General features: G+C 44.2%; 1 long non-coding RNA gene across 3 annotated transcripts; it reads left to right on the top strand.

Annotated features, from left to right (window-relative positions):
• The first annotated feature begins 2579 nt into the window (after positions 1-2579).
• On the top strand, positions 2580-42527 carry LOC102550954 (uncharacterized). 3 transcript variants are annotated; one of them, XR_001838342.3, is made up of 9 exons: positions 2581-7653; positions 9419-9517; positions 31092-31297; positions 31423-31573; positions 34394-34532; positions 35330-35408; positions 38493-38564; positions 39099-39237; positions 41481-42527. It is a non-coding gene; the product is annotated as an uncharacterized LOC102550954 (long non-coding RNA). The 3 variants fall into 3 exon arrangements; XR_005505819.2 differs by lacking the exons at positions 38493-38564; positions 39099-39237 and having other exon boundaries at positions 2583-7653; XR_010052219.1 differs by lacking the exons at positions 31092-31297; positions 38493-38564; positions 39099-39237 and having other exon boundaries at positions 2580-7653.
• The last annotated feature ends 19952 nt before the right edge of the window (positions 42528-62479 follow it).

The following is a 62479-nucleotide window of genomic DNA, read 5'->3' as shown; positions in this document are numbered from 1 at the left end:
GCTTGGGGTGCGTAAGGAAGGTAGTTGAACTTGAGCCAGGAAGCAAGCCAGTGCTGCTCTCCGTTCCAAGTTTCTGCCTTCAGTTCTTGCTGGATTATTCTTATATCATAAACCCTAGTTTGTCTTTATAGATCTGAAAGACCCAGACTGTGGTTTTAACCACAGCTGCATGATGGTGGATTTTTATCTACAGAAAGATAAAGACCTTTGTGGGTTGGGGAAGGGGTGTTTTTAGGACAAGTCCATCAAAAAAAAAAAAAAAAAAGAGGAATGATCAGGAAACAGAAAGCTAAAAATAAACACATTGTCCTTGGCCAACAGGACGGAGTGGAGACATATCCAATACTTGGGTTGAACATTTGGGCGCCAAGAACACCAGGGGAGCCAGAAATAAAGAGATTTATTTGAAAAGGCAGACAGGAGTGTCTTGTAAAATATAGAGGCATCAAGTTTCTCAGGTTTGCAAGAGGACAGAAGTCAGTGTCTGGAGACCAATTCACTGGCCACCGACTCTAGAATCTATCTGGAAAGTTAGTTTTCCTGCTCAGTTTATGTTTATGGAAGCACATACCCAACAACTGGCCAGACATGTTGGCACTGTGGTTGAAATCATGACTGTTTAACCTTTTTTGTGTATTCCCCCTCCTTCCCCCACCAGCCCATGGATGCCTGTTACAGGGTTTGTCTGGGGTCTGAAATTTACTAGGAATTTTTCCTGGCATCATTTTGTTGGGTGATTTTTCTTGATGTCTCTAACTCATGTGAGATAACCCCATGGCCCTAGTGGCTCTTGGGGGAGGTGGGGCCCGTGAGACTTGGCAGTGGATTTGTGCTCCTTCCCGAGTGCTGAAGGAATGACATCTTTCCACTGAGAATGGGCAGGGAGTCAAGGCTTCCAGAGACCCACCTGAGAGCTATGGGCACCAGGAGCCTCTTAACAATGAGCACCACCAATGAGACATTCTAGACTTCGGTTTATTTGGGTTTGTTCTTATGCAGAAGTCACCTAATGGGGGGAAATTTAAATGTTATGTCTGAGTGTGATAGCTACCATGATTGTTGTAAAATGGCTGTAGGGCTCTTTTTAGACTGGATATGGCTGAGCTATTTTTATAGGGAGAAAAAAAAAACCAGAGTGAATGTTCAGCATGGGGGTTCAGTGTGACCTTGAGTTAATTGAATTAATATCCTATGGGTTTTCTTCTCTTCTTTCTTTCTTTCTTTCTTTCTTTCTTTCTTTCTTTCTTTCTTTCTCTCTCTCTCTCTCTCTCTCTCTCTCTCTCTCTTTCTTTCTTTCTTTCTTTCTTTTAACCTTTGTAGATACATATAGGAAGTCATAGGAAGGCTGAAAGGGCAGCTTCACAGCCAATGACCTACCCTGAAGGGACAGCTGAGCATGTAGGCACACTTGTACACTGGGTTCTGTAGTCCGGAAGCTGGTGAGAGCCACCATCCTACTGATTTTGCTCTGTATTTGATTAAAATGAGTGGCCTGGGAGTCTGTGGGTAGTTCTATTCTAGTACATCCTGACACCCTATTCTCTCCATTAACCTCTCTATAGAGAAGTCTATAAACAATAGGGAGGTTTAACGTTAATTGTCTTTAATGTTGTCACGTTTTAGGTGGCCTATGGATTTGTACCTAGACAAACAGTAACTTTAAGGTCAGACGTTTTCTTATTTATTTAGCTGAAGATGGCGATGATTTTGGAAGTAAAGGAGCTGCCTGGAGCAGAACAGAAGAGGAGTCCTACTGCCACTGCCTCTCACCCTCCTTTACCTACAGAGTCATAGCAACCACATTTCTGTTGCCCCACAGCCTCTCAGCAAGCCCAGCTCTGCAGTGGGCTCCTGGTCTGTTATTTGAGTGGATGATGGTGGATATAGGTCTGATGTGTGCATGGCAGGCCAGCAGCTGGAGACCCAGGGGAGAGATGATACTGCAGCCCAGTGCAGGGATTTCTAGTGACAGGATTCCTTCTCCACTGGTGTTCCTTTAGTCTTTCTGTTGATTGGAGGAGACCCCCAAGCCACACTCCAAGTCTACCAATTGGAGTGCTTGCTTTGTTTCAAAACTGGGTATTTCTATATAGTGCTGGCTTGGTCTGGGAATTGCTACGTAGACCAGGCTGGCCTTGAACTCACAGTGATCCTCATGCCTCTGTTTCTTGACTGGTGGCATTATGGGAGTGCATCATGGTGCCTGGCAAACTCAAGCATTAGTCACATTGAAATCTACTTTAGCTGCAACATCTAGCTGGATGTTGAAATGAACACTTGGCTATCGTAGTTAGTTAGTCCAAGGTGAAATATAAAATCAACCAGGAAAAGTGGTAAAGTTGAATCTCAGAAAAAGTATTGAGAGGTGTATCTGGGTGCACTGAGGAGTGCATGGCCCCAGAAGCTATCCATCAAGCTTCTCTCTGTCTCTCTCTGTCTCTGTCTCCATGTCTCTGTCTCTGCCTGTTTCTCTGTCTCTCTCTGTGTGTGTGTGTGTGTGTGTGTGAGAGAGAGAGAGAGAGAGAGAGAGAGAGAGAGGAAGAGAGAGAGAGAGAGAGAGAGAGAGAGAGAGAGAGAGAGAGAGAGAGAGAGAGAGAGAGAGACTGGGATTATTGTCTCAGGGTCACTCAGCTGCAATATTTCCTGCTTTAGAGGGCTGCTGCCATCTTCATGGGGGGAATCTTTTAGGATATCTCTAGGTTTCTGCACATAGCACCTCTGAAAGACCATTTCCTGGATCCCATCCTGGGGAAGGCAGGTGTTCCTGAATAGGCATCTGAAGCTGAACTCGGGCTTTGTTCATTCTAACCCACCTCCATCTAACCTGAGCCGTTTGGCCTTGACCACGTGTCTACTTTTTCTGAAAAGCAGCTGGAAATGGAGCACTCAGGCACCTTTGGATCTGGCAGAGGTTCAGGCAGGCAAGCCCAAAAAACCCCCAGAACAAAGAAGCAAACAAACAAACAAACAAACAAACATTTGCAATAGATAGACAGACAGACAGACAGGGCGGGATGCATGCTATCCTGGTAATTGAAAGCTCTCATAGATGGCTGACCCACTACATTATTCAGTATGCTTTCTGATTCAGTCCTTGCCAGGCAATGTTAAAAAAATGGAGTTTCAGAGTATCTGTTTAACAGGCACAGAGTCCTAGGTTCAGTTTCCAGCACGGTATAACCCAGATGTGGTCACGCACACCTGTAATCCTAGTACTTGGAAAGTGGGGGCAGGAATATTCGAAGGTCAAACTGACCCTCAGCTCCATGGCAAATCTGAGCTCAACTTATCTCAAAGAAAGGAAAACACAGTTTTTCAAAGGTCTTTTGAATTAGGTTAGTGTGCTATGGTGTAAGTATAGTGTAGTGTGTGTGTGTGTGTGTGTGTGTATGTGTGTGTGTGTGTGTGTGTGTGTGTGTGTGTGTGTGTTTGCACTGGGAACCGAGCCCACATCCTTAAGCATGCCAAGCACACACTCTAATGCTGAGCTCTCTTAACCTATTTTCAAGGTTATTATTATTTTTAAACCAAGGTTAGCTTGCTTGCCTTTGACAGAGAACTTAATGATAAAGAACTTTCCATCAGCTCGTGTGTGTGTGTGTGTGTGTGTGTGTGTGTGTGTGTGTGTGTGTGTGTGTGTGTGTAATTAATTAATCAGAAGGAACCAATAACCTTGGGTTTGAATTCTAAGTGCCGTTACAATGAAGATAAAAGTAAAATCATGACTTTGTGAAAGTGTTTAATTAATACATGTCAAGGGTGCTTTGTTTTAATGAGGAAACCAGTAAAATGTAAAAAAAAAAAAAAAAGAAACCTATTCTTTGCAGAATTCAAATGCTATACAAACATAGGCAATCAGGAACTGGGAAAGAATTTGCAAGTAAATGCAAAACAAGGGAGCATCTACATGATAGTAATGACCGTTTCTCCAATAGACAAAGTTCATTTCCACAGACGGGGTGACTCACCCTACTACTGTCCACCTTTTACAATGCACAGAGTAAGGAGAGCCGAGAGACTCCCCAAAAGGCAGATAAGGTGGGAGAATTCTCTAGGAAAAAAACTCACTAATGTGGTTTTTCCCACTTCAAAATCTTTCACATTAAAACAAGTATTGGTGAGCATGAACATGCAAGCATCTTCCTGTATCCGGAATAATTTTTGTTTCATCTGTGAATTGGAGCAGGTGTCTCTTCCTTGGTTTGTCTTGGAGATTAAAAATGATTACATATATATATATATATAAATATATGTATATTTTCCCTTAGGCTGAATATATATGTACATAGACATGCATTCACACACAGACACACACACACACACACACACGCTCAATAGTAAAACTCTTTCCTCTTTATTTTCCTTAACGCTGGATTTGTTCCCAGCAAATCTTTCTTCATGCGTTTGTTTATTTGACGTGTGTTGAAGGTTTGCTGTACCAGACACGTGCTGAGCGCATGCATAGCTAGAGAACACACGGTGAACGCCTCACAGGCTCTAGGCATGACTGTTGGGAGGGAACTGACAAGGGAAGCATTAGTTGTGGTTTTCTGTGACACACTGTACTGAGAATCCTGGAGGGCATCCTTGCAGAGGTCAGACAGTGTCTGACGGCAGTGACTTGGGGACCAAGGGTCTGGCCCTTGGGCAGGCTGTGTTCTTCTTAGTTCCTTCTAGAAGAGAAATGATGTCTGTAGGTTGTGGTGCTGGCTAAACGAGCTTGGACACACTTGAATACAATATTTGCTAATACTATTTGGTGGCATTACCAAGCATGGATAAAATCCAAGTTATGGAAAGACAAAAGTCACACGTTTGCTATTAAACTGAATGATTAGACCACACTTAAATACAAACTCACGTTATACATACACGTGATCCTTCACAAAGGTTATATTGGCACAGGAGTAACTTAAGCATCTCTCATCTGTGCATTGGAGGAACTGGAAGTGTACCTGGGTGGTATACCAAGGGCTATACTCATGTTTGTAGGCTCTCTGCTATTAAAAGATTTTCTTCCGAGGCAGATAGAGTCTGAGTTAACCTTTTTAGCTCCAAGTCCTTTGAGAGTCAGCTCCTTATCTTACCTTTTTTATTTTATTAATCCTTTAAGAAATTATACATACATATATATATTCACAGGTGAGGAGGCAGGTACAAGATAGAAGGAGTCCTGTCATTGGACGAGAAGGAAGGATGGGCAGGAGAAAAGTTTGAAGGAAGAGGAGGAGACTGGAACGGAAAGGAGAAGAGACAGGAGGGAGAGGGCGAGAAGCCATGGCAGGTGATGTTAGATTCCGCTCTGTGTATCTACAGGTTGTTATTAATGTTTTTAAGGGATGGATGTGTACTGGGCTTTGTATGTTTAGGTGGGCAATTATATCTTATCAATTGGGCCAAAGGTTATTGTGTTGTGTGTTCGTTCATGTGTAGATTTAAGTGTAATGGAGTGTGGGGCGGCTGGTCTGGGCCACCATGGAGTTGGAATGTGTGCTTCTGGCAAGATATCCAGCAGATATCTTGGGGTACTTTGGTGCTGGGACCTAGTGGGGATAAAAGAAAACCCGACTTTTTTATTTTTTATATTTTACAACAACATATGTGTGTGTGTGTGTATAAAATATTTACTCTCTCATTTCTTCCAGATACACCCTATCTTCCTATTGCCCCGACTTCATGTTTTATTGATTTATTTTATTAATAACCCATGAGTCCCGTTTGTGTTGCCATATACTCCTAGGTGTGCAGGCATCCCTGAAGCATGGTTGACCAACCAGGGGCTGTACCCTTAAGGAACCTGATTCTCCCTCATCCAGAAGTCATCAACTGTCTATGGCTCCCCAAATAGGGATGGGCGCTTGCAGACTCCTTCCCCTCACATGCTAGAATGATGGTTGGCTTGTTTATCATATAGGTTTAAACTCTACACAAGATGGATTCTCCAGGACTCCTGCAGGCTCCTACATTCTGGGTACAGACGTGTGTTCTTATCTACTGGGATGGGTGGTTGACTTCAGGGGGTTGGGGCTCACAGTTGTCACTGGCATGGAATGGTATGAATGCTGTACCCTGGAAGAGTAATGGTTCTGTTACCGTTTGCTTCATGCAGGGCCGTGGGTAGCATTGCTGGGTGTTCTCATCTGTCTGTAGTAATACTAGCATGAAGTAACCTTGACATATGAGACGCTTGCCCAAGCAGCACCCATTCTTGCAGAAGTACAGAGGGAGAAGTGCCAGTCTTGGGCCAGGGTGAAGTGTGTAGTTACTGAAAACCTAATGGTTACTTTCTTTTGTAATTAAAACTTCAAACTGCCTTCTTCAAACTGCCCTCCAGGTAAGGGGAATGGATTCCCCTGTGTCCAAGGGAGATGAACCTTTCACAATCTACGACCTGTAGACAAACCGAACATGGGAAGAATATCATAGTGGGCTGCTTCTTGCTCTATCCTGGTGCCCTGTGGTGGATGGGGGACAGCCTGAAGGTGCTGGGTCTCTGGGGACAGACATTCACATTGCTGCATTGCTGAGAAGATGCCTTGGTCTGGAAGAGCATCCCAACTGGACAGGCTCTGCTAAGAGCGCTGTGTGGTTTCTAGCCTGCAGGAGGTACGGGTGGCAAACATTTTTTGTGCCTTGAATCTGGGTACATGAAGCATCTGCTGCGAGCCAGGTATTTGAGAGGACTCTTGTTTCTAATGCACCCCGGATGTTTGTCCTGACTGAAAGCACAGCAGCTTTGTCTGCACCCCTTCCAAGTGTGCAAAGCCAGGTTCTCCACGATCAGGTGCTCATTCTGCTGTTTCCCATTTTCTGCAGAGTCTCCAGTTTGCCTTGGTCCCCCACTGTTCCTCTTTCATCAGAATGACCAAAGCCTGGTCCTTACCACTGCACACTCTAGTTGCTCTAATTAAACATTCGAGACCCACCAGGGCAACTCCCTTGCAATCCTTGCCATCTTCCAGCTCATTCTGTTCTTGTCTCTTGGTGGGAATGCACAGAGACAATTCAGGGAGGGGAGAGGTCACAGTGACATTAAGTTGAACTGGGATAGATTGGGTTCAGACCTCCTTGAGTACCAGGAACCCTCACCTCAGGAGTCCTTACCTGATTTCTGCACGGTGCCAATAGATGGACTGGATCAATGCTCTCCTAGTGACATGAGTGACCCTCGCTCTGGAACTCATGGGAAATGCTAGTTCTGAGTAGGCACCAGAGCACACAGTAGCTGTGTCTTAGCATGCCTGGGGAAGTGAGAGAGTTCCCAAAGTTCGAGGCCTGGTTAAAATGAATGCAAAGCCTCCTTTGAAAGGGACAGCTTATGCCTATTGCCTTGACTTGTGGGATGGCCAATAGGCAAGGGGGGCGGGGCTTACCCAGAGGAAACAAAACACACAGTCACCCTGGAAGCCGCTTCCAGGCTTCACAGAGTATGGCATTACTTGGATTGTGTTCCACATTATTCCCCCACCCCCAACCTCCAGCAAAAGCTGACAGGAGACCCGTGGGAAGGCCCTGATGTCCCTGAAGAGCTGTTCTTGTCCTGAACAGTCCTTGAAAAGGCTTCCTAAGGCAGCACCTGGAGAGCAGGGCAGACGGCAGCTTTGAGCCCGTCAGAGCAGATACAGTTTCTCCATTCGTTCCTGGCACAATTGGGTAAGTGTGCACTGGCTCAGCAGGCCTCCAGCTGCGCGCTGTGCTCTGCTCTGCTGGACCGGTGCCTGGGGCCCGTGTAGGGTGCTCTGTTCCCGTGGGAAGTATTCCTAGCTCCTGTTGACAGCTTTGTAGCTGGGAAGGTCTGCTTTCTGGGGCTGGCCACTGACTGTGCCAGCCAACAGTTGTCTTAGGCCCTAGCACGCAGCTCCTGGCCTGGCACACGGGTACGGCCACTATCAGTGGGTAGTCACTTGAACTCGGTTGGGTCCTTCTAAACAGTGCTTTGAGGCTCCAGACCCATGCTGCTTGCTCCCTGGGGCTGCTGTGAGAGGCCATCACACAGCCTCCCCTATTTCAGTCCTGTAGGGAGTGACACTGTGTTGAAAGAATGCCACATGTGGCTGGGCTGGCTTCATGTCTTTGGTGTTGTATGGCTGCCATGCTAGGACTCCTAGTAAGATCTGTGTATAACTTCCAGTTGGAGGAACAGACTCCCAGTGAATATCCTCACTGAAGCCATATAAGAAATACACGGAGTTCTACTTCCGATCCTGTTCTCTGCTTCCTGATCTGTCAAGGTGTGAATAATTGTTGTCCTGTGCTTCTGTCACCTCAGAGGAGCCACCGCAGCTGACATGGCTCCTCGGCCATGACTATACTATACTGTACTATACTATACTGTACTATACTATACTGTACTATACTATACTATACCATACTATACTGTACCATACTATACTGTACCATACTATACTGTACCATACTATACTGTACTATACTGTACTGTACTATACTGTACTGTACTCTACTATACTGTACTCTACTATACTGTACTCTACTATACTGTACTCTACTATACTGTACTCTACTATACTGTACTCTACTATACTGTACTCTACTATACTGTACTATACTATACTGTACTATACTATACTGTACTATACTATACTGTACTATACTATACTGTACCATACTATACTATAGAGAGCTAAATAACTGCACACGTGGTGGGCCTTGATTTGTAATTAACTTGTCTTTTTAGTTATCCTAACAGCCACATTTTAAATCACACTGTTCTTATGGATGTGGACACTTAGGCTCCAAGGCAAGTAAGCTTGCCTACTGTTACCGACAAGCCTCAGTCGCACCTCTATGAATGTTTTGTGTGCATGAAGGCCACCGCAGCCTGTCACTCTGTTCCTCTACGCGCTGGTTTTAAGGGCAGCCTGAAAAGAAACTGTTCCTGGTCAAGGGTCACAATGCCTGAATTTTCGTCATCCCTGAATCAACTCCTTCAAACTTCCAATGCCAAAGCCAATGGCTTTCTCTGGGACTGTGGCTTGTCAGTGAGTCATGGGAGGTTGATCAGATGAGGCATTTGGTGAGGATTTGGAATCATAAGATTTGTGGTAGTTCGAGTTTTGTCCCTTTGACAAATACCCAAGAGAAGCAAATTGAGTGGGGTGGGCTGGGCCTCCCTGTGGCTCAGGCTCTCAATGGTTCAGGGCTGTTGGCTCCATTGCTTCTGAGCTTGTGCTGAGTCGGAACAGCCAGGTGGGAGCTACCACTAGAGCCAAGAGGAGGAGACAGGAAAGGACAGGGTCAGGACACGCCCCTAAAAGCTACCCTCTCAGGGATCTACTTCTTCAGGCCGGTCCCTAAAGATCCCATCAATACCCCAAATAACGTCACCAAGAGTCTCTAGGGATATTTCCTGTTCAAACCATGACGCATGCCCACGAAATACTGTGCTTGCGTCTTACAGATTTTCCTTGCTACATCAAGGCACGTGAAGATCGCTGGTACTTAGGAAGTGGGACCTCCAACCCAGGAGAAGATTCTAGAAAGTGTGGCATAGGCTGAGGTGAGGAATCCACTCATTCATTTCTTGAAGTAACGTTGTCTCTATTTTGTAGGTGGGGAAACGGGCTCTGAGACAGCAGGGAGTGACTTGATTAGACGGAAGAGATTCGGTCTGTCAGTCGTAGACCCCAGTGTCAACTGCTTCTGAGCATACGTTCTGCACCAAGGACCGTGCTTGAAACCCTTGGTCAGATGGCAGGTGGTAGGGATAAACTGTGCTTCCACAAAACTCTGAGCTCCCCACACCTCTGAAGGTCGCTTTCACAAAGGTGACAGGATGAAAAGGCCCTTAACATGGTCTTCATCTAACTGGGAAAGTGTGCTTGTAAGAAGAAATTTGAATGCAGGCGTCTGTGTGCCTACAGGAAAGCCCATGAGAGGACACATTAGCTAACTAACTAATGCCAGCAGGAGAGGTCTCAGGAAAAGCCAGATTGCCAACACCTTGGCATTGATGTGGATTATGAGACTAGAAGCTTCCATTGTTTAATCCCTAGTAGGAAGTAACCTTAGACGCTTGGCATACCAGGCCAGCCCATCTCTTATGATCAGGTATCTCCCTGGGCACTGGGCCTTTGATAATTGCCAGAAATGACTCTGCTCCAAGTGGTCTGTTGGCTGACACTGGCTCTCGGGCCACATACATGGGGAAAGAAAACTATGGAACCTCTCTGTCAGCAGCACCTGTTTCTTTCCCCATGTAGGCTCCAATGAGGGCATCTGTCACCTGATCTTACTTTGTAAATGAGCCAGACTCCATTACTGTTCAATAGCGCCTCAGAGGGGACCAGAAACCTGTCCTGTAATGACTATGTTCTCAGAGCTTCACCCTATGTGCAGCTGTGCTTCTTACCCCTCTGCTTGCAATATGACTCTTCTCAAAAAAAAAAAAATAGGACTCATAACCTCATATCGCACATACAGATGTTTCTCGGTGTACAGTGGGTTTCATCCTCACACAACTGTTGGTTGAAAATATCCCAAGTTAAAGGAAAATGCATGAAATGTCCCCAACCCCTGGAGAATCATAGCCTAGTCCACCACAGAACAAGTGATTCTCATGATCTCAGGGCTGGCTTGGAACTATGGCTCCCTGCCCCTGCCCCTGCCCAGCACTGAGAATGTTTCCTATCATATCTCACAAGACTGGAAAATAACAAATCCAAAAGTCCAAGTGCACTACTAAATGCACATCATTTTTGTATCATCGGGTCTTAGATACTACCTGTCATTCTTCTTTAAAAATCTTTTATTTATTTATTTATTTATTTATTTATTTATTTATTTGTTTGTTTGTTTGTTTGTTTGTGTTTGTTTTTTTGACAATTTTGAACATCTACAAACTAATCATATTTTCCCTCAGGCCCCCTCTCATTCTTCCAGGAAACCCCTCAGTCACTTTCCAACATGCCTGCCTCCCACTATCTTCACTTCTTCCCTTACCCTTTCTAGAACCTACCGAGTACACTAGTGCTATGGTTGGAGTGCCGACTGCTCTTGTTGGCCTGATCTTGTATAGGTCTTGTGCAGGTAACCATGGATGGAGAGAGAGAGTTCATAACTACAATAGCGACATCAGGTCCAGAACACAGCACTTCACAGCATGCCTACTCACCCCCAGCAGATCGATAACTGAGGAGTGCAGGTGCAAACACCTCTACAGCAGCTGGGATTTTGCTCTGTGGGAGAGAGTTCCTGCTGTGTGGCTGGGCTGTGTGTTCTGTTGAGATCACGTGTCAGGAGTCTCCTGTTTCTCTGTATCCTCAGGATGAAGTGTCTTTGGGCTCATAGGATGAGGTATTTCTGATACAGCTGGCCCAGAAAGCCGAACAAGCAATTGCTAGGCTGAAATTTGGTCTCACGGGTGGCACAATATGGTCTGGCCTTTATGCCTTTTCTGAGCTCTATAAAAACTAGTAGCACACTTACTGTCAACCTTAACTGCCCAAGGAACTACCTTCCAGTCCAGGTACGGGTAGTACTGTCCCCAGTTCCCTGTGATGTGCCTAGGATAAGACAGGCAGTCTTGTGGTCTGCAGGCACATAGCATGTGTGATTACTGAGCTGATAACATACACACGTGCAGCCTTCCTCTCCGCTGTGTCCTTTTGAATAGGCGAAGGAGCCCACAAGTCCTCAACAGAGTTAATGCCATTCCTCTGCATGTCTAGAAGGTGGAAAGAAGTTTTTTAGGATGCAAGCCCCCAGAAGAGGGTCAGCCTATGTTCTTGGCCTCCGGTCCTCATGAAGCAGTGCAGGGGGCAGGGTCATTGTACTGCAAGCCTAGAGAGAGCTCTGATGCCCGCTGGCAAGCTGCATATTCTTGGGCCACTGGTTTCCCCTCTTGGAGTGTCTTTCTTCCCCTGTCGGAAAGCGATGCAACTGTTTGCCCAGGGGCAGGTGAAAAAGTCACAGGCGTGTTGCCGCTGATGCTTGGCCATGTTTGGTGTCTTCTTCCCTTGGGGGGAGGGGATGGCTATTGCAATGCAAGGCTTGGAGTCGTGGGACACAGGTGAAAGTCTCAGGTGAGTAGTTATTTTAATTGTCAATTTGACACAACCTAGAATCATCCAGGAAGAAATATTAGTGGAAAAGCTTATTGAGATCAGGTACTGGAGTACTTGGACGGTGATCGTATCGTTGGGAGTTGTCCTGATGGCTAATTGAGGTGGGTAGGTGTCTTAGTCACTGCTCCATTGCTTCAAAAAGACACCACGGCCAAGGCAGCGGCTGCCGTTTTGTCTGTGTACAGAAGGATCAGCATGCTGGAAGGCTCTGCGTTAAGGGAGGCAGGTGGGGAGGGGCTTGGCTGGAGGGGTTAGTACAGACAAACAAAGGCTAGGTGGGCTGAAATATCACAGAATTTTTGAGACAATGAGGGTCTTGCTCCCAGCCAGGACGCGATGAAGCAGCTGGTATAAGGTATTACATTCTCAATGCTCCTTCACAGCCTTTAGTGGGGGTCTGTTACCTGTCACTTCAGGCTGGTTCAAGGACCTTTGAAGTGTGGCACCTACCTACCCAGCTTGATCTGTTCTTTCTCCCTTCTGTAGCTGTCTAGGACAGCTGTGTGCTGGGCAGGGGTCAGGAAGGAGTGAAGTCGACCCTGAGCTTTGAAGTGTTTGTCATGCCGTAGATGAAAACGGAGAAGGGACAGCTATGTCCCGGGCATCCTGAGAACCAGCTGCCACAGCAGCTACTGTTCACATCTCTGCATTCATTCTTTTTTTTTTCTTTTTTCTTTTTTTCGGAGCTGGGGATCGAACCCAGGGCCTTGCGCTTGCTAGGCAAGCGCTCTACCACTGAGCTAAATCCCCAACCTCTGCATTCATTCTTGCCTATTCTGTTGGATTCCTACAGACATATGACAAAAAGATCAGTTACTCAAGCCACATTCAGCCACTCACTCAGCAAGCGACGTTCCAGGAAGTCTTCCAGGTACTGAATTCGGGATAAGGAGTGGTACTCTCGGCGGCAGACAGTGTGCACATTCTTGCTCTTGGCAGATTAACTGTGCCCTTTGAACCCTGGATTCTCATTGCAGAATAATTGCTATGTATCGGGATACCACGTTCAGGGGAGGAGGAGCTGGCTCCCTCCAGTGAGAAGGGCTCTGTTTCTCTCTGCATACACACCCACTTCTTAGAAACAGCCTTCTTCAAAAGGCATGAGGAGCTCCTTGTTTACCAGCAGATGGCGCTCAACACTCCCGTGGGAAGCAAGGTCATGGCTTCTTGAGTTCCCCCGCACCCCCACGCCGCCCCCTTTCAGTCTTATCTCTGGGAGAGGCCTGTCCTTTCAGGTCCGAGGCAGAAAGTCACATAAAACAATTTGTGTCAGTCAGCAGAGTCCTTGAAGATCAAACTGAATGATGTGTGCTTCGGAGCAGTTTGGAGGGCTCTTTTGACCTCTTCGTTTTCTCTCTCTGTCTCCCGTGAATGGCTCATGGGCTGCCTACTGACTTTGCACAGCGGACTCCTGGACTCCTGTAGTGGCTTTCGACCTTTCCCAAATGTTTTCTGGATGCTTCCTTTCCAGGTTCTTTCTGGCCAAGGAAAGACATTCAGAGATCACACTCTCAGACATATACACTCTCTAGGTGCACTCTCTCCCCCAGCTCCAGGCCTGAAGGATTCCTGGCTCTTCTGACAGAAACCTGCTTTTTGGCTGTGGCCTCTACTGAGGATCTCTCTGCTCTGATTTTCAAATATAGAAAGCTTTGCTCAGCAGGGATGTGGGTCTTGTCTTCAGACCTGATTTTCCCCAGGGCCAAGACTCTTGGAAAGGCCCGTATCACCATAGCTTTTCTCTTCCTGACTAAAAATGGACTGACTAGCCACGATATTTTTTTAACTTTGCTGGCTCTCTTGCTCCCCCCATTTGTTTTACAGGTATCCTGGGATGGTCCCATTGGGACACTCCAACTCACTGACTCAATCTTAGGTATCAGGACTAGAGTCGGCATCTAAGAAATAGGTCAGACATTCCAGAAATGTGATCGCCATGACACAAGAAAGCATCTTTGAGGCTTGGGAGACGGATTAGTCAGTAAAATACTTGCCTTGCAAGCACAAAGAACTGTATTTTACCCCCAGAACTCATGGGAAAAGAAGCAGGGCACGGTGGCTCTTGCTTCTAATACCAGCACTGGGGTGGCAGAAAGAGGCAAGTCACTGCGGTTCATTGGCCAACCAGTCTAGTTGGCAAGTTCCAGGCCAATGAAATACCCTGTCTCCAAACGAACCAAACCAAACCAAACCAAACCAAACCACAAAAACAAAACAACAACAACAAACCAAAAAGCCAAAAATAAACAAGGGGGATGGCTTGCACACACACATGTACACACACATGTATACACACATGTAAATGTGTATACACATATGTACACATGTACTCCTGCACATAAATAAATACACACCATAGGCATACAAAAGAAAGTGCCATTTGCTTTTATCCATCATCTACCCTCTCTGCCAGACAATAATTCCTATCTATCTATCTATCTATCTATCTATCTATCTATCTATCTCCATCCATCCATCCATCCATTTATCCATCCATCCATCCATCCATCCATTTATGCATCCATCCATCCATTTATCCATCCATCCATCCATCCATCCATTTATCCATCCATCCATCCATCCATCCATCCATCCATCCATCCATCTGCAAAAATGGGCTCTGTCCTCCAGCAGCCTCTGGCCAAAGGTAGGGGAGGGGGTAAGAAGACAGACATAGGTATTCCCAGGAGAGACACACTGTAGACCTACAAAGCCCGGAGCTAAGAGACGGCATAAGAGTGGCCTGCTCCTTGTCATTCAGCCACCATGTGGGACTTTACTGATCCCTTTCTAATGTTAGGTCCTGAGGTTCTGGAAGTCTTGGTTTCCAGAGGGCACTTGGAACCACCAGGTAATAGGAGACCCTCAACCCCGAGGGCTACAGCTTCTCACTGGGCTCTGGGTGAAGAGTCATTCCAGGAGTAGCTGTCCTGGAAGGAGTTATAGACCCTGCTCCTCAGGAAGAAAGAGAGGCTATACTGCCTCATGATGCTTCCTGATGGAGGGCAGGAAGACGTTCGTCATTGAGGTGTCTCCCTGGGCATCCCCGCACTCAGGTTTAAGGAACTGTGTAAAACTCCACAGCAGTAGCCAATAAGGATGTAACAAGTAGGGCCCAAGCACAACCCTGCCCAGTGTATCCCACTTCCTTTGGGAACTCTACACACACCTGCTGACCTGACACCTGCCCCCTAGCCCCGTGCACATAGAGATTTCATTTACATACCATGGGACCCGTGGGTGGTAAGGTAAGTTCCAGATGTCACCCGAGACACACAACAGCAGGGCCCCAGTTCACCCTTTAACTTTCCCCAGAAACTGTGCTTGGATGGAATCCACCAGTCAGAATCCTGAACAGGCTATGCCTAAATGGTACGCACGGAAGAGGGTCTCTGAAATGGAGCGAGCTTGCTGTACGGTCATTTGTCAGGGCCTTCTAAAGGAATGGAGCGGCTAGAATGAATGCAGGTGGTCCAGCAATGGGCGTCTCCCCATGGAAAAGCTTAAAGATCAGGTAGCTTTTCAACCCTTGAGACTGGATGTCTCAGGTGTCGCAGCCTGGTGTCGCAGCCTTGGGGAAGTACTAGAGAACCATCACGTTTCAGTCTACGTTGATTCCCAAAGAAGTAGATCCGAATGCCAGCAGAGGAATGCCTTAGCGGCAGTGGGCGTGACACGGACACAGGGAGGAAAGTAATTTGTGGCAAGGTTTTTGGTCTTCTATATTTTGTTCTCAAAAGACATTTTTAATGCTTATGCATGTTTGTGTATGCATATGCGCACGCACGTGTGTGTGTGTGTGTGTGTGTGTGTGTGTGTGTGTATGTGTGTGTGTAAGCTAGTTTGGAAAATTTTGGAAATATAAAATTCTCCCCTATAATGCACCATTCAGAGACAATGACATTTACATCTTAGCATGTTTCTTTCTCATCTGTTTTGCTAGCATCTGAATGAATGTGTTACTGCGTGTGTGAACACATGTTTACGCAATGCTTATTTTTAAGAGTGGTAAAAGGTGGGGTTGGGGATTTAGCTCAGTGGTAGAGCGCTTGCCTAGGAAGCGCAAGGCCCTGGGTTCGGTCCCCAGCTCCGAAAAAAAAAAAAAAGAGTGGTAAAAGGCATTTTTTTGATTGACAGGATGAACAGTTTCTGATGGTATCAAATTATTCCTGAAAATAGGGTACTTTTAAATACTCTATTATATCACCCCATCATATCTTCTTTAACCCTATTCTCTTAGTACATTTTTATTTTTTGTTCTTCAGGTTGGTTCTCTTCGTTTGTCTATGATGTACAATATTCTGGAGTAAATCTCTCTGTTTTATTAATTTTATTGATATTATTTATTATGTAAATTTTTATTGATTCTCTCTGAGTTTCACATCTTGCACCCCAGTCCTGCCCATCCCCCATAACACACACATAAACAAACCACAGTGAAACATAGAAAACATCTCATCGCGGAAGCTGCAGTGTGTCCCACAGTACATCCCTCTATCCACACATCTTCACTTGTAAATTCTTTGCAGTGAGTCATCGGTCCAGTTCCAGGTCTCTGGCTTCTGGGACCCCATCAGTATTGGATTCTCATCAGGACTCCTCTGGGTGACCCTATTGCTGCTCTGTGTCACAGAGATCCTCCAGCTTTGGATCAGCAGGACTGACCCTTTCTTGTTCAGATGATTATTCACAGATGATAGAGATTTTGGAGTGGGGCAACTCAGAGCCCTGGATCTGGGCCTGGGTGGTAGCTGAGGTGGTCAGCATGCCAGCTCTCCACTAGGGGGAGCTCTCCAGCATAGTTCTGGCTAGGCTGCCATTGGCTTGAGGCCTCGTCAGCTCTCCCGCTTTCATGCGCTCTGGGGTGGCTCACCCATACCCATGCCTCCAGAGCCAGCTCCACTGTGCTGCTCAGTCAAGGCACAGGGCCCACTCTCCCAAGTGCTGGAGCCTGCGAGGGCCTGGGCTAGCTCTCCCCACTCTCACACCCTCCGGGCTGGATCACCTGTGATTTCACCATCAGCACCAGCTCCACTGTGTTGCCCATGCGAGGTGCAGGGCCGGCTTTCCTGAGTGCTACCACTAGTGAGCGGACAGGGATAGCCCTCCTGCTGTCAGGCCCTTGACGCCAGCTCTCCTGACTACACTGAAGCTGATGGTGAGGGAGAAAGCGAGGGCGAGGATCACTCCCTACCCAGGCCATGTCAACATGGCGGACTAGTGGTGGGTCCATCTCTCCTGCATTCACACTCCCAGGGTTGGCTCACCTGCTCTCTCTGCACCAGGGCCAGTTCTACTGTGTTACCCAGGTGAGGTGAGGGGGTGTGGGGGCTGCACTCCTGAGTGCTGCAATCAGCGAGGGGGCAGGACTGGCTCACTTGCTCTCATGCCTCCAGGGCCAACTCTTGAGACTGCCTCAGGTGCTGAGAGGTGGTGAGGGAGGGCATCACCCCTGCACCCACTCCACCTCATGATAGGGAAGTGAGAGGGCCAGCTCACCTTTGCTCTTGCCCTTGTGAAGCTGGCGTACCCATCCCCCCCTCAACCAGGGCCAGCTCTACTATGCTGCCCTGTCAAGGTGCAGGATCCTGTTCTCCCAAGTGCTTCGGGCTGGTAAGGACAGGGCCAGGTCTTCTGACTGTTGCAGGTGGTGATGTCCTCACTTCAGAAAGGGCATCACCCCTGCACCCATGCCACCTCATAGCAGACAGATGAGTGGCAGGGTCAGCTCTTCTATGCTCTTCCCCTCGGGACCGCTCACCTGAGCCCCCACCACCAGGGTCAGCTTTGTTGTGCTGTCCAGACGAAGTGACTGTGTGTGTCTACAGAAGTGAGTATATTAAGCATATAGAGGCCAATGGGTGACACTGAGCTCTTCTACTACAACTCTCTACTTGACTTCTCGAGACATTGTTGTTCACGGAACCTGGAGCTCTTTAAGTCCTCAAGACTGGCTGGCCAATGAACTCCAGGAATCCACTTGCCTCCACCCTCTAGTGCTGGGGTTACAGGTGCCATTGGAGCTCAGGTCTCCATGCTTGCATGCCGGCACCTCACTGACTGAGATGTCTCCCAGCCCCGGCTTGTTAATTTATTTTTAGATATACAGTGATTTGTGTTTTCCCAGTGTTGAATCTGCATTATTATTATTATTATTATTATTATTATTATTATTATTTTGTCTTGAAACTTCCCCTGCTTTCATGCTTAGAATGTCAGTTTCAATCCATCTCTCAAAAAATGTCAAATATAGAGGCCTTGCCACTTAGCAGAGGGGAAGGGAAGGGCTGTCTGTCTTTCGAACCAGGATTGACAGGTGGAGCTGATTCTTCTGTGTAATGATTTTTCCCTCTAGCTGAGCAGGGCAAACTGCCTCCAGGATCCCTATTAGCTGACACGGGGCTGAACAGCAAAGGCCTCATGTTATGTAGCTGTGAGGCCTGCAAGAAATGGCACAGCATTCACACCTGAGGGATTTTGGTTTTTCCTACAGTGGGCGTTAGCCTGGCCCGGAGCTGGGACCTGTAGCTCTCCTTTGTGCATTTTGCAATCTTGGTTTGGCTCGCCATCATCAGGGACCTCAATGGCTTGCTGTAGTTTGTGTCTTCCTCTCAGTGTGAATTTGAGTTCTAGTGACTGTGGGATCGGTCCCCACGGTGCATGCCCCCTCAGTGGCACGTGTAGTTTTAAGGATGAAGTGTGACCTTGAAGGGGAGCCAGTGTCATGCTCTCCGATGATTTCTTGTTCTTCCAAGGCTTCCACCTACTTGTGCCTTTTCCATTCCTTTGCAACTGCAGGCAGATGTGAGGTTATTCGCATCAGTACACGGGTGGCAGTTTGAGCAGACACCTCAGCAGCCAGGATCCATTGCCCCATTTTGCTTTGAGCTCTCTCAACTGTTAGGGAGTTGGGGACTAGGATTGTCCCATTCTGCATTCTGACAGGGGGCCCAGTAGTATAAGTACCCAGAAGCAACCTCTTCTTACAAAGTATTTTAAATTTATTTGTATGTGCCTACGTGAGTGTGTTCCAGGTATGTGTAGGTCCTCACAAAGGCCAGAAGGGGGCACCAGATCCCTCAGACCTGGAGTTACAGCCACCTGTGAGCCTGGTTATAGGTGCTGGAAACTGACCCTAAGCTGTCTGGAAGAGCAGCAGACGATCTTTATGGTGAATGCTTTCTAGCTCTGGTTTCATGGTTTCACTTGCTGAACACCTGTGGTATTTCCCCCGTCACAGTAGCACAGTCAGCCTTGTGTAGACTGTTAGACTACTTGAAAATTCATGCCTTTGTTTACCCACCCAAGATCCTGGTGCTGAACCGGACAGCGGTCACGCTGGTCAGTTTATCTCAGAGGCATCTTGAGTGTGCCTCATGCCTGGCCAAGAAGACTGAGGAGTGAGGGTGCCTTGATGGTCTCTTTCCACCCACACTGGCTCCAAATGACCAGGTTAGGTTGGCTGATCAGACTGAACAAAAGAGAAAAGCCAAACCCTTGTCAGGCTTCTTCTAGAAGGAACAGGCTGGGAGGGCAGAGTGTGTCTCCTCCTCCCCTGTAAGATGTGACTCTGCAGGTGTTCAAAACTGCTGTCTTCTTCCTGGTTGCAAGAGCGATGTCATATGTGGATGGTGGCATTTCATAGCATCCTTCCCCATCCTCCAGCTCTTCAATCCTCTCTACCCTCCCTTCTGCAAGGTTCCTAGGACTTTGGAGAGGAAGTGTGCGACTTGCGTGTGCTGTTTAAGGCCCAGTACCCATCAGCCACTTAGTCTCAGCACTTGGACTATATATGAGTCTTAGCATTAACCAATCCTCTTTGCTCAGGCTGAGAGGTGTATTAATCTATAGATATAAACATGAGTCTTTAGAAGACAGTTTGATGACTTGATCACTTAGGGAAACAGTAGAAGTGTGTCAAGTTCCAATTCCCTTCCCATGACCTCCACAGCCACAGGCTACCTCTTCCTACAGACTAGACCTTATATTTAATCCCAAAACAGTTGGTTGTGCCCAAGATAGCTGTACCACTATTGCACCTGTGGATATTTCTTGCTTATCAGGTTGGCATTGTAGCGTGTTTGTTTTACAGCCAGGAGAAACCACTGATGATTTTCCTCCCCTAGCAGCCTTCATAGCACCGTGAATTCTAGCCAGCAGGGAGAAAGCGTCTGTCTCCATTCCACTTTGACTCCTCTGTAAGACTATATATAATCAGAGTGGTTCAGTTTGGCATCTTACTATCTACTTCTGGGGGGCAACCAAGAACAGTGGAAAGTAGGCTTTGTTTTCAATATGCTGCTCCTGTCCTGGGCAGGCTCCAGTATGTGAAACTGCAGGGAAATGGGAGTATCAAAGAGTTTGTAGTCAGACACTCCTGGGCTCTAGGTAGCTCCAGTGACTTGCTAGCCAGGTTGGCCTTGGACAATATAGTGAGAATAAGGAAAATAATTACGAAACTGGCGATTGCTTCTACATTGGTAGTTTGGTGTATGGATGCGGTGAGGTTGGGTCTATGAATTCTTTGAGGGGTGTGTGTGTGTGTGTGTGTGTGTGTGTGTGTGTGTGTTTTCCTGTAAGTCAGGATCTGCCCATGATCTCTGAACAAATGAATGAATAAAAGCAGATATTGCTGAAGGAATGCTGGAAGAGAGAGTGGATAAGTTCAGGGCTTAACAGATTGGCATGAGGTACAAATAGATTGAGAAGTTATGTGGCCACAAGGACTAAGGGGATCTGATAACACCCTGGCATGGGGTCACATGCTGACTTTGCTAGGCCCATGTGGAGTTCATTTCACCTGTCACTGGGGTTGTGTTTATACAGGAGCAGCAGCTACTAACACGCTTCCATCACAAGACCCAGCCCCACCCCCACTTACCTCTGACTATATAGGGACAAAGAGATCAAAGCTATTGGTCTTACAGGATTTCTAAACTACCGTATTACAGTGGCTCAGATGATTGAACCAAAATGAATCAATTCACAGATTTCCTAGAATAGGAGTTGAGTGCATTGACCCATGGCCCCTCCGAGGTTTCTTCTTTTCGGAAATGTGTCAATTGGTTACATTCATTCTATGAGAAAATTAGCCGTGAGGCAGTTTTCACACCTCACCTGCATGGTTAGCCCGTGGGTGGTCTTTTCTTCCAGTGGACTAGATTAATCTGTTCCTTGTGGAAAAGCAACCGCAAGCGGAAACATTACCTCAAACTTCTAGTCTACACACGGCACCATGGCATGGCAGCTTGATTAGTTTCATTCTTGAAGACATCGTGTAGTAATGAATAGCCTATTGTGTAGAGAAGGTACAGAAGATTTCAATGCACACATTTCCAAAGGACCATCTTGGTTTCCTAACTTAAGTGCAAATGACTTGCTAACAGTGAACTTAGCTGCAGTATATCCTCTCAGAGCAACATTGTCACTATTTATCATGCACATAGCACACACGAGATGCCGTTGGTATAGACAATATATTATGGGCAATTGTGTAATTCTGTAGCTTCTCTGAACATATGTTTGGAAATTGTAGAGACAGGGGTCTCAGCAAATCCAGATTTTAATTAACCTTGGCTGTTATCACAGTATAACTATTGGTAGATAGATGAGGGTTGATGATTATTATTTGGTGAACAAGGGGAAATTGAAAAGGTTAATAAAGTTCACAAATTAGCTCTTGACTACTCCCTTTTTGTAATTTGCCATCCTTCTTTAGGGAAATCGTGGGGGGAGATTGTGCATTTTTTTGGTGTGCATGTGTTGGATACATGGATCTGTGGGTATGTGTACAGGCATGTGGAGGAGGTCAGAGGTCCATATCAAGGCTTGTTATTTCTTAATTGCTCTTTGTGTTGTTTTGAGACAGGACCTGTCACTAAACCTGGAGTGGTACACTAATACAAGAATGGCCAGTGAGCTCAGGTCACCCATTTGTCTCTTCCTCCACAGTCCTTTTACCATTACTACCTTTCTAGAACTTTCCCAACAGTTTCCAATGAGGATTTCTTTTCTTATTTTTCTTGACTATTCTGCTGCTCTCAGAAACTGGGAGTAAAAGAAAACTTAGTTAAAAGCTGGCTCTCTTTTAACAAAATGCTTAAAAGAGTAAATTGAATTGTTTTAAAAATAAGCTTGTTGTTGCTCAATCAATAAATTGAGTCCCAATGAGAGAGCAAATGACTCGTTCAAATTTATGGTTCAAATTTGGGCGGCAGAAGGAGCCCCTGGACTAGGATGCTGCAGGCTACCTTGCATTTCTAGGGACAGTCTGTTCTACTCTAAATTGGGTTATGTGTCCTTTCCTGGTCCAACTGGGAATTGAGAGAGAGAGAGAGAGAGAGAGAGAGAGAGAGAGAGAGAGAGAGAGCGCAATGGCACTGACTCACAGATTGGCACAAAGTTGCTGCCGGCCTGGATAGGGGCTGAATGGAGGCTAGGAAGGAGAGAGAAATCAGGGACCCATGAGGGATTATTCTTTGTCGAAGCAGTCTTCATCTTCAGCACTCTCTCTTGCATTAGATAACACATTTCAGCCACATTTCTTATCCGGGACGTGAAGAAATTATCATTTTGCTCATTAGTTTGAAGTGAATAGCGTTGAGACTCGCTGCCTATCTCTGGTAAGTCTCGCTGAATAGAGGGTTTTGGGACACTGTCTTGCATTAAGAAGGCTCTGGAGTCCATGGGAGTGGAAGACTCAGTTGCTTGTAAGTGACTTCCCGGGAATCGGCTGACAAGAGAAAGTCTTCAAAGAATTAATTTACAAAACTGTACATTTAACACTGCAGCCTCAGCTGAAAGATCCAGAGAGCAGAGAAAGTGCTGAGTGTGGGCAAAGCTGCCTCTGGCCTTCGCTCCTCGCTCCTCCCAAGGAAGGAGCGCCGCATCAGCATCCCCAGAGCCACAGTCTGCAAGGTGCATCTCACCTTTCTCAAAATCTGTGGGAGTGCAGTGACAGGACCTGGGTCTTGGTGCTGCCTGCCAGGGCCACAGTTAATCTGGGGAGCTAGGGCAGCTCCCTGTGTTATCAGGCTAGGGGTACAGCATGTGCTGTACCAAGCCAGGCTGCCTGTTTTCAAACGGTGAAAACCAGAAAAAGATGTATTTACTGTGGCTGCACTGGAAAGAGGGAAAAACCCACCCTTCCCACTCACCTACCTTTGGTTCTAGTGTGAGATGGAGCTTAAAAGCCAGGAATACAAATAACTAAGCAATCCAGCAAGGTGTGGTTCCCACCCCAACATTGTCTCTCTTCCCTTGTCTTCTGATAAGCTGTCAGTCTTTCTCTAGGAGACAAACTCCCCACTGAGTGCCCACAAGGCTTCAAACTTTTGTTCTTCTAGGAGGGTCCTGGGGAAATTCTGATGTCTTGGGGTTTATTGTTTCAATAATCTGATATCCAAGGACAGGGGCTCAGGGGTCCCTTTAGAGCAGTGGTTGTCAACCTTCCTAATCCTTTAATATAGTTCCTCACCTGGTGACGCCGAACCATAAAATTATTTTTGTTGCTATTTCATAACTGCAATTTTGCTACCGTTATAAAATCATAATGCAAATATCTGTGTTTTCTGATGGTCTTAGGCTACCCCTGTGAAAGGGTTGTCCAACCCCTTCCCTCTACCCCTCAAAGGAGTTAGAACCCACAAGTTGAGAACCACTGCCTTAAAATATATATATTTCTGTCAGGCAAGGTATTTATACTTGGGCCAGCTAGTCTTTATATGTCTAAGCAGGACAGTGACCACTGGAATAATGCTTGTGGTAGCTTCTACAAGAGAGCTTCAATATAGAAGCACCCAACCCTCATATCTCTAGTGTCCTGATATCCAGTCCTTGGCTCTTCTGGCCATACCTTATAATTGTATGGTTTCTGGTTCTTTTGACTCTAGATGTTCCTCTCTGAGTATGTGTTAATTTCCTTCTTAAACTGTAAAGCCTGAAGCTGGAAGGGGATTGACAGTATACTGCCTAATCCTTTAGATGAGTACCTAGAGAAACCAAGTCCCAGTGTGAGGGTTATTGACAAAGAAGTTTCACCCTGGTAAAGAAGCGTATGTCCTCAGAAATGTAGTGTGCTTTATGAACAGAGTTCTTTCAGGAGAAGCCTTTACTGTACTCTTTTCCTATTCTGCCAGGAATAGATCTTTTGAGGTAGTAAGAGCATATGGACTCTGTAAGAAAATTCCCACCTGCTAACATTTTATACCAAACACTACTTGTTACTATGCACCAGCACTTGACACCTGGATGGGGATCCGCTCTGAGCCCAGAGCATCTGTTAGGAAAAGACTCATAGCTGGTTACTCTGATCCCATGTGGCAACAGAGCTGGGGTTCATGCTCCTCCTGGAGGAATGGCATGGCAGGAAACTACAACTATGACACACTCTCTCCCCAAGCTTTATTCAGTCTAAACTGGGTCATGACCTTTCAAACTGAGGGTTATGACCTCTAGCCTCTTTTGCCAAATACTGAAAGTTGCTGAAAGATTATGTAAAAATAATACACAGTTCAATTCCTTTTAAACAAGAGAGGCAGACATACTGCATAATTACTGTATCTTAGACTGAATCAGTTTCCTACTACCCAGTTCCTCCTGGGAATATCTAGCTATCTCTCTTACTAAGAGCAGGTGACCAAGATTGAAGTATGTCGAAGGTCTTTCATTGGCTTTCCTTTCTGCTTGCTTATTTATTTATTTATTTATTTATTTATATTTTTTATTCAATGTCTCTGTGTTGGTTTGTTTTATGTCAACTTGACATATGCGAGAGTCATTTTGGAAGAGGGACTCTCAATTGAGAAAATCTTTCATAAGATTGACCTGTAGTATATTTTCTTGATTAATGATTGATGTGAGAGAGTCCAGCCCATTGTGTGAAGTGTACTCCCTGGGCTGGTGGTCCTGGGTTCTATAAGAAAACAATCTAAACAAGCCAAGAGGACCAAGTCTGTAATCAAACAATTGTCCATGGCCTCTGTATTAGCTCCTGCCTTCATGTTCCTGCTTTGAATTCTCTGGATGATGGACTGTATGGTATAAGATGAAATAATCATTTTCTTCCCAAGTTGCTTTGGTCATGATATTTTATCACGGCAATAGAAATCCTGGATAAGATAGTCTCTGTCTACATCTGTCCGCAGGGAAATTCCTTACCACTGAGTTTATGCCCACGTATTATATTTTTACCATTGGGCACAGTGATTCTATTTTCGTTCATGTTCTATCTTCGTCCCAAGCATTCTCCAGAAAGTTCTGTGAAGGTCAGCTTTCTAAGTCTCACACAAATCTCACACATGCACAGAGAGTATAGAGTGAGAGGTAACCTCTGTGAATTTGTAGACAGCTTCCTTTAATTTACAATCCCTTGATATGTAAGGCAGTTAAATGTTTCAGTAAGCTAACTGGATATCTTGTCTGTTCTGGTTTGCTTGTGTTTCCTCCATTACCTTAGGTACTCATTTTCCTAGCTGATAGGCAGACAGATAGTTGAAGTCTCAGTTTTATATTTAGTTTTTCATTTGAAAAATATTTTTAAAGTCCTCTCAAGTATGAGTATTGTGCCAATATTCTTCATTTTATTTAAATGTTTCTATATTTTTTTAAAAAAATATTTGAGTTAAAACACGTTATCAAGTAAGCTAAGATTTTAAGTCTGTAAACTTGACTTAGATCTTTATACCATTCAGCATGATGTTTTTTTATCTGCATGTCTGGCTTGTAGTTCCTTGTTTTGGGGGTCATTTTTTCCCCTTGGATGAAAAGTCCTTTTCTTTGTCTGTATTGCAAAGGGTCATGCTCACTTTGTGTATGATCTTGACCTTCAAATTTATTTTAATATATTTTTATTTGCATGGTTTCTATACTTTTATTTGTTCAGTTCCTTGCTCTCATTCCATAACTCCATTTACTCATGAAAATTTATTGACTTTGGTATTATTAGTAGGAATAAAAAGAGGGGGCTTGGAGTTGTAAGGGAAATGGGGGTAGGGACACTAGGGAGAGTTGGTGGGGATAGTGGTGGATGATGATGATCAAAAGTATTTTTTACATGTATGAAACTTACAAAGAATCAAAAATATTATTTTAAAAATGATTTATTCCCATACAAAAACTTAAGGATTTTGTTGTTGTTTCCCAAGTCACCCTATTGTATTACTTTTGGGGGAGTGCGATGAAAGTTATATAAGGAAACATAATAACAGCATAGAAATGCAGAACCATGAAGAACTATATGGCAGAGATCCAAATCTGAAAAAGATAATGGCAACACCAAGAAGAAACTGAGTAACTGCTGGGCCTGAAGAGCCCATCATCAGTAATTGCCTGAAATGGTACAGGGAACATTTATGGGTTGTGAATCTATCAAGAAAACCTTATTAGAGGAAATTAGGCCAGTGAAATACCTTAATACATTCTGATGAACAGATCAAACTCCCACAACAGCAAAATAATCCTAAGATGTTTAATAGAGGGAATACAAAACAAAACAAAGCAAAACAACCCCAAGATACAATGTGGGGAGGAGATCAAGGTGGTTTTAGATTCTGTAACACTAATTTAGGGCTGTTAATGGAACATTTAGACAGTGGGAGGAGGCAGATAACCACAGATTTTATACCCAGCCAAACTATCACTTATAATTTTAATAATTCAGTCCTATTTTCCTGTCACAAAAAGAAAGCAAGTCATATTCATTATGGGAAACAAAACCATGCTATTAGACATTCTAAATGTCCTAGAAACCTAAAATCTACAAGTCCCAGACTTTTAAACTTGAAATTTTTTCATTGTGGCTTTCCTGCTTATTTGGATCCCTGCTGTGATGATGAGAATTTATTCTTGTTACTTACTGTGGAGAAAGATTTAGTTTCAGTTTTGGCTAAAGGGATGCTGAGAAACAAAACAATTTGAATGAATGGATTTCTGAATATGCAGATTTGAAATGCAAGCATATCCCTTGGTTTCAAAGGAAAACCAGGCAAAGCCTGTTTACAATGGATCAAATTCACAGTCATTCAAATTCTATTAAGTCAGAAATACCTGAGGCTCATTTTGAAACAAGGGTCACTGTGGTATGTGGTATCATTCTTGTGACCTTGGCTTCTTAGATTACTGAGCCTCAGCTCTTGGTAACATGTTGAATCATGATAATTTTTTCCCTTGGTAGTTATTGTGCTTATTCAATGAAAATATGCCTTTGAGATACTTAGCATAGCAAAGTACTAAACACTAAATTACAGATCAGGACTGGCTGTTTCCTAAGGTAATCATTCAGAAGTGCACAATAGTATACTGTCTTATTTTAGTGCTGTGTAAAACTGGAGGCTGCTTCAAACCAAGTACTTGAGAAATTAAAACATTCTTTTAACATCTGGGCCAAGTAATTAATTCTTGCATTCATAAGCTTTGGTGATACATTATCAAGTAATGGGGGACTCTTGTGAGTTATAACTTTATAATTAATGCACCTCACGGGTACTGATTACCACTAAATTTATAGCTTAGTTTGCATATACTTGTGAGAGACAGAATGATGTGCCTCCCTCATGTGTCTATAATGCAGCCCTCAGACATGTGCTAAGTCAGGCTCCACTCTGACCCCAGTCTGTCTTGCTCATTACATGAAAGTTTTTCTATAAGATTTTGGCAAACTCGACCAAACCAGTGGGCTGCACAATCCCTTGTCTCAGTTGCAGGCCTGTAGCAAACTTTTCTTCTCTTCCTCCTCTATGGAGTCCGTTCTCTGACTCTGGTTATCCTGGTGGGATGGCAGCCAAGTGCCATCAATAGGACTTAGTAGAAAGCCTTTTGCTTGGAGTCGGGAAATTCAAGTCTAATTATCTTGCACATATGCATATATGTGCATAAGTATGTATATGTGTTTGAATATGAACTGGGTGTGAATGATGTATGTTGTGTGAACGAATGCATGTATATACTTGTGAGTATGGTATAGGAGTGTGCTTATGTACATGTATATGGTTATAGGAATGGAAGTGTGATGTTTGCTTCTGTGGGTGAGTACAGAGGACACAGGAAGATGCCAGGTCCTGCTCTATCACTTTCCATCTTATTCCCCTGAGACAGGGTCTCTCACAGAAACTGGACTTCGGCTGGTAGTCTGGTAGACTGTTGGGTTTCAACAGTCCCCATCTCTAACCCTCTCAATGATGGAATCACAGGCACCCAAGAGGCCCTGCCCAGCTTTTTATCAGAGTGATGGGATTAGAACCCAGACCCTAACATCTGTGCCATAGGTGCTGTTACCCATGAGCCATCTCCCCAGGCTCTGGTTTAGCTCCTGATTCTGTTACTCGTTGACTACTTATGTCAACAGGGACCATGATTTTCCTCCCCGAGCCTTACTTTTCCCTTACTTACCTTGTGGAGAGGGGGTTGCAGAGTGTTCTGTATCTCAAGAATTAGAAGGAGCAGATGTAGAAGAGAGCAGTGCCATTGCTGGTGGTTTCAAGGGGACTGCATGTTTGGAATCAATAAGATCATGTCTTAAATGCCAGAGAAGAGATGAACCTTTCCTGTCTGATTTTTTTTTTTTTTTCAGACAGGGGACACCTAGAGGGCAGCATGTAAGTTACTTGTCTGACTGGTATGACAGAATAAAAGTTGAAAACAACTTAACAAGGGAAAGGCTTATTCTAGCTCATAGCTTGAGTGTATGGTCCATCATGGTGGCTGGGGGTGGGGTGGAGGGGAGCATGGTGGCTACAATGTGTCTACAGAAACAGAGCAATGAATGCTGGCTAGTCGTCTTATTTTTTTTTTTAAATCCACTCCCAGGATCTATCCCACAGAACTGTGGATCTTCACATTCAGAATGGGTCGTCTTACCTCAATTAATTTAGAAGAAACTTCCCAACTGACTCTCCCACAGGCTTGTTTCCTAGGTGATTCTAAAGCCTGTCAGTCACATAAGAAAGGTGTCAGCAGGGAGGTCAGTGCAGTGAGGTCACCTCTGTCTGTCTTTGATGGTCACTGGAAGGACCTTGGTTCTGCTGGCTTAGCGGACCCTGGGAAATAGTGCATTGGGTTATGCTCATTCCCCAAGACTGTCAAGGGTGTGTGTCTGAGTTCTGCCATCATGCTCAGTGACTGCATGATGGCAGGTGGTGCGTGTAACCTCTCTGAGCTTCCTTTGCCTCAGCCTCTTTTGAAACTGATCAGATAGTGAGTGTGAGTGTGATTTATCTGTTGCAGAGTGCTGTGTAGATGGTAGATATTAGAGCGGATGGTCTCAATTATCCCTTCCAGTCCCAAAGACTTGTGATTCTAGATGTGCTCATGCAGGAGGGCTGGCTCCTTCCCAAGCAGCTACTGCTGCTGGATGGGGTGTCCTCAGGCCTCCCACCCTCACCCCACCTCACTCTTTCTCTTACTCTCTCTATCTGCTTTTCTATTTTGGTGTATGTGTTTATGCATGTGAGAACATGGTGTATGTCTTTGGTTTACAAGCACCTGTGTATACATGCATGGATGCCACAGGAAGGCTGTCTATCTGTCGCTGCTTCTTTTGAAGTGGCATCTCTCCCTGAACTCAGAGCTGTGTTTTTCAGCTGGACTGGTGATCAGCCAACTCCAATAATCATCCTGTCTTCACCTTTCTCCTCCACAGTGTTGGAATTACTGGTGTAAAGACACAGTGCCCACCTTGTTTTGGGGGCCGGGACCCAAACTCATGTCCTCATGGTCACACAGCAAGTGATCTTAACCACAAAGTCCTATCTCCAGCCTCTGTTTCCAGCTTTTGGTGGACAAATAAGGCACTGTTCTCTTCCTGGGAGCAAAAGTCCCTTCTTGAAAGACCATACCTACCTTGGGGTGGTTTGTCACACCCAACTAATCTGGATACTCATCTTGGGGCAGGGAGAATTAGGGCTGTAAATGACAATCTTACCTTTAGAAACTTAAACCAAGCTTTCTTGAGTCAAACTCAAAATTTGTCTCCTTTTCTTTAAGCCCATGATGCTTTAAGCAAGCTTGAGGACTTCTTGGCTACACCATGGGCCTACTAGGGAGACATAAAAGGCCATTCTAGTGACTCAACTGTATAGGGAGCTGGAGAAAATGGATATGATGTGTCCCATGAAATATAAATTTGAACACAAAGGAAAAATGCTTAGAAATGTAGATTTTCTGGTCTCCAAAATGCTGAACATTTATAAATAAACCAATATCACAGGGCAAGAGAGATACCTCTTCTCATTGGGCTGAGTTTGTCTTGAATGGCATGAATATGGGCAGAATCCAGCTTCTTTAAGGTCTCCAAACGTACTTGTCTTCTCCATGTCTTTCATCTACACAAGTCAGTCTTATTTGCAAGATCAGTTTCTGAGGCTGTGAACCCCAGCACAAAGTGGAAACCTAGTTGCTATGGTTTGACATGTTGCCTAAGGTTCCTGTGTTAGAACGTACCTCCAATTTTATACTTTGTCATATCATAGGCAGGGCTTTTGGGAGGTAATTCGAACTTGAAGATGTCCTGAGGATGGGACCACCCAAAGGTACTAGTGGCTTTACAGAAAGAATAACTAATAGAAAGGCAGGGAGGGATGGCTCAGTGGTTAAGAGCACTGACTACTCTTCTCTAGAGGTCCTGAGTTCAAATCCCAGCAACCACATGATGGCTTACAACCATCTGTAATAAGATCTGATGCCCTCTTCTGGTGTGTCTAAAGATAGCTATAGTGTACTTATATATAATAAATAAATCTTTAAAAAAAGAAAGTCAGGGCATGGTGGCACACACCTTTAATTCTGACACTCGGGAGCAGAGGCAGGCAGAGGTGAAGCTGGCTCTGTTTAACTACCTAACAGCTGCATTCCTTCTGGACCATTGCCCAAGCTCAGCATTGTTTTTTACTTCCCCACTGACACTCTTAGCTGATGGGAGGCCCCTGTCCTGTGCTCTTAGGGCCTCCTTTTCTCACTTGCATTATTGTGCTATTAACTGTAATTTATGACTCGTGTACCCATTTGTTCATTCAGCATATGTGAAGGGGAATGTGTACTCTGCATTGGGAACCATGCCAAGTGCCCGTGTTATAGTCTGGATATAAAATGGTCCACTGGAGGCTTGAGACATGGCCCAGAGGCTACTAGTGCCTGCCGCTGTTGTAGAAGAAATAGGTTCAATCCCTGGAACTTACAATGGCTTGTAACTCTTGGAGATGTGATACCTTCTTCTGGCCTTTGTGAGTACTCCAACACATGGCACCCATCCATTTATCCATCCATCCATCCATCCATCCATCCATCCATCCATCCATCCAAATAAAAATAAATCTTTTCATTTCTGTTTTTTTGTTTTTTGAGACAGGATTTCTCTATATAGCCCTGGCTGTCCTGGAACAGGCTGTGGAGACCTGCGGAGACCATCTTGGCCTTGAACTCAGAGACCACTGCCACACACTACCACAAAAACATACATCTTTCACAAAAGGTTTGTGTGCAGAAGGTTTGGTCTCCAGGTGAGTTATGACTGGAGCACAGTAACATCTACTCCATCAACTGATTACATCACTGGTGAGCTCTTAGCAAGTGGACATAATGTCTGGTTGGAGGAAGTGTTCACCAGAAGTCACCTTTCTACCCATGCACAGTACTACCCTGCAAACTCTTTTTTGATGTTGTTATTAATTATTATTATTATTATATTTTTAATTAGCTTGTAAAATGGCATATTTTCTACTGCCCTCTTTTCCCTGATAAAGGAAGCAGATGTGCCTCTGAAAGGTGTACATTGGTTCTGGCTTCTCTCTGTCTGGGTCTCTGTCTGTCTGTCTGTCTTGGACATGTGAAGAGCTTCTTTGTCCCAGTAATATTCCCATGACTATGGTGTGCTGCCTTGCTACAGGCCTCCAGTGGTAGAACAAAGAAACCATGGATTTATACGATGGAAATTGTGAGCCATAAGAAACCTTCCTTCTTTTTAAGTTGATTTCTCAGGCATTTTGTCATAGTGATGGAAGTCTGGTTAACTCAGCTGACAAACATGTTCTGAAAAGTCATATGCAGCCCACTATTTTGCAAGCAAATTAAAAATATAACAACAACAACAACAACAACAACAACAACAACATTAACGACAGAAGAGTTTTTAGGGACGTACTCTGCAGGAGTAGATGCTGTTGCTCCCAGAAGCCACCAGTTATTAAACAAAATTCATAGCTTTGGCATGATAATGCTTTATGAAATTGTTGATCAGGGAGGCCCTCAAGGCCCACAATACAGTCTCTTGGTAATGCCCTATGTTGCCCACTGGCATTAGATAAGGAGATCTTATTGCTGACGTTAACATATGCTCTATTCAGGATAGAGAAACATCAAGCAGAAGCTGAACTAGAAACTCCCTCCTTTCTGGTTAGCTTTCATGACACCAGAAGGTGTGATGTAGGCTGCAGAGTAAGAAAAGCTGTCAGCCTCTCTCTCCGCTGTCATCCCTAGGAGCTACAATACCATCCCACCAGGCAGGATGTGCCCACTTGTATGCTAGTATCATGCACACACTCCTTCCTCCCCTCAAATGTGATATTCACAACTGGTCTTTTAATTCTGTAATCTAAATACTCAGTATGGGACCTCCAGGCTGATGGATGTGAGCCTATTTCTCCCTCAGTTGTTTGGACTTAGCTTGTTTATATTTGATCTTGGCTTTGCCTTTTTAACTGCATTATGCAATTACATCCTGTCTACTCTATCTTCTCCATTGTTAACTGTTCATACTTGGGTTGTGGTGTATTTCAAATTCAAGTGGCATTCCTGGCTATATTTAAAACACACAATATGTTATTTAGGAGGAACAGAGACAAAAGAGTAGATATTTTATTTATCCTTCTAATTTAAATTTTTATTGTTTTGAGAATTTCATACATGAGAACAATATTTATATCATTGTATCCTTACTTCGCTCACATCAGCAAAGGTCACTGGAAGCATCAATTACTTATGATTGTCCCTACGCTTCCACTTCCTCTCCTTCTGTCACTTTTCTTCTATAATATAATGGGGAGCCCAGACTGTGGGGTTCCAGGTTCACCCATAATCAGCTACTTCCAGTTTTCATCACGGCTTCCCCTTAAGGATCCCAACTCAATTCCCTGCCTTACTGTTCGGTGCTTCACCAGAAATGGATGCCCAGCCCCACAAAAGGAGGTCACCACTGTGTATGTCATGGGGAGGCAGAGCTATTTTGTAGACTCATAACTCTTAGTGAGAAAGAAAAATCAGGTCATCTTGCTCTTTAAAGACTGCTGATCTGGATGCAAAATTCAGATGTCAAAGAATCAATTCAATGACTTCAAGGAGATGCCAATAAAGCTTAACTTAGGATAAGATTCCTCCAGCCAAAACAGCAGCGTCCCAGAAGCATCCCCTGACAAGGATCCAGACCATCAGCAGTGGTCGAAGCAGGGAGAAGTACACTGGATGGGACAGTCATTAGGAGAGCGGGCACTTGTAGAAGTGACATGAACAGAGGGACAGCACTGGGGAACACATAAGGACATGGAGTGAAGCCCCGAGAAGCAGGGCAGAGGTGGAGGAAGCTGAATGAGTAGAGGTGAAGTGAGCTGGTTGACCCTTGAGTGGTAGAGGAGATAGACTTGGGTGGGACTTTCAGGTACAGAGAAATGCCATGGTGAGGGGTAGCGGATTGGGAACATGATGAGCACATTTGGAGATTAGGATTTCAGGTTCAAAGTCACTTTACCTTGGGAGTCTGTTTTTTAATATGGCCACAGATGACTTAATGATAAGGACCCCTGTGAAGTGAGTCATCAGGCAGTTTCTGTCACCCGGCAGATTTCACAGAACATACTCCAGTACAGACAGAACAGCACTGCTTGGCTTGTCTTCTTGGCCTCATACCTTGCTGGGAGGCTGCACACTGGGGTATTGTGGGATTTAGCAATGGCTGAACAAGGTTTATTTATTTTTTGAAAAATGAGCCTTGTTGAAACAAAAATCTGCTTTTAATTATAGCTCATTTGACCGCAGTCCTGTGGAGTAGGACTCTGGGCAGTGGGTGCTGAGCTGTGTCGAGTGTTAGGAGAGCTGGGTTCTAGGTCTGTGGGATGCTGACCCCTGACCAACCATTATTTCCTCTCTGCAGCCTCAATTTTCTTGTCTGGATGTGCATGGGTTTGGATCACCCCCTGGGTGCTCTGTAGCCCTTGTTCTTTCCCATGATGGGATTCTAGCAGGTTCTACTTCATCAATCTTCTGCTGCCCTGGAAAGCCAGTGGTGGCTGAGAAAAATCTTTCTGTCTTTGCTTCTTTTCTATGCTTAGAACACCCTTCACTCCTTGTCTTCTTGGAGTCTGCTTCTTCACCCAGAAGGACTGAACTTCAGAGCTCCTGGAAGGCTACACCTTCTGAGATCCTCTATGACCTGGGCACAGTAGGATGGAGGGGTGACATCCAGAAGAGGTGGGTATGGTCAGAGAAGAGGCAACCAATTGGGACTCAGGTGGGGTGATACTTGGGTGGTCTATGAAGGTGTCCCTTGCTTGGGGGACAACTTTCCAAATCTGGGCAACTATGTCCTCTGTGGTTAGGTGGCCAGGGGCCAGGTGTTCCTTATGTCCTTTATTGTAGGACTGGCTCTTCCCTGAGTTCTGGCCTGGCTACCCACCACCCACATCTTGCATCTCAGATTTCATTTTGGAAATCCCTCCTTGTAAACCTACTGGCTGGATCTTGCCTAAAGTGAGAGCCTCCTTTGAAGTCTCATGTTTTATTTGAAAACTTATGCAGATTCTTTTGAGTTTGTTTCCATTTTTCCCAAGTGTGTGTTAATGTAAAAATATTATTTTAAATGACTTAGCTTTCATGTGGGGGTAAGAGGTGGGCATGTTTATTCCTGGCTTGCTGTATGCAGCTTGCCCTTAATGGCAAAGTTTGTGAGGTAGACGGTCTTTGTTGGCTGCTTCCTGGCATTTTGGCTTATTACTTCAGTTCTCACTCCACTTTTGACCTGGATGGGCACCCTCTTAGGGAATACCCCTTCTTGCTGCTAGACCCAGGTTTCTAGCTTTTCTTTTCTTGGTGGCCCCTAAGACTTCTTTTCAAGGTCCCTATTGCCAGGGCAAGGTCAGACACACTCTTTGAATCCTACTCTCTCACCCTGACAGCTGTCTCATCTTCATTCCTGGATGGGATATGCACCTCTGTCTTTGAAGAGCAATAAATTTCTTTCACCTTTGAACTTCTGTCTTCTCTCTTAGATACTTCTAAGGGGCCGAGGAGGATTCTCAAAGCAAGTCTCATCTTCTCTCAGCAAGGAGAAAAACAAGGAAACAAAAGGTACTTCCTTTGACCCTGATACCATTTCTGCTTGTTTAGGGTCCTTAAAATTATCTTTATTAATTTTTATAATTTCTAAACACTTGAGAAATTTCTTAACTGTAGAATATCTGTATAAGGTACAAGGGCCTGAGATAGGTTTCTAGAACTACAGAATTCAATCTTTTGTGAGTTATTATGGGGAGTAAATGTGCTTGAAGCATCTATCCAGTTAGTAAATTGGTGAGAAGCCATCCTTGGGATGATGAATCTGCTGATGGAGTTCAGGAGAATCTGGGCAGGGAGGGGTCTGCATCACATTACATCTTCCCCTGCTTCTGCACTTTCCTTTCACACTCTAACGCCAAACACATACACATGAACACACATAGACACACACTCAAAACTCACACACTCTCTCACACACATACACATACACTCACACAGACACACAGACACACAGACACACACACACACACACACACACACACAGACACACACAGAGTGATGAAGATAGGGTTAAATGTGTCTATGCATTTGCTTTTCAAACGTTCTTTGAAAACCAAGCAGAGAGTCAATGGCAAGACTAGCATCTGTCACATTTGGAAATAAGCATCAATTTGGAGTGGGGATTTTGGGATATGAGTGGAAGACGAAACAGGAACAGGCTTCAGATACTTTCTTCAGGCAAATTGTGATGTTATCTCAACTATTAAGTTGATGAGATCTAGGAGGACCTGCCTACTATAGGTGGTACCATTCCCTTTGTGTGGATCCTGAACTGTATAAAAAGGAGAAAATATATAAAAAGGAGACTTCAATCCTTTCTCCCTCTCTGCTTCCTGAGGGCAAATTTATGTGACCAGGTACCTTAGCTCCCACTCTGTATGCTTTCTATGTGTGCCACAATGGACTGTAACTGCAAATCATGAGGCCAAACAAAATGGTTCTTCAGCAACTGGCTTTTGTCAGGGTATTTTACTACAGTGCTGGAAGGGTACCTAAGACACAAGCTTAGCTCAAGAAATTAACACTGCGCCTGGCATCTAACCTGCTTTACAGAAGCAGAAACCGTGCAGGCTTGTGTTAAAGGCGCATGCTTGAGTCAAGTGTGAGCCGGGTATTTTCTCATCTGAAAAGGGGGTATTTTTGAGCCAATTCACATCAGTTTTCTGGGCCTACCATCACAACACTCACTGATGAAATGGCTTAAATAATAGACATTTATTTTCTCACAGTTCTGATGGACAGAAGTCTACGGTGAAGGAGAAAGGAGCAAGGTTTTCACTGATGACATTCTTCTTGGTTTGCAGAGGGCTGGTCTCTGGCTTCCCTTTAACATGGTTGTTGCCCCTGGTGCCTTTCTCTGTGTCTCTTCTTTTTTCAGGGACACCAGTCAAACAACTTAAGAATTACTCCAAAGGTCTCGCTTTAGCTTGATCATTTGAGAACATAACCACATTGTAACATCTATGGGGTGAGGGTTTTAGTGGGTGGATTTGTAGGGGGGGGTCATAATATGGCTCATAAAAACTGACCACAAAGGGTTGTTGTAAGGACTAGTTACATGAAAGAAACCACACAGAAGCGGCCAAAAAAGCCTTTCTATTCTTCTAAACAAAAACATCCCAGAGGATATTATTAAATTTATATAGGACATGAATACATTGCAAAATTCCAGTTATGGTGGTATAGAAGACGAATGTGAGACGGACGTTTTCAACTCTCCTCAAAGGTTTCCAATGAAGAACATATTCCTGCTAATTACTCTATGGGTATATCCATGCATGAAGTTTGGGTTGTGTCAATATATGATGGGCCTATGAAAAAGGGGCTATTCCAACAGGTGTTACTTAAAGGGTATTATTTGCTTGGGTGTGAAGTGGGTGCTCTAATGGAAGACAGAACTACAGATGGGGGCAAAGACAGGTGCTCATATAAGGACATCAGGGGATTAGGAAACCATACTAAATGAATTAAATTGGTCTTACAAAAGGCACATATTGTGTTCTCTACTTTGTTGCTCCTAGATTTGATATAGACACATATATCTACATCATCTGTGTATGTATACATCATGGAAAAGTAGGAAGAAAACTATCTAGGGGAGCAATGGGAACCAAAGTGAGGCGAAAGGCTGAGAAAAGGGACTGTGGAGGGGTACATGGGGACAATTTTAAAAGCACATTATATTCTAGAATAAGAATGTCTTTAAGTCACTACACATGGGCAGACCCATTGCTCCAGCTGCATATGTAGCAGAGGATGGCCTTGTTGGGCACCAGTGGGAGGAGAAGCCCTTGGTCCTGCCAAGGCTGGACCCCCCCAGTGTAGGGGAATGTCAGGTCAGGAAGGCGGGAAGCGGGGGTAAATGGGAATAGGATAGGAGGCTTATGGACAGTAAACTGGGAAAGGGAATAACATTTGAAATGTAAATAAAAATATCTAATAGACGGTAGATAGATAGAATTAAATAAAAGTAATTTATATTTTGAAAATCCAAAAAAATGTCTTTATGTAACACAACTCTATGAACAATCAGTATACGCCAATAATAAACAAGAGAAGCCTGAAAATTCACTCTTGGTAATAAGCTATTAAAGGTGGTCTTTGCCATTTGAAGGTGATCTAGGTAGTATCAAGAGACCACATCCTTAGGGGCTCCATTCTGCAGATGAGAAAGCCACCCATATCCATTAGTGAATTTAAACACTCCATGCAAATGTCTGTCTTGTTCTCTGTGCAGCTCCCAAACTCTGGTAAAATGAGGGCTCGACCTTTGTGTGAGTTATGGGATGAATCAGAATCATCATAGACTTTCCCACTCTGTTTTGGAAAAGAGGCTGGGTGGGTATTTTGTACTTGTTCTTTAGCCTGGATCCCATTAGGTCATACTCACACTATATAACTTGCTAGAGAACTCAGAGTCTCAGCTTTCCTCAGGGGCAGTCTCAGGGAGAAGATCTACAGCTCAGGTAATCTCAGGTTTTTATTGATTGGCTATCTCATTTCTCTAGAGTATTTATGTCTTATTAGATAAAGAACACTAACTTGAAAGTGGACACAACTGAAGGCTTTGTGTGAAATGTAAATTCTTCTTCCTAGAGCTGGGGGATTGGCTACTCAATTCTCAATTTTGAGGAAAATCTAAAGGAAGTCACAGGACCATGGTCAATGGTGTGTTTTAAGGTGGTGTGATGTGGTGGGAGGGAGTACTTCAGTGGGTCCTGCCAAGGTGTTCCCCTTGAGGAATTAGCCATGGGACAGGCCTAGAACAAAAGGAAGTTTATTAGGGGAAGGGAACCAGGGAACAGAGTGGGGACCTAGAAAGGGGTAGAGGCAGAGAAAGAGGAATGGAGAAGGACAGAAAGAGAGATAAGAGCAAGAGAGAGGAAGAGGGGAAGAGGGCAGTTGGGGATAAGTGGGAAGGGGGGAGGGAGAGAGGGGAGTAAGGGGGAAGAGGGAGAGGGAGGGAGGGAGCCTTGCTTGTACCTGGCTGTTGCTAGGTAACTGTTGAGTGGAGCCTAGAGGAATTGCTAATAGTCAATATACTATTAATTATTCTCATGAAAACCATATGAGGCAAGTGGTATTGCCCATGTTTCAGGGAAGAGGATGGGTTCAGACAGAGCAACAGTTTATCAGAAGGCAGGGTTCTGGTAAGTTGCTGAGCTGGACCTCAAACAAATTGTGTCTGTGTGACTCTTGTAGGCACTGTGTAGGGTCTCAGGAGGGCCTGGCCTCTCTGACTTCCTATCCAGCAGCCTTTCTGCTCTGGGCTTTGATCTTCCACCACAACTGGAGTCTGCCTGGATCTTCACACTCTTCCCCAGGGCTGCCATGCTAGGAAGTGAGTTCAGCTGGTGGTGTCAGGCTTTCTCAGGTTGCCTGTGTGCTCAGAATTTTAGAATTATTATTTGTGTGTGTGTGTGTGTGTGTGTGTGTGTGTGTGTGTGAGCTTTAACCAGGGCCCATCATAAAATTACAACAACACCTTCTCTCAAAACATATGCTATTGGGATGTCAGAATAATCACACATCTCACACTTGCTATATTTTCATAAGAAGAGTCTTTTAAAAAATAAATATTAATCCATTTTCTATAAACAGCACTCACAGCCTGGCTTCCTGTAATCGCGCCTACTCTGCCTTGGCTCAACACAGTTACTTCTCTGTTGCTTTTATGGCCAGTCTCCTCCCTGTTTTCCCCATCTCTAATCTATTTCTGTTCTATCCATTTCCTCCCTGGCAGCCAGAACAACCTTTCTAGAACATAGGTTCTGCCATGCTGCCTTTCTATTTAAAACCCAATTCAGCTCTTCACTGTCCTACAGGACAGTGCTAGCGCCTGCAGCACGGTCTGCATGGTCTTTGTGCTTTCCTGTTGGGTGTCTCTCAGCTTATTCCAAATCCAGGCAAGTTGATAGGAAGACTGACCACCATGGACCTGTAGTAGATACAGTCTTCCCGCTTACCTGATCATAACTCTGCCTCTTTGAAGACAGCATGACCTTCATCTTTATATGTGTTGGTATCAAAGCTTATATTTTGACAAACTACACAGTGACCATTGTCAGTTTCACTGTCTTTTTGTTTTGGTTATCTAAAGTGAAAACGAACCTTATACAGTGGTTCTTTTATGAGTTGATGGAAATACTCTATTTCAACTCTATGTAGCTACTGCCTGCATGTGGATGTTTACCTTTAGATTTAGTTTTTAATCCATTAAAATTCAAAAGGGGGTGGGCTGCAGAGATGGTGCCAAAGTTAAGAGCACTTGCTGTCCTTCCAGAAGACCTAGGCTCAATCCCCAGCACCCACATGGTGGCTAACAAAGGTCTTTAACTCCAGGTAAAAGGGATCTAACACTGCTTTCTGTGTGCATGTAGTGAACGTATATACATGCAAGCCAAGAAGCTATGCAATTAGAATGAAACTAAAATACATCTTCAAAATAAATGGAGTAGAAGATTCAGCTTCTTAGCTGTGCTGGCCACAGTCGGTCAGTCAGGAGCACGTGCCATGGTGGCTGCCTTGTGCATGGGCAAACATGCAACACGTAGAGCAAGGCAAACGACGACAGTCAGCAGACAGCTATTGCTCTGTAGTAGCACTGGCCCTATTAATTTGATCAGCAAATCAAATGAATCTGTAAATGCTTCAAATACCTCTCCTTTACAAAAGACAGTCCTTATAGTTAGCGTGCAAGGATTGCCAGGAGTTTAGGGAGCTTAGACTGGAAGCAAAAGACTTTTCAAACTGGTCAAATGGAGAACTATTTTGGGAAGTGGAACGATATATTCTGTCCTCGATGTAAGTCACACAAAAATCTGAGATACAGCAAAGTCACACAGACTTTGTGAAATTTAACTTTCATGACGTGTTTGCTTTCAGTCCACCAATACCACACGGCATCTCTCTGAAGTTACATATTTTCAGTTTTCCAACAGATACAACATCCTCTGCTTTTACCTTCTATTACATTTATTAGTCTGTTCTTAGTAATATTTTAAGTGTGTATGTGTATGAGAGAGAGACAGAGAGAGAGAGAGAGACAGAGAGAGACAGACAGACACAGAGACCAAGAGAGACATATCGACTATAACTTGAATCATTAGAGGCCATATCATCTATAATTAATTTGGTCGTGAGTCTAGCCTTTAATGGCTGAACTATCTTTCTGATCTCTCTTCTATTATTATTAGTCTGCTTTTAGTAATATTCTCTCTCTCTCTCTCTCTCTCTCTCTCTCTCTCTCTCTCTCTCTCCCCTTTCATTCCCCCACCTGTGTGTGTGTGTGTGTGTGTGTGTGTGTGTCTATGTGTCTGTGTCACAGACACACAGAGAGATTATGTACTGAAGTCAATCATTGGATGTTATGTTATTTTACACTAATGTAACTTGACTTTTATTATGTTGTTTCATTGTTCCCTTTGAACACTCTAATTTATCTCATAATACACTTGTTTTATTATCATTATTAATACTTTATTGATCAAACATTTACTTAATTAACATTAACTTCGGCTAATGTCCCCTATTGTCCTGGAAAGCCAAGATGAATCATGTACTGACTGGGTCCTCTCAACACAGCATCTCTAGGAAAGACCGGCACATGCAGTGTGTGACAAGCTGTGCGATGCCACTTCACTGAGATCAATGCTGAGGAAAGAACAGTTTGTACCTTGTGAAGTTAGAAAACCATCAGACAGATGACTGTCCTCAGGCAGAGGACAATTACCTAAAGCTGGCTGGCAGGAGTCCTGCACTACGGAATGAAGATCCCGTGCAAAAGAAATGCTGGGGCTCGAGAACAATGAATGGACAGAGGAGGGTGGTTCCTGGGATCTCTCTTCTATCCATTTGTTCCAAGGGCACCTGAGTTCTCAGAGTTCTCTAAGTTCTAATGTGGCAAGGGTGTGTCCAACCTTGTTGATTGTTTTTAGAAAAGGCACAAAGAGTCATTTGTACTTTGGTCTTTGGGTCAGGAGTCTTCAGGTCCAACATTTTGTTAGGTCTGATAGACTTCTAGGACTGGCTGGGCTCAGAAGCAATTATACACTATTATTATTATAGGAAGAAAGGGTGTGAGAAACTATGAAGAATTAGGCATAGATATTTAATTCCCCAGTAACACTGGGGAATGTAAGGCATGCATGTAAGGCATGACTGAGCAGATGTTTCTATAAGTATTAGTGCCCATGTAATGCCTGTGTGACTAACACCAGCCTCTTAAAGCTGGATTCTTGCTGATTGAATTGGTACAACATTGACTGAGACTCAAGGGCTCAAACAAGCCAATATGTGTTTACAAGGTAGAACTTTCTAAGGATGTAGTTCTCCCAGGGGATGGCCATTGGTCAGTCCTGGTTCCAGAGGTTTACCAGGAATGTCTAGGGTTTGAGTAACCCAGATCTGTTGACTGAAGTTCCCATCCATTTTTCCTTTGTATTTTAGGATTAATTTGTCACATTCCACAAAATACCCTTGTTGGAATTCATATGTTGAATATAGAAAAATAATCAGGATGAAATGCTTTTCTTTTTGATAATGATTTTTTTCGTGTTATTTTCTATTTGTAAAGTGCTTTATATCCTGTAGAATGTTTACAAATGCTTTAATAAAGTCTTATCCATCTTCTCTTTGATTATTTCCGCACATTTGTTAAACTTGGTCCACAAACATTTTGGCTGTCATTGTATTCTCTAGTCCACAGCAGAGGGTATAGGGGACTATTATTATTTTTTGTATATTGGACTTGTAGCCAACAACCCTCTTGGTCTTCCTTTACAGCTTTATTGTCTATAAATTCTTCCTGGAAATTTCTTTAGAAAATGTATTGGTTTCATATGGCAACAGTAAGAAAATACTATATATTTAGTGGCTTAAAAGGACATAAGTCTCCTCTCTTATGGTTTTGGAGGCTGTATCAAATTGTTCTCACTGGGCTGCATGCATAGCAGGGCTCTTAGAGAATCTGTAATCTGTGTACTTGTCTAGCTTATAAAAACTACCAGAATTCTTTGGCTCTTGATCCCTGGCTCATATCACTCCAGCTTCTTGTTCTTTTGGTTTCATAGCCCTCTTGTCAGTGCCCATGATTACAATGGGTCAGATCAAGCCTATGATAACTCAGACTAATGGTTCAAAGTGGAAACTCTTGACTTTATCAAAGTGGCAGCATGATTAACTGGCAAAGTAATTATCATGGACTTTGGGAATTAGGGTATGGATATCTTGGGTAACCATTTTTCATTACACAATCACATTGTTTATAAAAAAAGGTGTTTTCACTTTTAAATTCATATACCTTTTATTTCTTGTCTGGATTGTTAGGATTATTAAAGACTCTCAATACATATCCAGTAGACACTGACTTAGTAAGCCTTTATTCTGACTTCCATGGTAGTATTTGTAATATTTCTCCATCATATTTCTGTTTGCTGTGGTGTTGGCTGGTATTAAATCAGTGTTACAAGATGTGTTGTTACGACTTCACGATGCCGATTTTGTGGTGTTTATGTTCTCTGAGTAGCTTCAGACTTGTTTAATCACCCACTGCTGCTTAATAGCTTAAATGCTGGTGTGGGCACCCTCACCTTACACGCTCATCTGCTGAGGTTGGCCTGGCTAGCTAATCTGGGCTGGGGCCACTCCTACCATTTAGTTGCTCCATTGATAATACGGAATGGTTCAGTCTGATGTCAGCTGCATTTCTGCCTGTGAGCTGCTCTCCCTTGTCCTCCATGTAGCCTCTTGGGGAGGATGGCTCACATTTCCAACATTAAGGCAGTGTGTTACAAGACAGAAAACCTGTAACAGCCTCTCTGTAGCTTTCATTATATCTACTGATGTCTTTTGGGCCAAAGCAAGACACAAGACCACCCTGAGCTAATCTGGAAGGGTTGCATAGGATTGTTAGATTTCAACAATGGCTAAGAGTACCTCCTATGTGGGCTTTGGTGTCTGCCTTGCCATGCATATTACCTTCAAATCGCTGCCTTCCCACACCTTTTCACCGTACAGCCCCTTCGCTGGTGGACGTAGAAGGAATGTGGTGAAACACCTAGTTTTCAGAGTTAGCTCTGGGGAGAAATCTCAATATTGGTTCTCAAATATGGCCACAAGCCTCTATCCCAAACACAATGCCATTTTAGTTTTAGTATTGTTCATGATAACCGTTTTCAGGCAAAGGAGAGCTTTGCAGACCCTTCTGTCTTGGTTCCCTCTAGCCTCCTTTTCACCACTCTCTACTTCACCAAACAGACAGGTGATCTTTTCTATTATTATTGTTTCCAAATTGAAAGTGTGTAATATCATTCTGTCCTTTGCTCTGTTTTAGTTTCTCCCTCTCTCCTACCCTTCCTGACTCCCTCCTTGCAGCTCTGCCCTTTGTAATTTTTAGCATTCTTATTATAGGCTAAGATTATAAAGAAGGGATGCTTATATATCCTTCATTCTCAAGTGTGGTTGAGTTTATGTGCTATTCAGGAAGCCCTGGGTACTTTAGTGATGAACAGAGCAGAGGACACTTATGAGCAACTGTGGAGTAGTTAAAATGATGGATAGAGAAATATGGGGTAGTGTTCAGCCTCTGGTCAGGTCACTGAGGAGAAAGAAAGGAGTAATTAAAGTGGCTGGATAATGTGTCTCACTGAGAAAAAGCCTCTGCAGGCTCTGAGCAGTCAGCAGGGATGGGGCTGAGGGAAGGGAAGAGGTGATCTGGAGATGGCTCATTAGCATGGAAATGAAAGAAGAGGTGAGACACTGAATATCAACAGAAGGAGGGATCAGGTCAAGTGCAGCCAGAGAAGGTCCCACTATCCAGGGAGTAATTTGCACTTCTTAGGCTCCAATTTCAGGGCAGAATGGGAATCCCTCCTCTACTGACTCCTCTGTTGCTAGTGATAATTTCTCTACCATCATTCTGAACATTGAGAATAGAAAATGACTATCATATTTGGAATTAGCTGTTCCTTCCCCAAAATATCTGGATGAGTCACAGGGAACTTTCCCCTCAGCCTATTAGGTCAGACAGGACTCTCTCTCACTGTCAGAGATGGGTGTGGTCCCTGCTTGTCCCTGGCCAACTCCTGTCACCTCATTTACTGTGTGGTCTATGAGCTGAGGTATACTGAAGTATGGAGGAGGGTGGCTCTTTTCTATAGATTCACTAACTCACTATTCCTTTTATATTATTTGGGTTTGCCAACACAATGGGTGCCTTGATTGATGGACCACATGATGTCTGTCAGAATCACGTGCCGTGTGATTGATGTTGAAAGTTGCTCCATGGTGCACTTTTTGATTCTATATTCTTGCTGGAACTTTAGAATCTGCAGTTTTTAGCAAGCTCCAGAGGCTACACTTTTATAGGGCACACCTGTCTAATTTTTTTTCTCAGTCGTGTTTCTTCCACTCAGTCTCATCCAGCACAGATTCTATGGGTAACCTTGAGGTTCCACAGGGAACTGCCAAGTCAGCTCTTCTTTGGGACTTTTCTGCTCTGTCCCATTGCCTCTTCTACTGGAGTGAATCTCACATTTCTCTTTCCCATCTTGCTTGAGAAAACAAGCAAGGTATCTCTCTCTCTCTCTCTCTCTCTCTCTCTCTCTCTCCTCTCTCTTCTTACCATCTACCATTACCCTCTATCTATCATCTATTATTATCTGTCATCTATCCATCAATCACCTATCAAACATCTATTAATCATCAACATCTATCTATCTATCTATCTATCTATCTATCTATCTATCTATCTCTATCTATCCATCCATCCATCCATCCATCCATCATTGATCATTATGTATCATGCGCTAAGCCCTGGGTTCCCTCCCTATTAGCACATAAACAAAGTATGGGGGTGTATGCTTACATTCCTAGCTCTCAGGAGGTAGAAGCAGGAGGAGTAGAAGTTCAACTTTAGCTGTGAGACCTGCCTCAATATCCCCCTCATACAGAAACAAACAAAACAAAAACCAACCAACCAAACAAAGGACTCAGGTCCTCCTGATTCTTGGCTAGAAAACACATTAAACTCTACAGGAAAGGCTTAAAAAATGATGCATATAACAGATCAATCTGCTGCTTTAGTACTGGGCAGAACAGGGAGAAGAACTGCTGTAGGTGGGTATCCTGTCTCTGGGACGGTTCTCCTTGGTGGTACCTGGTAACTCTTGGCAATGAAGAGCCTGTGCTTCAGCAGGCTTCGGAGCCATCAGACTTTCCTCATTGATGCCAGGAGTGCTGCTGAGCCAAGCTATCCCAGGTGAGAAGCTGGCTGTCTGACAAGCTGTGGCTCTTGGCTCCAGCAGGTATTTTAATGTTCTTTGTGCTCTAAGAAATTAGCATCCCTGTTTTCTTCGAGTGGAGCATGGCTGCTGGGGATCCAATCAAGGCAGATGTTTCAAGTGTGTGCTATATGAAATTGCAGTCAGCAATTTGCCACCTCTTCTGATGAAAGTCTTTATCTCTTGGTGGGAAGGTGAGAACCGGAGATCAGCTTTCATGATTACAGGCAGAAACCTGGTTTGTTCATCTCTGAACTCATGGCCTGTTGCCTGATCTCCAGGTCTAAATGGAGAACAGTTCTGAGTTTCTAAAACCTTTATTTCTTTCAGGCTTGTTGATAACATATACTGAGGGTGAAACTGGGAGTTTTACAGAGACTCGAGTGTGTGGCTCGATGCCCCAGCAGGTGGGAACTGTGTCCTTCTGCCCTTCTGAAACACCAGGGGAGAATGTGCCAAGTGCCGTTTCCTTCTTTGGCTTTCTCAGTTAGTTTTCATTCCATTTTGTCTAATTCGCACAACTGTGAAATGGTAGGTGTGTATTCATGTTCCCGTTTTATAAACGAGAACACTGAGTGTTGGAGAGAATAAGTAGCTTGCTTAAGGACCCACCTGTATGATACTTTTTTAGTGGTGGAGGCTGTGCATTACTTGAGAGGATGGGGTTGTTCTGATAGAGCATGGTCAACTCTTAGTCAGGGGTCTAGTTGGCTGAGAGATGATTGTGAGGTAGCCTCTTGTTTTCTGAGTAGACTGGGTGTTTCCTGCCCATGTCACTCCAATGTTGCTAGATGGCTGCACCAGATGGTGAATGACCTCTCTGGCTCATGCTAGCTCCCCACAGTGCATTCAATGAGCAAACAATGTGAAAGGAAATATTGAGACTTGATTTCCAGTGTGAAGGGAGAAGGCCTGTATCACCTTGTTGAGAGGGAGAGCCTCAGCTGAGGGTCACATAGGCTCAGGGACTGTCACCCAGGTGAAATGATCTTTGCAGGAGTGATGTTCTTGCTCCACACTGCAGAAAATCTGGAAAGTTTAAATATAAAATATTTAAGTTTTATATAAAGTATAAAGTTAAATATAAAAATAACTTTGTCTCGGTAACTCAAGGCTATTACCAAGGGCAGGCTGAAGCTTTTTTGAACAGCAACAGTGTGTACTAACCTCAATATGTCATGGTGCTGGTATTTACATCAGAGTAATTGGCACATACTATGAACCACATATAACCAAGGGCTTGTTAATTTATCTATATCAGCACATACTGGTTATAACTTCCTACCAAATTTTAGCCATGGCATATTTAATTGTCTATTTGATCCATAAGTACAAGCTTTTTCTTCAGATACTAAAACATCTTGAGCAAGTTTGGGAGAGGGGCAAGGAGCAGAGGCAGCATCGGCAGCAAATGAAGCAAGAAAAGCAAGAAAGAGAGGAAGAATGTTTCTTCAGAAGTGGGCTTTTAAGAGTAAAAAGGAGGAGTCTGTGCTAGCATGTGTGGTAAGTTCTGATTAGACATGTTAGCCAAGTATGAGTTTTGATTGTTGGCCCGTGGTGGTTTTTTCCACCAAGTGACCAAATAAGAGAATAGACCTTGAGAGCTAGCTTTAGGAATGTAATGTTTTTAGCAAGGGAGAGAACAAAGAGTAAAAGAGCAAACCCTGTCTGCAATGTTTGCCATGCTCAGGCATGTTAGAGCCCCTTCCTCCTCAGATACTTAACTGTCATGATGTGGGCAGCTGTGGGACAATCCTCAGAGTCCAGAGGAGGAGCATCCAAAAGCCCAAGGCTTACTCAAAGGTACCCTGCTGACCCAGGGTACAGACTCTTAAGAATGTGGATCTTCTAAGTGTTTATATGCCCCACCTCTTTGACTCTAATAGGATACCATCAACAAATGAGCTTAGAAATAAAATATTTTTTTCATGTTTCTGGAAGTTTCAAGGTCCAGGGTGAAGGCAGATCCAGGGTTGGTAAGGGCCTACTTCTGGCACATAGGCAATATCTCCTATTTCATCAGTGAGGAACAGCAGTTTCTCTAGGGTCTTTTAGAAAGATATTTCATTCCCATTTCCTAGGTATTTCTGAAGGGTCCCAATTGTTAAGATGCCAACATCTTAGGGACCAGTTGGAGGGGACACAAACCTCAGACCATAGTTGTTTTGTTTCTTATGTTCTTTGAAATATTTAGCAATACAGATGCTGGGAAGATGTTTGGTAGTCATTATTCTCTTTCTAGAAGGACTTTCCATGGCACCGCATTATTTTATTACGTTTTTACACAGTAAACGATTCAAACATTGAACAAGATGTTCCACAAAGGGACCAGATGAGATTTCAGTGTATGTGAAGGTGAGAGAGCAAGCCAACCTCACCACAGGAATACTCTAGGAAGGATAATGGCATGTGTCACTGGAGGGTGTGGCAAGGAGATTTTATTTGGTTAGAGAGAAAGTCTTAAATGAACCAGGACCCAAGGGCAGTAGTTACCACAAATTTCTGGAAATGGTGTGTGGAGAAGGGTGGAGTGCTAAGAAGAATCCCGAGGGAGTGTGGGCATTTAAATTTGGCATCAAAGAGGAATTTGCAATGGGGATGAAGGACCAACTAGAGAGGCAGGAAGATATTTGAAAGAGATATCTTAGATATCAAAGGAAAATGGCATTTCTAATAGGAAGTAGAAAAGGAAAGTGAAAATTTCAAGGAGACCAAGAAAAATGCAATTCAATACATCTGTGTGTCAGTCGCTATCGTCCCGCCAGCAAGAATACGCGCGGACACCAGGATCCTTCTGCAGCAAAGCGTTTATTGCATCTTGAAGAGGAGAAAGCCGAGCCCCAGAATGGCGCTGCTTATATACACCCTAGCGTGGCGCGTCCACACCTGATTGGTCGCTTACCCATGATCTCATTGGCATGCCCCGGGGTGGGCAAAGACTTGGCGCGAACACACTCTTGCACATGCGCACACAGCTAGCTTCCTGAAAGGAAGTCGGGCTGGCGCAGCAGAAGCCAGCGCCATCTTGGAATGGCGAATGCTATCCCGGCTTTCCACGTGGGGCGCAGTGGAAGCCAGTGCCATCTTGTGATGGCAAATGTTATTGCGGCTTTCCACATCTGTGCTGACTAATTTTCTGTCAATGCGACACAGGACATAGGCTGGAGTCATCTGAGAGGAGGGAACATCAATTAAAAAAACACTTGCTCAGAGGAGAAGGGGAGGCCAGGTTGGGAGAAGGATTGTGGGAGGGAGTAAGTGGGAGGGGGCAGTGAGTGGGATGTAAAGTGAATAAGTAAAAAATTAATAACAATAACAATAACAACAACAACAATAATAATAAAAGAAAACACCCCCATAAGATTGGGCTGTAGGCAAGCCTGCAGGACATTTTCTTAATTAGCAATTAATGTAGGAGGGCCCAGCCTACTGTGGGTGGGGTTATTCCTGGACTGATTGTCCTGGTTTGTATAAACAAGCAATGAGAAACATGCTAGTAAGCAGCACCTCTCCATGGGCTCTTCAGGTAGTCCCTACAGGTTCCTGCCCTGTTTGTCTTTGCATTGTCCTGATTTCATTTGATGATGAACAGCGATATGGAGGTAGAAGCCAAATAAACTCTTTCCTCCTCAACTTGCTTTGGTCATGGTGTTTCATCACAGTAAAAAACACTAAGACAAGCTGGTACCAGGGAGCACGGTATTGCTGTGACAGTCCTGGGCATATTGTTTTGGAGAGGATTGTGGAAGGACTTTGGAAGTTTGGGCTAAATAGCCATTGAGTGTTGAGAGCTCAGTGGGCCGTTCCATTGGAACTTCGAAGATAAGAATGTGCAGGTGATAGAGGCCTGGCCTGTGGTGTTTTAGAGTGAAGTAAAGACTTTATTGGACCTTTTGTGTAAAGAGTCTGTGGTGTCTGTTAAGACAGAGCCTGAGAATTGGCTTATTAAGAAAAGACCAGAACCACTAAATTTAAACTTCTTTTTTACTGCGACAATTGATGCTGGTTAGTTGAGAGACCAGAATCATGGAGATGAAGTCTTCTGTGAGGAGATTCCTCAGAGTTAGCACATAGAAACTTCTGTTACAGAAGCAGCCAAGGTTGTACTATCTGTGGGCAGTCAAACCTGGTAGTGTAAGAGTTGGCCAGATGCTGAGAAACACCTAAAGACATGTTCAACATCTTTAGTCATAAGGGAAATGCAAATCAAAACAACCCTGAGATTTCACCTCACACCAGTGAGAATGGCTAAGATCAAAAACTCAGGTGACAGCAAATGCTGGCGAGGATGTGGAGAAAGAGGAACACTCCTCCATTGTTGGTGGGATTGCAGACTGGTACAACCATTCTGGAAATCAGTCTGGAGGTTCCTCAGAAAATTGGACATTGAACTACCTGAGGACCCAGCTATACCTCTCTTGGGCATATACCCAAAAGATGCCCTAACATATAAAGAAGACACGTGCTCCACTATATTCATCGCAGCCTTATTTATAATAGCCAGAAGCTAGAAAGAACCCAGATGCCCCTCAACAGAGGAATGGATACAGGAAATGTGGTACATCTACACAATGGAATATTACTCAGCTGTCAAAAACAATGACTTTATGAAGTTCATAGGCAAATGGAGGGAACTGGAAAATATCATCCTGAGTGAGATAACCCAATCACAGAAAAACACACATGGTATGCACTCATGGATAAGTGGCTATTAGCCCAAATGCTTGAATTACCCTAGATGCACAGAACACATGAAACTCAAGACGGATGATCAAAATGCGAATGCTTCACTCCTTCTTTAAAAGGGGAACAAGAATACCCTTGGCAGGGAATAGGGAGGCAAAGATTAAAACAGAGGCAGAAGGAACACCCATTCAGAGCCTGCCCCACATGTGGCCCATACATATACAGCCACCCAATTAAACAAGATGGATGAAGCAAAGAAGTGCAGGCTGACAGGAACTGGATGTAGATCTCTCCTGAGAGACACAGCCAGAATACAGCAAATACAGAGGCGAATGCCAGCAGCAAACCACTGAACTGAGAACGGGACCCCCGTTGAAGGAATCAGAGAAAGGACTGGAAGAGCTTGAAGGGGCTCGAGACCCCATATGTACAACAATGCCAAGCAACCAGAGCTTCCAGGGACTAAGCCACTACCTAAAGACTATACATGGACTAACCCTGGACTCTGACCTCATAGGTAGCAATGAATATCCTAGTAAGAGCACCAGTGGAAGGGGAAGCCCTGGGTCCTGCTAAGACTGAACCCCCAGTGAACGTGATTGTTGGGGGGAGGGCAGTAATGGGGGGAGGATGGGGAGGAGAACACCCATATAGGAGGGGTTAGGGGGATGTTGGCCCGGAAACCGGGAAAGGAAATAACATTAGAAATGTAAATAAGAAATACTCAAGTTAATAAAGAAAAAATGGGGAAAAAAAAGAGTTGGCCAGATGAAGTTGGTTTTGAAGGCATGAAGGGGTCATGGAGAGCAACTGAGGCTTGGCATTGAGAGGCCTTTGGTGAAGGTGCAGCTTCAGTATCAGTTGAAGGCCCAGGATTGAAGGGATCATGGAGAGAAGTTGAGGCTTGGTACCATGGAGAGAGTCCTGGAGAGGCTATTGGTGAAAGTGCAGCCCAGCTGCAGCAGAAGATACCAGCCCCGTGGAGATGCCAATACCGTGGGATGACCATCAGCAGCTGTGGAGTGGAGTTGACCTGAGTTAAGAACACAAGCTGTTTGTGCTGCAGAGGGCAGAACTGGAGAAGGGCCCTGTAGAGGAGCCCAGAAAACTGTGAGCAAATCCCAGATTTTGGGCACTGAATTGTTTACACTGTTGGAGTGAGGTTTTGCTTTGTTCAGATTGTGACTGCCATGGTTAGTCCCTCTTGAAGTAAGGAAGTATTTAGGTTATTCCCAATTTTACAGGAGCCCACAGTTGAGAGACTGAATTTTTAAAAGACACTTTGAATTCTAAAGGACACTTTGAATTTTTTCTCAGAGAATGAACTTTAAACATTTTTGAATTGGTAAAGTATATTTAATGTCTGCTTTATATTTTATTATTCTGAGATCTTGGGGATAAACCAAAAGAAGGAGGAGGAGAAGGAGGAGGAGGAGGAGGAGGAAAAGGAGAAGGAGGAGGAGGAGGAGGAGGAGGAGGAGGAGGAGGAGAAGGAGAAGAAGAAGAAGAAGAAGAAGAAGAAGAAGAAGAAGAAGAAGAAGAAGAAGAAGAAGAAGAAGAAGAAGAAGATGATTATATCTTAAAAATTGTTGTGTGGTGGTTGGGGATTTAGCTCAGTGGTAGAGCGCTTGCCTAGGAAGCGCAAGGCCCTGGGTTCGGTCCCCAGCTCCGAAAAAAAGAACCAAAAGAAAAAAAAGTGTTGTGTGTCAAGTTGGCAAGGGATCAGTTATGTTGGCTAATTTTATATCAGTTTGATACAGGTTAGAATCATCTTTGAGAAGGGAACCTCAATTGAGAAAATATCTTTATAAGATCCAACTGGCTCAATCGAAAGAAGGCCAAGGGAAATAAGGTGGCCCCAGTCTCCGCCATCATCAAGAAACAGGAGGCCAAAAAGGTGGTCAATCCTTTGTTTGAGAAAAGGCCCAAGAATTCCACCATTAGGCAGGACATTCAGCCCAAAAGAGATCTAACAAATCAAATGGCCTGGCTACATCAGGCTGCAGCAGCAAAGAGCCATCCTCTGTAAGCAGCTGAAAGTGCCTCCTGCCATTAACCAGTTCACCCAGGCCCTGGACAGGCAAACAGCTCCTCAGCTGCTTAAGCTTGCCCACAAGTACAGGCCAGAGACAAAGCAGGAGAAGAAGCGAAGGCTGCTGGCCTGTGCTGAGAAAAAAGCTTCTGGCAAAGGGGAAGTCCCAACTAAGAGACCGCCTGTCCTCCGAGCAGGGGTCAATACAGTCACCACCTTGGTGGAGAACAAGAAGGCTCAGCTGGTGGTGATTGCCCATGATGTAGACCCCACTGAGCTGGTGGTTTTCCTGCCTGCCATATGTCAAAAGATGGGGGTGCCCTACTGCATCATCAAGGGAAAGGCCAGGCTGGGGTGCTAGTCCACAGGAAGACATGCACCACCGTTGCCTTCACACAGGTTAACTCAGAAGACAAGGGTGCTCTGGCTAAGCTGGTGGAAGCTTTTAGGACCAATTATAATGACAGTTATGATGAGATCCGCTGCCACCAGAGAGGCAACGTTCTGGGTCCTAAGTCTGTGGCTTGCATTGCCAAGCTGGCAAAGGCAAAGGTTAAAGATCTTGCCACTAAACTGAGTTAAATGTTTAGTGTACTAAGTTTTCTGAACATAAATATAATTATAAAATTACCTTTAAAAAAATAAGACCCAACTATAGGACATTGTCTTAATTAGTGAATGATGGGAGAGGGACAAACCTGTTATGGGTGGTTCTGTCCCTGGGATTATGATCCTGGTTGCTGTAAGATAGCAGACCAAGCAATCCATGAGGAGCAAGCCAGTAAGCAGCACCTCTCCCAGGCTTCTGCATCAGCTCTTGCCTTCAGGTTCTTACCCTGTTTGAAGTTCTGTCCTGACTTCCTTGGTGATAAACAGTGATGTGGAAGTGTAAGCCAAGTAAACCCTTTCCTCCCCAAGTTGTTTTGGTCATGGAGTTTCATCATAGCAATAGTAATCATGACAAAAGACACCGCTTCTGAGTGTAGATGGCCCCAACTGACTTAAAGCAAACTCACTGGAGAGTGTGACTCAGAAGCCACATTAATTGGAGTGAACAGAGAAGTCATGACATTTCCATTTCCTTGACCTAGTTATTCCTTCCTTCAGGTATGTTTAATGTTACTCCTATACCTACATACTGGGAGTCCAGATGTGGTAAGCTGTGCCTCTTGCCTTCAAGGGCTTCCTAATTGTGTAACAGTGGACACAAGTAATCATCAACCTTTCTGTGTGACAGTAAAGCCAAGGGATGGGGCTTGGAGGCTTCTTTGTAATGTCAGTGAATTTATCTTTTGGCACCACTATAGATAGAATAGTATAGTATTGTATCTTTACCTCTACTGACTCTAAGTCCTGTGTTGAATGGGATGAGAACTGGCTAAGTGGCTGCCAAACAGCAGATCTGTTCCTTAAGGCCTGAATCCTGTTGGTTTATCCTTTTTTATTACCTATACATATATATCAGTATATATATGTGTATATATATGTTTTATTAGGCATAGATTATTTTCTCATGCAGTATAATCTGAATACTGTTTCCCCTCCCTCTACTTCTCCCAGTTCCTCCACACCTCTTCTCCCATACATATCCAATTACTTTTTGTCTTTGATTAGAAAAGAATAGGTTTTTTTAGAGGTGACAACAAAACTTGACAAAATAAAAAATAATGAAATCTCCCAAACAAATCTCATATTGAAGTTCAACAAGCCAAGCCGAAGAGAAGGCACAGCAGTCAGAGATCTACTTATCTACACATTCGAGAGTACCATAAAAGTACTAAACAGAAAGCTATCATATATATATATATATATATATATATATATATATATATATATATATATATATATATATGAGAGGACATGGTATAGACCCATGTAGGCCCTGTCATTACTGTTTCAGTCACTGTGATTTGTATGAGCTTTGCTATTGCTTTAGAGAACCTTGTTCACCTGCTGTTCTCCATCCTCTCTGTCTCCCAAACTCCTTCTGCAAAGCCTGATAATCCATCTTTAAGATGCCTTTCAAAACCACAGCAAGAATTGGATCTGGCCTAGAAAACTTGTCCCAATCATGGCTCTTGTCTACAGACATGTGCCAAGACCTGTGAGATCTACATATGTCTGTTTCCTTGGGTCTCTTAAGACAGAAACTGAAGAACCACTTAGAAGCCGTAGTCCCAGTCATAGATGTCTCCTATTGGATCTTCAGATAGACAGAGCTTCCTTTCAGTCCAGGGATCTACTACAGTGGGGCAAACTTACCAGGTCCTCCTCTGCTTCTTTCATGGTTTGAATGGTAAATTGTCTCCACAGTCTGATGTGTTTGAACTATCAGCCCCCAGCTGATGACACTATTTTGGAAGATTTTAGAACTTTTAGTACAGTGGTTCTCAACCTGTGGTTTACAATAACTTTGAAACCATCATGAAATACAGTTACATCATAATTCATAATAGTGGCATAATTTACAATTATAAAGTAGAAATGAAATAATTTTTATGGATGGGGGGTCACCACAAATGTAGACCTGTATTAAAAGATCTCAGCACTAGGAAGGTTAAAAGCCACTGACTTAGGAGGTGGAGGAAGTCATTAGTGGTGAGCCTTGATTTATAGTCCAGATTTATAGATTTTTATCCCATGTAGCCTTTATTTCCTGATCTGGGGTGATTTAAGAGATGGCACTGTAGGTTTTTGTCATTGTGGATAAAGCCCTGGCCTTCATGCCATCCCAGCAGTGAAGAACTGTATTACCTCAGACTGTGAGTCAAAATAAATCCTTTCTTAAGCTGATTCTTCTCAGATATATGGGTGCATCATTGAGAAAAATAAACTGCTATTCCTTCCCAGAGTCCAGTCACTTTCTTGTCTGCTCCTCCTTGTTCCTCTGGCCATACCTATGATTTTGAATCCAAAATTACAACTCTAAGAAAAGAATATTTGAAAAGGGCTCTGGGGAGGACTTAGTAGATAGGAACACTTACTGTATGAGCAAAAAGACCTCAGCCAAAAGCCAAGGACACAGGTAAAGAGCCCTAGCCATGCCTATCTGCCATCCTTGTGCTTTGTGGGTAGACGGCAGGATTGCATGGGTGCCAGCTGCCAGGATATCTGTGGGTTCAGTGAGACCCTGACTTGATGATCTACGGTAGAGCAATAGAACAGGACTCTTGATGTTCACTTCTGGCCTCAATATGTATGTGCATGTGCACACACATACACAAACGACATAGAGAGAGGACACTGCTGTATTAGTTGAACAATCCTGTGTTTTTTCCTAGCCCCCCACCCCATTTTGCAGTCATCGTACCATCAGAGTCTCACAAGGAAAACCTGTGAAAGAATCATCTCTCTCTTTCATTGTACGGACAGAAGATCATATACTTGGTGGCTTGTTCAAGATCATAGAGGCAATGAGGAGAGACCCCATTTTACTGATGTCCAGCTTCATAGCTGTTACAAATGCTATACCACTGCCTCAGGTTAGGATTTCTTCAGGACTGTCTGTTGAGTGATTGTTTAGAAGGTATTATAGTTGGTATAGGTATGGCCCCCATAGACTCATGTGTTTGAATGCTTGGCTCACAGAGAGCGACACTATTAGGAGGTGTGACCTTGATGGACTAGGTGTGGCCTTGTTGGAGGAAGTGTGTCATTGTGGAGGTGGTCTTTGAGATCTCCTATGCTCAAGCTGTGTCCACTGACACAGTCTTCTGTTGCCTGCAGATCCAGATGTAGAACTCTCAACTCCTCTAGCACCATGTCTGCCTGCACACTGCCATGCTCCCACCATGATAATGGACTGAACCTCTGAAATTGTAAACCAGCCCCAATGAAATGTTTTCCTTTATAAAAGTTGCCTTGGTCATGGTCTCTTCACAGCAACGATATTCTTACTCAGACAGAGAGCACTTATGAATGGAAAACAAAGTAAGTTTCAGGGATATCTTCTTGGGACACACTGGGAAAAAGACACAGTGTAGGCTTTGTAGTGTGTAAATTTTGAGACCTGTGAGATGTAAATTCTGTCATGAGTCTTGAGGTGCCATTTCCTTTTTTGCTTTTGAAGACCTGCCCTGCATGGGAGGTGGAGCGCTGAGGACATAGGCTGGGCCACCATACACTGGTGAGAGCAAGTCTGAACAGGCCTTTTTCTTCGGCCAGCTCCTGTGGACCAGGGAGGGAAACAAAACTGCTCAATGTTGTCTCAAACAAGTGGATGCTAGGCTAAACCCTGAAGTTACTTCCTAACCAGGCACTCACAACCCCGACAATGAGTAGTAGACACTGTCCTCCCCAACCCTGACTTTGAGCTTCTCTATTCTCCACTGTTTTCGGTTGTTCTTAGAACCTTGGGGCTTTCAGGCAGGTTTCCAAAGCTTGCCTGGAGACTGAGGATAACTACACAGAAGACTCTGAGCCCAGGACTTAACCCCAGAGGGAAAAGACGCATTGTTTTGATGGCATGGGAGCCAAGTCTCGCATCTTGTCTTTATCCAGAGCTGCGACTGACGTCAGAGCAGAGGGGTGCATGTGGGTGAGGCAGGGTGGCTACTGGGCAGATTTCAGCCAGTGGCTTCCAGGATGCTGACACAACAGAAGTGACCACTAGTTGGGTGTTCCCTTTCAGGAAACGATACACAGATTTCTCTCTGTTGTTAGCTCCCCAATTTCATTTGCACCAGGTTTCTTAGAATTGTGAGGATAGCCCCTGGGGTCCTGAGTCAGAGAGGAGGCCAGGCGAAGTTCTTTTTTATATTAATTTTGGTTACTGACAATTTTATATGCATGTACAATGCATTCTTGTTTACCATCCCCCAATTTCTCTTATTTATCCTCCACCCCTGCCTACTCCCTTCTTCCTCACAAATCTCTCCCATATTCATTATGTATTTTTTGTTTTGTTTTGTGTCCCACAGAGTTTAACTAGGGCCATCTGTGTGACCCTGGGTTTGGTTCTTTCCAGTAGAGCCTCACATGCCTCACTAGGTGCACCACCAGTTTCAGTGATTCTCCTCTCCCAGATTCTGCCAATTCCCAGTTACCTGCCAATGGATCAGCAATAATCAGTGGGGCCCTGTGAGCCTTCCTTCTGGAGGGAGGTTCTCAGTGGCTACTCATCATGGAAGGGAAAGAAGATGGGTTCATGGAGGAAGGAAGGGGATTCTGTTTTGTAAGGGGATTCCACAGAAGCCTGCCAGAACTAAAGAGGAGGAAAAGCTCATTTTCTGTGATAGAATTTTGAATAGTTTCCAAAAAATAAATAATGACCATTGCCTATAATCTTGGAGGGTGAGAGGAGGATGGTTCTATGACAGTGACTCTATATCTTGGTTTATCACAGAAGCGGGAGTACGGTGCCAGGAGCCCATCTATTCTCAAGCTTCTGGAAGCTTCTGGAAGCTTCTAAGTGATGTCCCATAGCTTCTGACATTAGCTACTTGTTTTGCTGACATAATAGTTAACCCCCAGCCCCACATAAACAATGCTTTGTGTTAAGGTCCCCTCGGACAGGGTCCTGACTCCTTCAGCACCTTGGCAAACACAGGCCATTCATGGATGATGGAAGACATTCTCCTGGTAGACAGTCCTCTTCTTTAGGGAAAAATAGCTCTCTTGATTTCCAGGAAATTCATCTTACCTTGAAAAGAAGCAGCACATGTTCATCTTCCTTTAGGTGGTATTTAGTCACAGTCCCCTTTTTATTAGCATAAACTTGTAATTTTGTTGACCCTTATTCCAAGCCTTTCTGAAGTTCTGATGGACAGGCAGGGTGTTAGCAGGGCCTTCTCCACAAGAGACTCCTTGTGTGTGTGGTGGAAGCAAAAGCAGATAGATCTTTGTGAGCTTTGTCTACATAGCGAGGTCATATCTCAGACACCAGAAAAGCAAAACAAGAGACCCCATGGTTTCTGCTCTGATTCCCAGTTTCTTATCATTACTGCTCTGGTAAAGGACTCCTGGGTGCTGGGGGTTGGTCCCTCTGGGCATTGCCTGTCTAGGCTTCCAGTTTCTCAGTTTCTCAAGTCTGTTCCAGGTTTGCCTTCCAGTTCCTTCAAATAGATTTAAACAATTTACCTCATGCAGCTGCCTTGGACGGAGGGCTGCTCTGGAATAAATGAAGGTTTTACTGCTGAAAATGAACATTTAGAAATATTAATTCAGGAAACAACAATGCTGTTTAAGAAATGGGTAGACCAGGGGTTGGGGATTTAGCTCAGTGGTAGAGCGCTTGCCTAGCAAGCACAAGGCCCTGGGTTCGGTCCTCAGCTTTGAAAAAAAAAAAGAAAAAAAGAAACGGGTAGACCTAGACACCCATGAGGAGTGAGCTGGAACAGGCAAAAACAACCTCATTAAATGCACATGGATTCTCTCTCTCTCTCTCTCTCTCTCTCTCTCTCTCTCTCTCTCTCTCTCTCTCTCTCTCTGTCTCTCTCTCCATCCATCCAGAAGGAGATGATGTCAGATCCCTGGGAGCTAGAGTTAGGTGGCTGGGAGCTGCAAGATGTGGGTGCTGGGAATCAAACTTGGGTCCTTTGCAAGAGCAACAAATGCTCTTGACTGTAGATAGACCGATGTCTCCATCCCCTAAACCCCATCTCTGAGCATACACAGCTGGAGATGGAAGGAAACATTCTTGGAACAGATACCTGGTAGCAGGGGCTTCTTAACCTTTGAGAAGGTGGGTGTGTGTGTGTGTGTGTGTGTGTGTGTGTGTGTGTGTGTGTGTGTGTGTATGGAAAATCATATTAGAGTATTAAAATGTTCAGATATTTAACATTCTATAAGTAGACACAATCTCGGTGGTTATATTACTTCACATGTGGTTGTCTATCACATTGGTATTAAAAATTTTAATGGAGTTTTCAGCTATCTCTCTGTAGTGTGTGACACAGAAGAAACTCCAGCACATGCCAGTTTAGGAGCTTGGTCTGCATACCTGTCAACTAGCATCGCTTCCAGCCTGCAATTCCGAAATTGAAGTGGGCAAGATCAGGAGCTTGTGGGCATCTCCTCATCTAGTTCTGAATGGAGACTGAGTAGCAACTAGGATGAGCTATTGGCTCTGGTTCTTGTCACCAGTCAAGCTGGGAAGCTTCTGATTTGGGGATGAAATAGTCAGAACCCCACTTCAGTAGCTGTATGACTTAGAATCTCACTTCTTGCAGTTTAACTTGAGGAATGGTTGAGACAACAATGGAAAGAACATTCACAGAGACGATTCTGTTTTTGTTTTTTTAATTAGTGGGATTTTTATTTAATACAGAAAACAATATATGGAGATGGTGGTCAAAATACAAAGTAAACAGTAATTTTATATTTATTTATTTTTTAAAATTAGTTTGTTTACATCAAACGCTGCCTTCCCTCCTGGTTCCCCCTCACACAGACCTTTCCCCTTTCCTCTTTCCCCTTCCCTTTTCCTCTGAGAAGGTGCTCCCCCACCCCTCCACCCTTGCACATCAAGCCTCTGCTAGGTTAGACACATCCTCTCTCACTGAAGCCACACAAGGCAGCCCTGTTGGCAATTGGATACCATAGTTAAGCTACAGCTTTAGGGAGAGCCTCAGCTCCAGTGGTTGGGGGGCCCACGTGAAGACTGAGCTGCATGTCTGGTACATGTGAGCCTGGGGTCTCGTTCAAGCCCTTGCATGTTCTCTGCTTGGTGACTCAGTGTCCGAGAGCTCCCAGAATGCCAGGTGAGTTGACTCTGTTGGTCCTCCTGTGGTGTTCGCATCCCCTTCAGAGCCTTCAATCCTTCCCCCAACTCTTCCATAAGAGCCTCCAACCTCTGTCCAATGTTTGGCTGTGGGTCTCTGCATCTGTTTCAGTCAGCTTCTGGGTAGAGGCTCTCAGAGGATAGTTATGCTAAGCTCCTGTCTGCAAGCATAACAGGGTAGCACTAATAATGTCAGGGGTTGGTATTGCCCTTGGATAGGTTTCAAGTTGGGCTGGTTATTGGCTGGCCATTCCTCAGTCTCTGCTCCTTCTTTGTCCCTGCATTTCTTTTAGACGGGACAAAATTTGGGTTTAAAGTTTTGCGGGTGGGTTGGTGTCCTTATCCCTCCACTGGGGATCCTGTCCGGCTACAGTAGACAGCTTCTTCAGGTTCCCACTGTTAGGCATCTCAGCTAAGGTTACCCACATTGACTCCTGGGAGCCTCCCTTTCTCAGGTCACAGAGCTGATTCTTAATAGACATCATTTGGTCTCCTTCCCAATCAGTCTCTTACTGAGTCTGCTCCTGTGTCCCACAGCCTGTTGTTTGCAAATGACCTTTATTATCCTGGATTGTCTGTAAGAACTTCAGTAAGTAGGTCTATCATCTTGTCTCCAGGATTGCCCTAGATGCGCCTTGCCCTTGTGTGCACATTTACTCAAGCTGGAAGCCAAAGGCCATTCTTGTATCCCTCCCACCACTCTTGAATTCACATTTTAGCCAATCACAAGTTTGCATAAATATGACTCCTGGAATCTAAATAAGTCTTGAGCTGTCTGCTTCACCCATGGTACCAACACCCAGTCCCTTGCTTCTCCCTCTTCTGTCCTGATTGCTGTATCAACCAATCGACTCCCAAGGAATCCTCTCTGATGCTCCTAAATTAATTAAGAACTAGGAGCAAAACTCAGTGACCATGTTAATCAGTTTCTGGCACTGTCACACACACTGAGACAGACAGACAGACACATGCATTCACACATACTTGCTTACATGTCCCACTTGTGTTTATAGAGCCAGGTGTGGTGGTATATACCTCTCATCTCAGCACTAGGGGCTTTAAGGGTGCAGAAACAGGAGGATGGCTATTGAAAGTTAGTGCGACCTACATAGTGAGTTCCAGGTTAGCCAGGGTTAGATAGTGAGACCCTGTGTCTAAGGAGGGAAAAAATGCAGTTCTCATAGCCAGTAGTGCTTCTGGCAGTGTATTTTCTATTCAATTTTTATTTTATGGAGAAAACAAGAAGCAAAGCTGGTCATAACTTGAGAGCAGGCAGTGACCTGCAGTTTGGATACTGTTAGAAATTCCCATTCTTAGTCCTCCCAGCAATCATTGGATCCTTATGTTTCTGAATTTCTTGGAAGTCCCCATGGGCTCCTCCTGTTCATGAATTATTCCAGGAAATACCTTCGCTTCACACAGCATAAGCCTTTGGTGTCATGAGGCTCTCACATCTCTCACTATTGGGCTGTAGAAACTGTTAACGAGGCATTTCGTAAAGTGTTTTCTTGGGGGTTTTGTAACAGGAGAATTTGCTTTTATTTATCTTATTTACCAGAAGAAATTGTGTTATGCTGATCACTTCCATATGTATTTGTAAAGCTTTTTGGCTGGTTTAAAATTTTATTCTTTAAGTTACAGGGCCATTGTATTCAAATGAAAGGAACAATCGTAACAGCAATAATTAGGGGTGCAACAAGTTCTGGCTTCCATGCAAATGAGCATAATTGTGAAAGGGCTGAGCGTCTGTAAATGAATTTTGAAACTTTGGTGGACAAACTTAGAAGATAAATATTCTAAAAGCTAAAGCAGATGCAGTCTGTATATGTAAATGAGATCAATTAATTTTAGCAGGCGAATGAGA

This window comes from Rattus norvegicus, chromosome 6, assembly GCF_036323735.1.
Source record: "Rattus norvegicus strain BN/NHsdMcwi chromosome 6, GRCr8, whole genome shotgun sequence".
NCBI lineage: Eukaryota > Metazoa > Chordata > Mammalia > Rodentia > Muridae > Rattus > Rattus norvegicus.
This window is presented reverse-complemented; position numbering and strand designations above follow the sequence as displayed.